Below are 70,449 nucleotides of genomic sequence, written 5' to 3' on the forward strand. Positions count from 1 at the left end.
GGTAGAATGTTTAAAATCTATGACCAATAACAATATACTATCTAATCTTACGTTATGGATAACTTTGAATGGGAAGTGAGATAATTGGCTTACAGATAATCAATATTATCCCTCCCCCCCTTTTTTTTGCTAAAATTTTATGAATATTATCCCTTATTTGGTAAAATGTTATGAATTTCAAAATAACATAAGTTATTAATTACTCGACAAAAATGACAAATTCGTAGATAATTTGCATTTTTCCTAACTATACAAATCTTAGCTATTTAATATGGGTTATTACTTCGGCGTAGCTGAAATGACGAGCCATTGGAATTTTAACGAGGGTTTACTACCCCACCGCCAGTTAGCGAGGGGTAGGGAGGGGTAGCTTGCTACCCCCCCACACTCACACACACCTGTGAATACTTCACTTTGCTTAGAGATAGGACTTCACGGGGGACAGGGCTGGCGGGCAAGTTTGAAACCACGCTATTTAATATGGGTGACTCCCCCCTTAGGAAGGGTGGTAAGTCCCTACCATACTGGCATTGGCTTTGCCCGGGGACTCAATATTTGAGTGTGTAAGTACTCAGGAAATAAGGAGTCCCTGCACCTCGCTAGCATTGCTGTGCAACTGCTGCTGCCTACATAAGCTGTGTGTGAAGGTGAGAAGCGTGACTCGTCCTAGGAAGTTGACCTGGAGTTCTTCAGATGGAATTATAGGCTAGGACTCTTCCAATACCACCTCGTCAGGGTATGGGGACGTGACAGTATTAACCTTAATACTAGGAACGCAAGGAAGCATGGTTTACCTGCAGTGGTTTGAGGTCAGCTGTGCAGAGAACCCAGGATGCCGCTTTCTCCAAGGGAGGAGAGGAGGAAGAAAAGAATAAGGTCCAGACAAACCTTTTCATTCATGCAGACTAAAACCGGGTAACAATGCCCTCAACCTTCTGCTACCTGTCCATTAAGGAGCCTGAGGTTAGCCCAGCTGTTTTGCAGCCACCACAGGGCCGATAGAGAACATATCGAGTCTCCTGTGTGTCACGTCTTGCAGGTAGTGGGCTGTGAAGGTCGTCTGATGCTTCCACACCCCTGCTTGCAGGACCTGCGTCACTGAATAGTTTTTCTTGAAGGCCAGGGACGTAGCGATGCCCTGACATCATATGCTCTAGGGCAACGTGACGGAGGAGGGTCAGGATTCAAGGCTAGGTGTATTACCTTGCGAATCCAGGCTGAGATGGTATTCCTAGTGACCCTCCTCTTCATTTTCCCAGTGCTCACAAACAAGGCTTGCACTTGGGGACGAACTGCAGCTGTTCTTTTAAGATACAACCTCAGACACCTTACTGGGCACAGTAGGAGATGGTCTGGGTCATCTGTTACAGAACGAAGACTCGAAACCTGGAAAGAGTCGAACCGAGGGTCCAGCACTCCCGGATTCTGAGTCTTAGCAATAAACTCAGGGACAAACCTGAACGTTACCTCCCCCCATCCCCTTATGAGAGACCATGAAGTTCGCTGACTCGTTTGGCCAAAGCCAAAGCTAGCAGGAACACCGTCTTCCAAGTAAGGTGGCGATCTGGAGCCTGGCGTAATGGTTCATAGGGAGGTCTCTTCAGAGACCTGAGAACTCGAACCACGTTCCATGGAGGTGGTCTCACTTCCGACTGAGGGCAGGTAAGTTCATAACTCCGTATGAGTAGAGAAAGTTCCAGCAAGGAAGAAATGTCCACTCCTTTGAGCCTGAAGGCTAGACTTAAGGCTGATCGATAGCCTTTCACTGCCGAGACTGAAAGGCGCATTTCTTCCAGCAAATACACGAAGAACTCCGCTATTGCTGGAATAGAGGCATCGAGTGGAGAGATACCCCTTCCACGACACCAACCACAGAAAAATGATATTTTGATTATAAAATAAATTTTTGAATATACTTACCTGGTGAATATATAATAGCTGACGTCTCCGGCGGCTCGACAGAAAAACACAAAAACTCGCGAGCGATCGCTATGAAGGTTGCGGGTGTGCCCACCAGCGCCAACTATCGGCCAGATACCGCATATACATGTAAACAGCTCCAGTTCTTCTCATCCCGCTGGGTCTCTATCGGGAAGGAAGGGGGGGCCTTTAATTTATATATTCACCGGGTAAGTATATTCAAAAATTTATTTTATAATCAAAATATGACAAATTCGAAGATGATTTGTATTTTTCCTAACCATACAAACCTTAGCTATTTACAAAGGGTATTACTTTTAGCGTAGCTGAAATGGCAAGCCATTAGAATTTAACGAGGGTGTATTACCCCCACGCTAGTTAGCGGGGGGGTAGGGGAGTGGTAGCTAGCTACCCCTCCTCCCCCTCACACACAGGTGAATACTCACTTTCACTTAGAGGTAGGACTTGACTTGGGGGACAGGGCTGGCGGGCAAATATGTGTAAATAGCTAAGGTTTGAATGGTTAGGAAAAATACAAATTATCTTCGAATTTGTCATTTGTTCCGTAACCGAAATACAAACCACGCTATTTACAAAGGGTGACTTATCCCTTAGGAAGGGTGGAAAGTCCCCAGCCATACTGGCTTTGGCTTTACCCGGGGACTCAGAATCCGAGTGAGTCGCACTCGAGAAAAGGAGTCCCTGCACCTCACAAGTTCCTTGCTCCGCAAGGAACCATGTGGCCTACGTAAGCTTGTGTGTGAAGGAAGAAGTGTGACCCGTCCTAGGCAGTTGACCTGGAGTTCCAGAAGGAACTCTGGGCTAGGGCGTTCCCAATACCACCTCGTCAGGGTATGGGGGACGCGACAGTATTGACTCAATACTCGGAACACAAGGAAGCATGGTTTACCTGCAGAGGTTCGAGGTCAGCTATGCAGAGACCAGGATGCTGCTTCCCCGTAGAGGGGATGATGAAGAAAGAAGTAAGGGCCAGACATACTTCTTTCGTTCATGCAGACTAAAACCTGATAACAATGCCCTCAACCTTCTGCTACCTGTCCAAAAAGGAGCCTGAGGTTAGACCAGCTGTTGTGTAGCCACCACAGAGCGATAGAAAACGTATCGAGACTCCTGTGGGTCACGCCCAGCAGGAAGCGGGCTGCGAAGGTCATCAGACTCTTCCAGACTCCAGCTTGTAGCACCTGCGTCACAGAGTAGTATTACTCGAAGGCAAGGGACGTTGCGATGTATCCAACATCGTGCTGTAGGGCGACGTGACGGGGGAGGGTCTGAAGACAGGTCGAGATGAATGTCCTTGAGTCCGAGCTGAAGAGGTATACTGGTGACTCTCCCCCCATGTCCTCCTTGTGTTCCCAAATCGGCTGCAACTGAGGACAAACTGCAGCTGTTCCCAGCGCTAACCTCTCGATTCCTTACTGGCAAGAAAGAGAAGGTCTTGGGACATCAGACACAGAATGGAGACTCGAAATCTTGAATGAATCGGACCGAAGGGCCGGGACCCTCAGATTCTGAGTCTAGCCAACAACTCAGGAGCGAGCCTGAATGTTGCCTTCCCCTCTTCCTTAGAAAGGGGGGAGTAGTAAGAGACCAAGAAGATTGCTTACACACTGGCCGTGGCCAGAGTGAGCAGAAGACCCAAGGCGGAATACAATCCGAGGCCTGTCGTAAAAGGGTCTTGAGAAGATCTCTTAAAGGACTAAAAGTCCAAGCCATGCTCCAAGTTGGAGGTCTTCCTCCGACTAGGGCAGGGACGATCGTAGCTTCGCATGAGCGAGGATAGATCCAGCGGGCAGGAAAAAGTTATTCCTTTAAGCCTGAAGGTCAGGGAAAGGCTGAGCGACAGGCTTCATTGCCGAGAGCGGAAAGGAGTTTCCTCCCGCCGAAAGGCAATAAGACCGTTATTGCTGGAGAAGAGGCCTCAAGGGAAGAGGTATATCTCCCACGGCACCAACCACCTTAGACTCTTCACTTTGCCTGGGAGACCCCTGTGGATGACTATCGCAGATGACGCGACCCCCGTACCGCGACTGTAGCGGGTTGTCTCTTCTAGAGGAGGAAGCGTAGTGTCTCCAGGCATGAAGCCGAAGCGACGCCCCGGTTCGGGAGAGATGTCGCAGTGTGGTTGCTTGAGTAGTCTGCGCCGTGGGAGAAGCTCTCCCGGGAGTTCCGTCAGGGGAAGCAGAGGGTCCAGAAACCGTTCTGCGCATAGTCCCAGTGGAGCTCTCCCATTGAAAGGTTGACAGACAACCTGGTCTTGTTGAGACCCATTGTCCGCAGACAAAAAGGAGGGAAGACGCAGGCGTCGAAGTTGTCCCACCATCACCGGAATGCATCTTGCCAGAGTCTCGGGGTCTGAGACTGGGGGGAAGACTAGCGGAAGCTTAAGGTTCCAAGCTGTCGCGATCAGGTCCCCCAGACCAGCACTTGCTGGTTACTCAAGGTCAAAGACCCCTAGGTACACTCTCTCTATGAGGCTCTGCTCGGATAGTCTGAGAGAAACATTCCCCTGCCTGGAATGAGAGAGCCGATGGTGGTATTGAGAGAATCTCAATCATCCCGGTATCTCTACTGCAAGATGTGAAGGTGTGAAAATGCGTCCCCTGCTGGTTAGAATGAAGTCGACGCGCAACGGGGCGACTCGGCAGGAGCTGTAGGATCTGAAGAGGGGCCAGACTAAGGCCCCTAAGCCTGCCTGAATGATGGAGAGGTATCCTTCAGGTCTTGACCATAGGCCTGGACCGGAACATGCCCCCCCCCCCCCCCCCCCCTTTCCTTTGACGAGTCCGAGAACCGCATCAAGAATGTGGGGAAAGGACGAGAATATCCACTACCATCAAGAGGCTCCATAGGTCAACACCCATTGCAGGTCTAATAGTTCCGCTGGTCCCATAGGGCCAGAGTCCGGTTAAACATTGCCTGAAGCCACCGGAACTTGGATCGCCTCACATGGAACTTATCCTGAGGCGACCGTTCGGACTATAGACGGGTCAATGAGGAAAGAAGAACTAGGAAACGTTCCAAGGTAAGGCTGAAAGCTCTGCTTGACTGAGAACAGGTACTGCGACTCTCCTCAGTCTTGCCACAGTCAACCGAAAGGAAGGCTCGGAGGATGTGGTAACAGAATCTGGCGTCCACAGGTGGTCACCCATCCAAGTACCGACGTTGCTTAACCTCGCTGGACGGACGAGAAGCGGGGTTTCCAATGTGGTAAGGCGGTTGACTCAATATCATGGCCAGATACTCCAGATGTTGAGGCAGAGGAAGAGAAGGCTCCAAGCAAAATACCATGAGCCCACACTCATGGTAAGCATCCGGAAGCTTGTCCCGGCGCTGAAGAAGGTCGAAACCCGAGCTTACCGGAGTTGACCAGCCCTCCAAACAGCAGAGGAGGCGGAAGCCTGCACCTGAGCGGCCAAGAGGAAGGCAGGGAGAGTTCTCTGGGGAAACAAACCTGCTATGCCACGGCGGGATAGCCACACTGCATCATAAGCAGGAATACTTGCAGTCTAGGCTGAATTCGACGAGCACCCTGGAAGATGGATGGAATGGAAACTGAAAGTACCCGTCCTTCCGATCCAGGGTTTAAGGAGTCCTGTCGCCTCGTTACCAGTCTGATCGATTCTGCTGGTCTACGCTGGCCGAAGTTTGTTCGACAAACTTGATCAGGGCTGAGAGGTTGACTATGGACATCCCCTCTCAGATCCTTCCTTACAAGAAAGGATCGACTGAGGGGGCCGGGGGTGAAGCCGTCGATGATCCTAAGGAAGACCTTCGCCTAAGGTATGGATCATTCTGCCCAACCGGGCAACTCTGCTGACGCTATGGCATAGAGGTTCAGAGACACTGAATTCGCTGACAGAGACGGCAGGCGCGATATCCTTGGCTACTCACAGAGATTGTGCGGGAATGGGCATCGGGAAGCTGTCATTCGGATGAGTAACCTTAAGCATCCTCCCAGCGAAAAACCTGCAATCCTAGAGTTCGTGAACTCCTTTTAGGACTATGCCCCCCCGGGGGAGTCTCCCGTGCCATCTGTTCCTGACAGGAGGAAACTGCAAGTCTGGAAGAAAGCGCCTTGGAGGAGTAAAACCGGAAGTCGATTTACTCCGCACAGCAGCTGTCTAAGTCTCTGTCCTTGGGCACAAACAAACTCTTCTCAAGGATGGAAGGGTGTCTGAGGTCGTCGACCTCCACAGATGAGACACCCGAAGGAAGCCCTCAGTCAGCGCGTCCAGATGGTACAACATCGAGCTTGTCCGCAAGTTAGATACTTAACGACGAAAGGCCAAGGTGCCTGAGCTCGAGAGGAGGAAAGTACCCTTGATCTTCCTGTAGCTTCCTTGAACCAAACCTCGGGCCGTAACCGAGGAGGGAAAGAACCTGGTAAGCTCCCAGAGAAAGAGGTAAGCAGTCACCCCTTGTCCGATGGAGAAATCTCGAACGGAAAGTCCCCCCGCCAAAAATCCTTCCAGGGAATGACGGGGAAGGGCTAACCCAGGTTCTGGAATAGAGGAGTGTTGCTCAGATCTCCCTTAAGTTTCTCCTATTCTTGCAAGTGCCATGCTCTGTGTTTACGGGGTGAGGCTGTGTTCTGGAAATACGCTCCAGAAATACTCGCCAGGCTGGTCATGCTGCGAAAACCCCATTGGGAATCGTGGTCGCAATTGCCCTGGAGCTCGCGCGACGGGAATTCCTGGTGGTCGGCGAGCGATAACCCATAAACGAGCAATGGATATTGCAAGAAATAAGCCGACATTTGTGCGATGGAAAAAACCGTTGGTTCGCGCGTGGGCGAACATTGGAGAGCATGAGCGTAGACGTGCAGGCACGGGCGAGCGATCGCGCGGTTGCACGGGCGAGCGATCGCGCGGTTGCACGGGCGAGCGATCGCGCGGTTGCACGGGCGAGCGATCGCGCGGTTGCACGGGCGAGCGATCGCGCGGTTGCACGGGCGAGCGATCGCGCGGTTGCACGGGCGAGCGATCGCGCGGTTGCACGGGCGAGCGGTCGCGCAGGCGAGCAGTCGTGAGGGTGGGCAGGTGGATGAGAGCGAGTCCGAGGCGGCGAACGCAAGCGTTAGCGCGATGGCGAGGAAACGCGCTGCCGCGTGGGCGAGGAGGACCGCTGGCGATATGGATCAACAAGCGATCGGTGGTGAGCTGGTGAGCGCTAACGCGCAGGTTGGCGATGGCGCGTTGTGTTATGCCGACGCGATGGTCGAGCAGTATGCGCAGGTGAGCGATCATGCGTTGGCGAGCAGTATGCGAAAGTGAGCGATCGCGAGCAGTGATCAGCATGCGCCGGGTCGCGCGATGGTGATCAGTAGGCGCAGGGTCGCGTGATGGTGATCAGCATGCCAGGGTCGCGCGATGGCGATCAGCATGCGCAGGTTGGCGGTCGCGCGATGACGAACAGCATCTGCATGTGGGCGATCGCGTGATGGCGAACAGCATACGCAGTTGAGGGTCGCGCGATGGTGATCAGCATGCGCAGGGTTGAGCGATGGTGATCAGCATCCGCAGGGGTGCAGTCGCGCGATGGCGATCAGCATCCGCAGTTGAGGGTCGTGCGATGGCGATCAGCATCCGCAGTTGAGGGTCGCGCGATGGCGATCAGCATCCGCAGGTGAGGGTCGCGCGATGGCGATCAGCATCCGCAGGTGAGGGTCGCGCGATGGCGATCAGCATCCGCAGTTGAGGGTCACTCGATGGCGATCAGCATCCGCAGTTGAGGGTCGCGCGATGGCGATCAGCATCCGCAGTTGAGGGTCGCGCGATGGCGATCAGCATCCGCAGTTGAGGGTCGCGCGATGGCGATCAGCATCCGCAGTTGAGGGTCGCGCGTTGGCGATCAGCATCCGCAGTTGAGGGTCGCGCGATGGCGATCAGCATCCGCAGTTGAGGGTCGCGCGATGGCGATCAGCATGCGCAGGTGAGCTAGTAGCTGGCGAACCATGTTCCTTCAGAAGTGTTGGAGAACGTTGGCGTGCCAGCTGTAACACACGTGGGCGATCCGGAGATCGCTGGCGGGCTGATGATCGCTGACGAGCAGAAGGCTACGCGTGGAAGCCTGCGCAAAGAAGAAGAGTCCTTGACCCCGACCTGAACCGAAGTTCTAGATCGCGAGGGCGAACGTGGGCGCACAGGGCGCGTAACAGGAACCAACAGGAACCGCAGGGAAGATCATCTTGAAAGCGCTGACGAACAGGAGAGCGCTGATGAGCAGAAGGGCGCGCAGGGAAACCCTGACACGCAAGGGAAGAACCCCCGTGGGGGCAACCCTTTGCCCCGAAGGGATCGTTGTCCGCCGGGAGACTGATGTCCGTCGGAAGACCGCTGTCCGTCGGGAAGACCGTTGTCCGTCAGGAAGACCGTTGCCCGTCGGAAGACGAGATCAGACTGCTGTCCATCTGCACCAAGGCGGAAGAACGAGAAAAAGGAGTTGTAGGCTGCAAACGGAGATCCAAAAAGGCGCCTCAAGCACCCTTATAGGGAGATGAGAGGCCCTTACGACAAGGCGGACGGTGGGCCTTACGGCGAGGGAGGCCAACAGCAACAGCAGAAACCTCCGAAGAGGAGTCTCTATGAGTGTACTCTCTCGCGAACGAAAGAGAAACACTTCGTGGAAGAGACTGGTCAGCCAGTGACCTAAAAGGAGCAATCCTCCGAAGAGGAGCTCCTGCAGTTGCCCAGCCCCTTGAGCGAAACTGCAGGTGCGACCGCTCAGCACCAAGAGCATAGTCGCACGAAAAAAAGGCAAGAGAAGAACCCCCCAAAAGGGGAAAAACTCAAGCCTGGACAGGAAAAACTTCCCTCGGAAGGAAAGTTATCCGCCCAAGGAGGCAAGCCTCCTGAGTGTTCTAAAATGAACTGGAGAGCTGTCCGTCGTCACGGGAGTACTACCAGTAGAAGGAGACACGCCCCTGACGAAAATGCAAGGGGGGAGGCAGCAACAGCCGAATCCCCAGGACTCAACCAGACAGCTCACACCGTTGCTATATTACAGAAACGAACTAGATCAGTAACTGTAAAAAAATAAAACAAATAATATTAGTACACATTCATTCCCCCGGGAAGGCTCCGAAGAGGAATCCCGAGGGAAAGGAACAAGAATTACACAACAGGCACGTGCCCTCACAACCACTTACACTCGCGGAAGGAGAGCTGTAACCAAAACAGAATTATAACAATTATAATTATGTAACTATGTAATTATGTAATTTAAAAATGAATGAACACTAAAGAAAGAACGAAAACCCCGAAAGGAATCGTTCTACAAGCTGAAAAACGAAAAACAACAATTAGATTCATAACTAATTGAGACAAACGTACGGCGTAGCAACCCCCCACACGGAAAGGAAGCTAGGCTACAAGGGCGTAGTAACACGTAGTAAAAGGGTGAACGACCTCAAGAGAGAGAGAGAGAGAGAAAGACATAAGTCAAACTCGATCGCCACCCATAAAAATACGCCGTGGTGGCCTAACTGCCGAGGCCTCCACGTAGATATCGTACACTACACACACACATCTGAAAAGGAAACTTACTTATTTCTATACTCAAATATATATACAAACATGAAAACATGTTTACATATATATTGAGTAAATGAAAAGTAAGCGATTAAGTAAAGACAAAACAGACAATGGCTGCCAAGCGAGGACCAAGACAGAGACGTCTGTCACAGTCCGAGCCAAAAGTGAAAGAGAGTATTCACCTGTGTGTGAGGGGGAGGAGGGGTAGCTAGCTACCACTCCCCTACCCCCCCCCGCTAACTAGCGCGGGGGTAATACACCCTCGTTAAATTCTAATGGCTCGCCATTTCAGCTACGCTAAAAGTAATACCCTTTGTAAATAGCGTGGTTTGTATTTCGGTTACGGAACAAATCATTTTTAAATATTTAACGTAGCCGGTGAATATATAATAGCTGATTCACACCCATGGTGGTGGGTAGAGACCAGAATTAATAAAGTTTACAGCGTATATGCTTAGAGTTTTTGACAGTTATATCATAACAAAACCCAAATATATATGGGTACCTGGTAAGGAAGTTGACTTAGACAATTACTCTGCCTTGTTAGTCTGTCTTCCTCACGAAGCCCAGCCATCCTCTTAGGATGCTGAAAGACTCCCAGGAGCTGAAGTATCAAGGGCTGCAACCCATACAACAGGACCTCATCAAACCCCTAATCTGGGCGCTCTCAAGAAATGACATTTGACCACCCGCCAAATCAACCAGGATGCGAAAGGCTTCTTAGCCTTCCGTACAACCCAAAAACAAGATTAAAAACATTTCAAGAGACAGATTAAAAGGATATTGGAATTAATGGAATGTAGTGGTAGAACCCTCACCCACTACTGCACTCGCTGCAACGAATGGACCCAGTGTGTAGCAGTCCTCGTAAAGAGTCTGGACATCTTTTAAGTAAAATGACGCGAATACCGACTTGCTTCTCCAAAAGGTCGCGTCCATAATACTTTGCAGAGATCTATTTTGCTTAAAGGCCAAGGAAGTTGCTATAGCTCTTACTTCGTGCGTTTTAACCTTTAGCAAGCATCGGTCTTTTTCATTCAAGTGAGAATGAGCCTCTCGGATTAAAAATCTGATAAAATATGACAAAGCATTCTTTGACATAGGCAATGATGGTTTCTTAACTGAGCACCATAAGGCCTCAGATCCACCTCGTAAGGACTTAGTACGAGCTAAGTAGAACTTAAGAGCTCTAACTGGACACAGCACTCTTTCAAGTTCGTTGCCTACGATCTCTGACAGGCAAGGTATATCAAAAGACTTAGGCCAAGGACGAGAAGGCAGTTCATTTTTGGCCAGGAAACCAAGTTGAAGTGAACATGTGGCTTTTTCTGTAGAAAAGCCGATGTTCTTACTGAAGGCATGAATTTCACTGACCCTTTTAGCCGAAGCCAAGCACACTAGGAAAAGCGTCTTGAGGGTGAGATCCTTCAGGGAGGCTGAATGTAATGGCTCAAACCTGTCTGACATGAGGAACCTTAGGACCACGTCTAAGTTCCATCCAGGAGTTGCCATACGACGTTCCTTAGAGGTCTCGAAAGACTTAAGGAGATCTTGGAGATCTTTATTGTTGGAAAGATCTAAGCCTCTATGTCGAAAGACCGAAGCCAACATGCTCCTGTAGCCCTTAATAGTGGGAGCTGAGAGGGAGCGAACATTTCTCAGATGTAAAAGAAAATCTGCGATTTGGGCTACAGAGGTACTGGAAGAGGACACAGATGCTGACTTGCACCAGTCTCGAAAGACTTCCCACTTTGACTGGTATACTCTGATGGTAGAAGCTCTCCTAGCTCTCGCAATCGCACTGGCTGCCTCCTTCGAAAAGCCTCGAGCTCTTGAGAGTCTTTCGATAGTCTGAAGGCAGTCAGACGAAGCGCGGGGAGGCTCTGATGAACATTCTTTACGTGGGGCTGACGTAAGAGATCTACCCTTAGAGGAAGACTTCTTGGAATGTCTACCAGCCATTGAAGTACCTCGGTGAACCACTCTCTCGCGGGCCAGAGGGGAGCAACCAACGTCAACCTTGTCCCTTCGTGAGAGGCGAACTTCTGCAGTACCTTGTTGACTATCTTGAATGGTGGGAATGCATATAAGTCCAGATGAGACCAATCCAGTAGAAACGCGTCTATGTGGATCGCCTCTGGATCTGGGACTGGTGAGCAATAAATCGGTAACCTTTTGGTCAACGAGGTGGCAAAGAGGTCTATGGTGGGTTGACCCCAAGTCGCCCAAAGACTCTTGCACACGTCCTTGTGGAGGGTCCATTCCGTGGGTATCACCTGACCCCTCCGACTGAGACAGTCTGCCAAGACGTTCAAGTCCCCCTGGATGAATCTCGTCAACAGGGAGATGCCTCGATTTCTTGACCATATGAGAAGGTCCCTTGCGATCTCGTACAGCGTGTGGGAGTGTGTGCCTCCTTGATTGGAGATGTACGCCAAAGCTGTGGTGTTGTCTGAGTTGACCTCTACCACTTTGTTTCGAAGAATGCTTTCGAATTTCATCAAGGCCAAGTGGACTGCTAATAGCTCCTTGCCGTTGATGTGCATGCTCTTCTGACTTGAGGTCCACAGACCCGAGCATTCCCGACCGTCCAGGGTCGCACCCCAACCCAAATCCGACGCGTCTGAGAACAACACGTGGTTTGGGTTCTTGACTGCTAGGGATAGTCCCTCTCTCAGACTGATATTGCTGTACCACCATTTCAGGCATGCCTTTACTGGTTCGGAGACTGGGATTGATACCGTCTCTAAAGTCTTGCCCTTGTTCCAGTGAGAGGCTAGATGGAACTGGAGAGGCCGAAGGTGTAGTCTCCCTAGCGAGACAAACTGCTCCAGGGATGAGAGAGTCCCTACGAGACTCATCCAACTCCTGACTGAACAACGTTCTCTTTTCAGCATTAGTTGGACTTTGAGCAGGGCTTGTTCTATTCGGGTGGCAGACGGAAAAGCCCAAAAAACTGGACTGCGAATCTCCACCCCCAAATATAGAATAGTCTGGGATGGGATCAGTTGGGACTTTTCTAAGTTGACCAAAAGTTCCAACTCCTTGGCCAGACCCAACGTCCAATGTAGATCCTGCAGACAGCGATGACTGGACGATGCTCTGAGAAGCCAGTCGTCCAAGTACAGGGAGGCTCGGATTCCCGATAGATGGAGGAATTTTGCCACATTCCTCATGAGCCTCGTAAACACGAGAGGAGCAGGACTGAGGCCAAAGCACAGGGCTCGAAACTGGTACACCACATTCCTGTAAACAAACCTCAGAAACGGTTGGGAATCCGGGTGTATAGGAATGTGGAAGTACGCATCTCGTAGGTCGAGAGAGACCATCCAGTCTCCCTCTCTGACCGCTGCTAAGACGGACTTCGTGGTCTCCATCGTGAATTTTGTTTTTGTAACAAAAACGTTGAGCGCACTGACGTCTAGCACCGGCCTCCAACCTCCTGTATGCTTTGGGACTAGGAAGAGACGGTTGTAAAACCCCGGTGATTGAAGGTCCGAGAATTTCACCACCGCTCCCTTCTCTAGCAACAGAGACACTTCTTGATTTAGGGCTTGTCTCTTTGACTCCTCTTGGTACCTGGGAGAGAGGTCTATGGGAGTTGTTACTAGAGGAGGTTTGCGTACAAACGGTATTTTGTACCCCTCTCTGAGCAACAGAACAGACTCTTGGTCTGCACCCCTCTTCTCCCAGGCCTGCCAGAAGCTCTTCAATCTGGCACCTACCGCTGTCTGAGGCTGTGGGCAGTCAGACTCTGCCACGGGAGGACTTGGCTCCTCTCTTCTTACCTCTCTTTCCCTCGGCACGAGAGCCTCCCCTGCTGGGAGCTCTGCCACGAAAGGGCGGGATAAATCTAGATGCAGGAGTCTCGATCCTGGGTCTCACAGCAAAGGATGAAGAAGGAGCCCCTTTGCGAGCAGAGGACGCCATCAGGTCATGGGTGTCCTTCTGCACAAGCGAAGCAGCTATATCCTTAACCAGCTGTTGTGGAAACAAGGCCGCTGATAAGGGAGCAAAGAGCAGTTCCGATCTCTGACAGGGAGTAACTCCTGCCGAAAGGAAAGAGCAAAGGGTTTCTCTCTTCTTTAAGACTCCCAACGTAAAGGTGGAGGCGAGCTCATTGGAGCCATCGCGGATGGCTTTATCCATACAGGACATGATAAGTAAGGAAACATCTTGGTCGGCAGACGAGATCTTCCTACTTAAAGCTCCTAGTGACCAGTCAAGAAAGTTAAACACTTCAAAGGCCCTGTATACGCCTTTAAGCAGATGGTCAAGGTCCGAGGAGGACCAACAAATCTTCGAGCGTCTCATGGCCAGGCGACGGGGAGAGTCTACGAGGCTTGAGAAGTCACCCTGGGCAGAGGCAGGGACTCCCAAGCCGAGAACTTCTCCCGTGTCATACCAGACGCTCGATCTAGAAGCAAGCTTAGAAGGAGGGAAGGCAAAGGCCGTCTTCCCCAAACTCCTCCTGGTATCCAACCAGTCGCCTAGAAGACGTAAAGCCCTCTTGGAAGAGCGAGAAAGCACAAGCTTAGTAAAGGCTGGCTTGGTAGCAGCTAAGCCTAGAGCAAACTCAGACGGAGGCGAACGAGGAGCAACAGCAACAAAGTGATCTGGAAAAAGATCCTTGAAAATCAGCATGATCTTCTTAAAATCCATCGAAGGAGGAACAGCCTTAGGTTCATCTACATCTGAAGGATTATCATCAGGATGAGGATCAGCAACGTCCTCATCTGAAGGAGCTTCGTCCGATAACTGCTGAGTCTCAAGCAAGGGAGAGACCTGTCTTGGTGGCAATGCTTGACAAGCAGAGTCCACACGCACCGGAGCATCAGTAGCAGTCCAGGACGTTACGTCATGTAACTGCTTAACAGACTGACTAGCAACAACAACAGGAGCGGGAGGACGCTCGACGTCAACTCGAGACTGCCTTGACTGCCTAGACTGAGCAGTCAAAACAACTCTTGACTGCGGTGCTTGACGTTCAACGTCAAAACAAGTCAACTTCGCTGGTTGGCGAACGTCCTGAACGTCAACAAGAGCATGCGGCAGCGGCTGAACGTCCACATGCGGCTGAAAGTCAACACGGGACTGCATCGAGTGAGGCTCTACAAAACGTGACTGACGTGACTTTGTAACGCCAACGTCAACAGGACGAGCAAAGGCTCGTTTGGGCGGCTGACGGCCAGGATCTCGATCAGCTAAGCGGCGAGGATCATCGTGAACCTGCTCAGCAGAATAGTCCTCCATAAGAGAGGCAAGCTTATTCTGCATGTCTTGCAGTACAACCCATTTAGGATCAACGGGAATGGGTGCGGTAAGAGACGAGGGTAACGTCTGTGACTGCAAAACATTGCCTACACTAAGACTCTCGGAGCCTGTGTTACGCTTCTGTTTAGGCGGCGAGCAGTCTTCCGATGACTGCACAGGGTCAGAGCTGTCCCAATGGCTACAACCAGGACGCTGGACCTGTCCTGAAGGGACTGACTTTCGCTTTAAGGGTCTCGAAACCTTGCTCCACGGTTTCTTACGCGATAAGCCTTCGGATGACGAGGAGAAAACCGTCTCGCTCGTCTTATGGTAAGGGCGGTCTTGACGAGACACGCCTGAAACCATAGAGGGAACGTCTGTTCGTTGGTTAAAGCCTCTCGAACCCATAAGTCCTACGACATTACTTCTCCCTGGGGCATGGGAGCTTGCAAGAGGTCTCGGACTAGGCGAACGACAGGCACGAACAGACGAACCCTCTGTCGCAACACTGATAACACTTTGCGCACTAATCACTTTCTCCTCACGATTTTCTAATGTGGCACTCTGACACTTTAACTCTTTTACGTCCGCCATGAGTTGATTACGGTCCGTAGCTAACGACTCAACTCTCTCGCCCAAAGCTTGAATGGCACGTAACATATCCCGCATTGATGGTTCCTGAGTGCTAGTAGAGGGTTCAGGCACAACTACTACTGGGGAAGGATTAGGTTCAGGGGCATGGGAGGAGGAAAATTCTAACGATCTAGAGGAACTTCTCCTCACCCTATCTCTCTCTAGCTTACGAGAATACTTGTAAAACTCAAGCCAATCGAATTCCGAAAGGCCCACGCACTCATCACACCGATCTCCTAATTGACAGGTTTTACCCCGACAATTAGAACACACAGTATGTGGGTCGAGAGAGGCCTTTGGAAGACGCTTATTACAATCCCTAGCATTACATTTACGAAATCTAGGAATTGGAGAAGGGTCAGCCATTTTGAAAAGTCAAAGAAAGTCCAAAAAACAATCAAAAGTCATCAACAATTAAATCTATCCAAAAAAGAGTTCAAGAGTTTAAGTTGAAGATAAAACACCTGCACTGCGAAAGCTCAAACCAAAAAGAAGTACTTCACCAAGACTGTTGAAAAACTCCAGGTTAACAGCGAGTAATGGAATCAACTTGTCGATCAGACCGACAGAGAAGAACTGGAGCTGTTTACATGTATATGCGGTATCTGGCCGATAGTTGGCGCTGGTGGGCACACCCGCAACCTTCATAGCGATCGCTCGCGAGTTTTTGTTTTTCTGTCGAGCCGCCGGAGACGTCAGCTATTATATATTCACCGGCTAAGTTAAATATTTAAAACTCGCCACTTCGTCTGGTAGACCCCTGAGGATGACCTGCGCAGGTATCCAGACATCCTATTTGCAACTTGCTGCGAAAATCCTCTCTCAGCGAGGAGGTGCTGGATAGTCTCCAGGCGTGAAGTCGAAGCAAAGCTACGGCTTTGTGGAAGATGTTGGGGTGTGGTTGATTGAGTAGCTCATGACGTGGAGGGAGTTCTCTCGGGAGCTCCGTAAGGAGTAGCAGAAGGTCCGGAAACCACTCTGCGTGATGCCATAGCGCAGCTATCAGGGTCATCGATAGATTGACCGATATTCTGGTCTTGTTGAGTACCCTCCTCATCAGACAGAACGGGGGAAAGGCGTACACATCAATGTTGTCCCACAGTTGTTGGAAGGCATCTTGCCAGAGAGCCTTGGGGTCCGGACTGGGGAGCAGTACAGAGGGAGCTTGAAGTTCAGTGCTGTAGCGAACAGATCCACAGTCGGGAAACCCCACAAAGTCAGGACTTTGTTGGCTACTTGAGGATCCAAAGACCATTCGGTACTCACTATCTGCGTCGCTTTGCTCAGACTGTCGGCGAGCACATTCCTCTTGCCTGGAATGAAGCGAGCCGAAAGTGTGACCGAGTGGACTTCGGACCATCTCAGTATCTCTACTGCAAGATGGGATAGCTGTTCTGAGAAGGTACCTCCCTGCTTGTTGATATAAGCCACCACTGTGGTGTTGCCGCTCATCACCACCACAGAGTGGCCCGCCAGGACCTGATGGAACTTCTGAAGTGCCAGGAATAAAGCCTTCATTTCTAGCAGGTTTATGTGGAGGTACTTTTCTGATTCTGACCACAGGCCTGAGGTCCTGTGGTTCAGAACGTGGGCCCCCAACCCTATCTTTGATGCGTCCGAAAACAACATCCAATCCAGGGGAAGGACGAGAAGATCCACTCCCTTTCATAGATTCTTGTCTGCAAACCACCACTGAAGGTCCGTCTGTTCCGCAAGACCCATAGGGATCAGAGAGTCCGGGGAATCGTGTCCTTGATTCCACCGAGACTTGAGTCGCCATTGCAGAGATCCCATTCTGAGGAGACTGTTGGGAACCAGACAGGCCAAGAAGACGTAACCATGCTTGGGCTGGAAGTTCTTCTCGTTTGAGGAAAGGGCTTGCGACCTTCCTCAGCCTTGCTATCCTGTCTTCTGATGGGAAGGCTTTGTGGAGATTGGTGTCTATGACCATGCCTAGGTATACCAGTTTCTGAGAGGGCTGCAGAGAGGACTTCTCGAGATTTACCATGATCCCTAGAACCTGGCAAAGTTCGAGAAGCTTGTCTGGGTGGCGAAGAAGGGTTACCTCCGAGTCTGCTAGGATCAGCCAGTCATCCAGGTAACGGAGGAGACGGATACCGATCCTGTGAGCCCAAGATGATATTAGGGTGAACACTCTGGTGAACACTTGAGGAGCTGTGGAGAGACCGAAGCACAGCACCTTGAACTGGTAGATCTTGTTGTCTAGGCAAAATCTTAAGTACTTCCTCGAAGACGGGTGGACTGGGATCTGGAAGTACGCGTCCTTCAGGTCCAGTGTACAACATGAAGTCTTGCGGTCTCACTGCAAGTCTGACCGTGTCTGCCGTCTCCATGCTGAACGGTGTCTGTTTGATAAACCCCTTCAGGGTCGAGATGTCGATGACTGGTCTCCAGCCTCCAGATGCCTTCTTTACAAGAAAGAGTCGACTGTAGAAGCCTGGGGACCCGTCTGCTACCTCTTGGAGAGCGTCCTTCTTCAATATGGTCTTGACCTCTGCCCGGAGGGCTTGCCCCCTTACCGATCCCATGGTAAGGGAGCTCAATGACACTGGCTTCGCTGTCAGGGGAGGTAGAGATGATGTGAACGGGACGCGATATCCCTGACCGATCACGGAAATCGTCCAGGTATCTCCCCCGAGTTGCTGCCACCTTGTCGTGCAACTTTGTAGGCATCCCCCCACTGGTGGACATGCAGGGGGACTGCCAATCCTAGCATTTATGGCCTCGGCCGCTCCCTCTAGGATTTTTACCTCCCCTGGAGGACTTTCTACCCTTCCTGTCCTTGATGGGAAAGGGCTTAGACATCTTTGGCTTTGCTGCTGTCGTCTTCTTCGTATTCTTAGCTGGACGGGGCTGTTGGGTTGCTGGAGGTTTGTAGGGCCTCGATGTCAGGGCCCTATGGAGGAGGGAATCCTGGTTGGACTTCCTCTACCTCTCAGCAGCTTCCTCCACGTCCTTAGGCTCGAACAAACTCTTACCGAGTACGGAAGAGTGTCTGAGCCTGCTAACGTCAGAACTGGGGACCTTCTGGCGAAAACTCTCAGCAACTGCGTCTCGACATTTCAGGATCGTATTGGCCCACAAGCTCAAGACTTGGTGGGCCAGAAACTCGATGGTCCGCGTGCCTGAGAGTAAGAATGTCTCCAGTGCCTTCCTGGTGCTTCCCTTGGACAGGTCCTCAGACCGCACCAGGATGCCCAGAGACCCCAGCCAGATGTCAAGCCACGAGGTTGCCTGCATGGCGCACTTCGCCACCTTCTCCAGGCTTAGGATCTCAGTAGAGGGACTTCCCCAGTGAGTTCTTCCACAAAATGGTGAATGGGAAGACCCAAACAAGTCTCCTCTAAGATCTCGAAATACCTCCTCTGTTGGACTTGAGGAGGAGGGAGGAGCTTGTTACCGGCGCTGGATCTGTTGGAGGAGGTGAGCTCAGAGAGCTGGCCTTCGACCTTGTCTCTGGCACTCTTCATCCCTTGTGACCAGGGCAAAGCTGTACTGGCCCTAGAGAGTTTCTGGGTGCCATAGACTCGGTCCAAGACCGTGTCCTTACCCTCACGAAGAGGAATCTCTGGGTCCGGAAACCTGTTGAGATTTCTCATGAGGGTCAGAACTTGCCAGAACGCATGTTCTGACTCTTGAAGCTCTCCTCCCGAAGGGCTAGCAGCAAAGTCTCCCGTCCCCAGTGGCTCTTCCTGGGGGGATTCGTGGACATTCTCCGAAGGTCTAGCTGGCTCCTGTCTGATCCTTGCAGAAGACTTAGGTAAAGTCTTTGAGTCCTTCGGCTCCCTCCTGGGAGGGATACAGGACTCTAGTAACGATGGATTCAGTCTCTTCTCCAACCCCGTGCGAGAAGACTTCTCAGGGAGAGGCGGAGTTTCCCCAATTGGTGCGATGGGGTAACGGACCGGCTTGTTCGACTCCCATGAGGATGGAAAATCCTCATCAGCAGGGGAGGGAGAGAAAGTCTGGGGGGGAGAGGGAGCCTTGCGCAAGGATTTCCGAGGAGGCAGCTTAGCCCTCGGAGAAGTGGGGACTCCTCTCTTCCTCTTCAGGGGAGACGAAGTCGCCACTGTTTTGTGACCCAGTTCAGGGAACACTCTGACTATGGTCCCAACCAGGCCTGTTGGCTGACAGTCGCGCTGTCAGACACTCCCTCTGGAGGGAAGGGGATCGATCGATCCCTACGAGGAGTCGACAAACGAGGGTTCGCCTGAAACGAAGCTGGAAGAGAGTCCTTAGACCTGTCTGGAAACCTCTCTCTCTCTCTCTCTCTCTCTCTCTCTCTCTCTCTCTCTCTCTCTCTCTCTCAAAAAGAGAAAACGAGAGAGATAGAGAGATCGTCCAAGAAGGAGGGAAAAGGTTGGATCCCTTCATTCAGACCAGCAGTGCTTGTGCACAGCTTCTTACGAGAGTAGTGTTCTGCGCTTGCGAGGAGGGGAACGAGACCCTGACCTGTCCGCCTGAAGCCCCGTGAAGTCGAGTGCGGGATCGCGCTGGTGGTCGCGCGATGAGCCCTGTCCTGGATCGCGCGTGGAAGGATCGTACGAGGTAAGAATTTCGCGCGTGCGCACGTGAGCGCGCGCGAGGGCGCGGGCACGCATAGGTGATGGCGCGGGCACGCATAGGTGATGACGCGGGCACGCATAGGTGATGGCGAAGGCAAGCGGCGTGCAGGAGCTGGAACATGAGGCGGGGTTGAAGGCTGGATGGGAGCTGGAGCATGAGCAACCCTCTGCTCGCGCGGGCGCGCAGGAACCTGCTGAAGAGCCAGTGCGGGCGAGACTGTTGGGCGCGCGTGCGCAGGAGAAATCTCCCTAGCGCATGGGCGTGGAGCGTGCGTATCTGGAAGCTCAGGGCGAGGGCGCGATTGCGCAGCCTCATGAAAGCGCAAAGGTGAACTTGTGCGCTGGCGCGCAGGAGAGTGTTGCGCAGGAGAGTGTTGCGCAGGTGGTGCAGGAACTGCCCCCTGAGGAGATCGTGGGCGCGCTGGGCGCGCAGGAGATCACGGGCTCGCATCAGGATGCGGGCACACAGGAGTGTGCTGTTGCGATGGGTGTGCAGGGCGCGCAACAGGATTCGGTCGCGCAGGTGTGCGATGCTGAGTTGGGTGCGCGTGGCACACAGGATTCGGGCGCACAGGGGTGCGCATTTTGGAAGAAGAGGGCAGGGGTACCTGTGAGCGCCCGTGCGCTAACTTAGGTACCTCCTGAACTGCGCGCTGGAATGTAGGAGAGCACTGGCGCGCCGGTGAGCGCTTGCGTGCTGTATCAGGAACCGCAACTGCGCGCTTGACTCCAGAAGTGCGCTGAGGCACTGGAGAGCGCTGACGAGTAGGAGAGCGCTTGAGCGCTGTAGCAGGAACTGCAGGTGGGCGCTGGCGCGCAGGTGAGCGTGGGTGCGCAGGAAAGCGCTGGCGCGCTATAGCAGGAACTGCAAGTGGGCGCTGGCGCGCTATAGCAGGAACTGCAAGTGGGCGCTGGCGCGCAGGAGATCGTGGGCGCGCAGGGGGACCCTGGTGCGTAGGAACAGGAGCAGGCGCACGCCTGCACGCAAGAGAGCGCAGGGGCACTAAGTCAGGAACAGCAGCGAGATGGTGCGCAGGGGGTACCTGGCGCTTAAGGGACTGAGGCGCAGTTTTGCGCTCAAGTCCCTAGTGCCCCGAAGGGACTGGTGCCTGTACAATGACAGGATCAGCAGCCATGAAGGGTGACGGCAGGTCAGCAGGTCTGGAGGGTGGCAGGTCAGGGGGTCCCGAAGGACGACCTTCCACCGAGATCGCGAACGATCTCCAGAGAGGTCTAAGGTGGTAGCTGGCAGGATCGGTGAACAGCGAGTCTCCTCCACAGAGGACTGCGGGGAAGACGAGCGAGATCGCGAACGATCTCCGGAGAGGTCTAAGGTGGTAGCTGGCAGGATCGGTGAACAGCGAGTCTCCTCCACAGAGGACTGCGGGGAAGACGAGCCGAAGAGGCGCCTCCTAACTCCCTTGTGAGGAGAAGGAAGTCCTCTTCGGCAAAGGGGAGGACGAGCCTTCCGCCTTATACGCCCTCTAGGGGCCATGGGATCAGCAAGCTGACCATCACAAGGCCTCTGCAGAGGAGTCTCTGTAAGTGAACTCCCCCAGGGGGAGAGTCACCAGCATGAGAGACCGTGGGACTAAGTTCCACCCTCGAAAGATGTTCAGAGGGGGAATCAAAGCTTTCAGCTACCTCAGCAACAACAGGAGCAGTTTGATCCGACACACAGGAGGCCTCCGTTATAACAACGTCGACGATAGACAGAGGATCTACGTCTGCTATCGCTAACGATTGCTTAACAGCTGCTCCCAGTTTGATCATGTCAAACAGGGCTTCCTTGGAGGGCGAACCCTGAAGCCCCAAGGAAGTCCAAAGCTGTAATAAATCATTATTATTTACAGTGAAATCAATATCCTCCTCCGAGGGAGGAGGGGCAGCTGCCTCGCTATGGGAGGCAACTACCTCTCCCGCACCCAGGGATTGGTCAACAGAACAAAGGTCTACGCTACCCCTCGATGGCCTCTCGGAAGAGACCGATCGAGTAAGAGCTTCGGAGGAGGTTTGGGCTACGGAAGAAGAGGCCTTGGGATTTTCTCTCTTCAAAGAAGCCTTTGGAGGAGAAATATCCCTTTTGGAGTTCTTCTTCCGGCACCGGGCAAACCTCTCCCACTGGGAGGTAGACCACTCCCTACACTCACCGCATACATTACCCCTATCACACCGTTGGCCCCTACAATGAGGACACAAGGTGTGAGGATCTGTGTCGACCGCCGACATAAAGGTCCCACAAGGGCGGTCAGGAAAACCAGGACACGTACGCATTATTAATAGAGACCAACTTCACCCACTCTGTAGAAAAAGAGAAAGCAAAAACAAATTAATGGCAGTCAAGTGAGGGTGAGGGCAGACACGTCTGTTCATCACCCGAGCCAAAAGCAAAATGAAGTATTCACAGGTGTGTGTGAGGGGGGGGGGGGGTAGCAAGCTACCCCTCCCTATCCCCCGCTAACTAGCGGTGTGGTAGTAAACCCTTGTTAAAATTCTAATGGCTCGTCATTTCAGCTACGCCGAAATAATAACCCATATCAAATAGCGTGGTTTGTATTTCAGTTACGGAACAAATCATACTACAGGTTTAAGAAATATGGCATTCCATTGTCCTAAGATAGAATGTCTAGAATCTATGACCGATAAAAATATACAATCTGATGTTACATTAGCTACTGCATTACAGATGAGACTTTTTTATTAATTTACTTTTTGAGAAATATTTATTTATCTAGAATGACCTGATAGTAAACCAATATATTTATGTATAATCATGACAAAATATATGACCATCTCACCAAAAAATAATTTGAGAACAATTTACCTTTCAAGGGAATATCTGCGATACTGGACTTTTTCAGAGTATATGCTCAATACTATAATGTACATAAGCTACCTTCCACAGATATTAATTATCTATAATGTAACCTAACTTCGGTGCCAACTTCTAAAAAAAAAAAAAATTGACAATATTTTCAACTTATCTTTGAACTGATGTCAGTTAAATCTTACAACCTCCATCCCTGTTGTCAGCTTTGACATAGATGTGAATAATTTAATCTTGTGCCATCGACATTCCTTTGGCTTCCATCTCCTTCCCATATCAATAGGGCCATCATGTTGCTCACTAGAAAGTCTTTTGTTTACTGGCTTTGACTTCCGGATTTCAAATGTGCAGGTAAATAAACACACCTGAAAAGAAAAGCCAAATATCTTTACTCCAAATGTTCATAACCCGACTCTTGATAATCAATTTGATACAGAGTCCATTTTCAAGATTATATTTTAGAATAACTGGCATATGCAACTTCATCTTTAGAAATCAATATAATGGCACAGTGATAGGTGCCGTTATAGTATGTGGCCTACCTTTTTGGATCTGTTATAGTATGTGGCCTACCCGGTTTGAATGTGTCCTACCTAAGCCGGTTTGAATGTGTCCTACCTTAGGAAGAGTTTGTATATATATGTAATGAAATCAATTATTTTTCACAATTGTTTAATATCTAACAATACAATTTTAAAAGAACAGTTTCCTTGCCTACGAGTATGACGGGAGAAGCTAACTTAAAAAACCCACCTAACCTATGCTAAAATCCGTGTCCTTACCCGGGGGGGGGGGGGGGGGGGGGGCCCTGCGCCCCCCCCCCTTATGCTAAAAGCCGTGTCCTTACCTACGAGTACGACGGGAGAAGCTAACTTAAAAAACCCACCTAACCTATGCTAAAAGCCGTGTCCAAAATTATAGTAGCAGACATGTACAGTATAATATGAGACTGGTGGTTTCATATCAGCCCTATTCTTTTTATCAGTACTATTCATGATAAGGATACTAGTATCGTCATTGCACTGGAAATATAGCATTTGAAGTATTAGGAGAATATAAAATCTCATAATTATATAGATGAATAGATAATTGAAGATATAATCAAATTTTAGTAAAGTCTCAAATGCAAATATAAACAAGTGAGCAAGTCCTGAACGCGGACATGGTCCTCGTAGAGGACATACCTCCGCCAAGGTGACCTAGATCTTCAAATGTACTTGACCTTCACGTGACCTTGACCTTCAGGTGACCTTGACCTTCACGTGACCTTGACCTTCAAGTGACCTGCTTGACTTTTGACCTTCAAGTGATCTTTGTTCATTTGCCACTGATACTTAATATGACATTGATATAATGCACCAATATGACCTTGACCTTTGACCTTTATAAATTTGAACATCACCCATGGGTTGCGCCTGGACTAGGACTTCCCTGTTGGCTTATGCAAAAGTCAGTGCTTTATTTCTGTCTCTTGATATGGCCACTTATGTCATAGTGACACCAGTGACCCCTGTGACCTTGACCTTGGGGTGACCTTGACCAAAATTTAATCAGTTCTTCCATACACATTGGGGAACTACTTGGCCAAGTTTGAAGTGATTCCGTGTAGAAATGTGGCCTCTACGTTGTCCACAGACAGACAGACAAACAGAGAAACAAACAAACAAACAAACAAACAAACCGAACCGAAAACATAACCTCCGCCGCTTGGCGGAGGTAAAGATATCTGCCATGTACACAAAGTGAGTACTGTATCAGTATGATTTATTGATAGTGGCCATGTGGCACTTTGCAAGGTTCAGGGAGGCCATTGACAAATGTTTTATGAGGATTAGATACACCAGTTTCCCTGTAAATTCTTTGATAAGAGGGGTAGCTCGGTACATCGAAGGGAAATGTAAATTAAGAGGTTTCTTCCAGTTAAGGGAACATATTCTCTCTCTCTCTCTCTCTCTCTCTCTCTCTCTCTCTCTCTCTCTCTCTCCAAAAAGAGAAAACGAGAGAGATAGAGAGATCGTCCAAGAAGGAGGGAAAAGGTTGGATCCCTTCATTCAGACCAGCAGTGCTTGTGCACAGCTTCTTACGAGAGTAGTGTTTCCCGATGTTTATTCCCACTATGGAACAACTCTGAGAAACTCCTTTTCCCAGTATGAGACCAAGCGCAAGTAAAATGTTTGTGAACACCCATATTAAGCACACAGATCACTCCTAGAGTTTTGTGAATTGATGTTCCTTCTCGCTATGGGATACCTCTCAGTATTTACCCAAGAAGAGAAGTTCTTAGTACTCTACTATGGAGAGAAAAATAGCAAATCCTTCATCCTTCAACCGAACATAACGATGTTTATGGATTGCAAATCTCCTTAGATTATATTGTTGTTTGTCATCAAAGGGACAGACCAGTGAGGGAATAAACATAAATGCTGTCCAACAGGAACAAGAATGTGGATACCAGCAGGTTTGCACAGAAGACTATCGCATAGCTATAGTCTCACCACCTGTCTCAAGGCTGAACAATACAATCGGGCACACTATTTCATCTTTTTTTCTTTTCTTCTTGTTTTGTTAAAGTTTTTATAGTTTATTAGATATTAATTTTAATGTTACTGTTCTTAAAATATTTAATTTTTCCTTGTTTCCTTTCCTCACAGGGCTATTTTCCCTGCTCTTCCAACTAGGGTTGTAGCTTAGCAATTATTATTATTATTATTATTAATAATAATAATAATAATAATAATAATAATATTGCCGAGACTGAGAGGAGCTTTTCTTTCCACTAGTGGAATAGAGCCCCCAAAAAGTAGAAGTATTCCTCTGGTGGCACCAAACCCAGATGATGGCCCACTTTACCTGATACATGATGGTGGAGAATTTCCTGAGGCATTGCTATATTTCCCACGGTGTCTCGCTCGAAAAGCCTATCTCTCGGATGAGGTATTGGATAACATCCACTTATAGTGCTAATGATTCTACTGAGTTATTGAAAATCTGCAGGTTGTGGCATGGGAGAAGATCCCTTGGAATCTTTACTGGAGGAAATCGGTACTATTCTTCTGGAGGCCATTTTTCTGATCTACTAGAGTCAACTTTAAGTCTTGGGATGAAAACGCCTTGTTCATCTCTATTCAGAAAAGGCAAAAAGACAGAGAAGCATAGATATCTAGCCTGTCCTAGGGATGCTGGATGCGTCTTTGAATGCTGTAGGTTGGGTCTGACGTTTGTAGGCAGTAAAATGATATTTTAATTATAAAATAAACTTTTGAATATACTTACCCGGTGAATATATAATAGCTGCAACTCTGCGGCTCGACAGACACATACATAAAAAACTCGCGAGCGATCGCTATGCAGGTTGCGGGTGTGCCCACCAGCGCCAACTGTCGCCCAGATACCACTCTCGGATGTAAACAAAACCTTCAATTTCTTCTCATCCCACTGCGTCTCTGTTGGGGAGGAAGGGAGGGTCGTTTAATTTATATATTCACCGGGTAAGTATATTCAAAAATTTATTTTATAATTAAAATATCATTTTTAAATATTTAACTTAGCCGGTGAATATATAATAGCTGATTCACACCCAAGGAGGTGGGTAGAGACCAGAGTTAAATATGTTTACATCGTATAAGCTAAGAGTTTTTTCATTTTGACAGTTATCCATATAACAAAACCAAAATAAATAGGTACCTGGTAAGGAAGTCGACTTAGACGATTACTCTGCCTTGTAAGTCTGTCTTCCTTACGGAGCCCAGCGATCCTCTTAGGATGCTGACAGACTCCCAGGAGCTGAAGTATCAAGGGCTGCAACCCATACAACAGGACCTCATCAAACCCCTAATCTGGGCGCTCTCAAGAAATGCCACCAAATCAACCAGGATGCGAAAGGCTTCTTAGCCTTCTGAACAACCCATAAAAACAACATTAAAAACATTTCAAGAGACAGATTAAAAGGATATGGAATTAGGGAATTGTAGTGGTTGAGCCCTCACCCACTACTGCACTCGCTGCTACGAATGGTCCCAGTGTGTAGCAGTTCTCGTAAAGAGTCTGGACATCTTTCAAGTAAAATGACGCGAACACTGACTTGCTTCTCCAATAGGTTGCGTCCATGATACTTTGCAGAGATCTATTTTGCTTAAAGGCCACGGAAGTTGCTACAGCTCTAACCTCGTGCGTCTTAACCTTAAGCAAAGATCGGTCTTCCTCACTCAAGTGTGAATGAGCTTCTCGTATTAACAATCTGATAAAATATGACAAAGCATTCTTTGACATAGGCAAGGATGGTTTCTTAACCGAACACCATAACGCTTCAGATTGGCCTCGTAAAGGTTTAGTACGAGTTAAGTAGAACTTAAGAGCTCTAACAGGGCATAATACTCTTTCTAGTTCATTGCCTACGATCTCCGATAAGCTAGGAATATCGAAAGATTTAGGCCAAGGACGAGAAGGTAGCTCATTCTTGGCTAGGAAACCAAGCTGCAGAGAACAAGTAGCTTTTTCTGACGAAAATCCGATGTTCTTGCTGAAGGCATGAAGCTCACTGACTCTTTTAGCCGAGGCCAAGCATACCAGGAAAAGAGTCTTAAGAGTGAGATCTTTCAGGGAGGCTGAATGTAAAGGCTCAAACCTGTCTGACATGAGGAATCTTAGGACCACGTCTAAATTCCACCCAGGTGTAGCCAAACGACGTTCCTTAGAGGTCTCAAAAGACTTAAGGAGGTCTTGCAGATCTTTATTGTTGGAAAGATCTAAGCCTCTATGCCGGAAGACCGAGGCCAACATGCTTCTGTAGCCCTTGATCGTAGGAGCTGAAAGGGAGCGAACTTTTCTCAGGTATAAGAGAAAATCAGCTATTTGGGCTACAGAGGTACTGGACGAGGATACGGAAACTGACTTGCACCAGTCTCGGAAGACTTCCCACTTCGATTGGTAAACTCTAATGGTAGACGCTCTCCTCGCTCTAGCAATCGCACTGGCTGCCTCCTTCGAAAAGCCTCTAGCTCTCGAGAGTCTTTCGATAGTCTGAAGGCAGTCAGACGAAGAGCGTGGAGGCTTTGGTGTACCTTCTTTACGTGTGGCTGACGTAAAAGGTCTACTCTTAGAGGAAGACTTCTGGGAACGTCTACCAGCCATCGAAGTACCTCGGTGAACCATTCTCTCGCGGGCCAGAGGGGAGCAACTAACGTCAACCTTGTCCCTTCGTGAGAGGCGAATTTCTGCAGTACCTTGTTGACAATCTTGAATGGTGGGAATGCGTAAAGATCTAGGTGTGACCAATCTAGGAGGAAGGCATCTATATGTATTGCTGCTGGGTCTGGGACTGGAGAGCAATAGATTGGAAGCCTCTTGGTCAGCGAGGTTGCAAAGAGATTTATGGTGGGTTGACCCCAAGTCGCCCAAAGTCTCTTGCACACATCCTTGTGGAGGGTCCATTCGGTTGGAATTACTTGACCTTTCCGACTGAGACAATCTGCTAGGACGTTCAAGTCGCCCTGGATGAACCTCGTTACTAGGGAGATGCCTCGATCTTTTGACCAGATGAGCAGGTCCCTTGCGATCTCGTACAGAGTCAATGAGTGGGTACCTCCCTGTTTGGAAATGTACGCCAAGGCCGTGGTGTTGTCCGAGTTGACCTCCACCACCTTGCCTCGAAGGAGATTCTCGAAGCTTATCAAGGCCAGATGAACCGCCAAAAGCTCCTTGGGTTTCTGAACTGCTAGGGGAAGACCCTCTCGTAGACTGATATTGTCTTTCCACCAAGTCAGACAAGTCTTTATCTTTTCGGAAATCGGGATCGAGACCGCCTCTAGCGTCTTGTCCTTTTTCCAGTGAAAAGCCAGATGGAATTGTAGAGGTCGGAGGTGTAGCCTTTCTAGCGAGACAAATTGCTCCAGGGATGACAGCGTTCCTACCAGACTCATCCAAAGCCTGACTGAGCAGCGTTCTTTCTTCAACATCTTCTGGATGACGAGCAGGGCTTGATCTATTCTGGGGGCCGACGGAAAAGCCCGAAAAACTTGACTGTGAATCTCCATCCCTAAATACAGAATAGTTTGGGATGGGACCAGCTGTGACTTTTCCAAGTTGACTAGGAGTCCCAATTCCTTGGTCAGATCTAGAGTCCAATTGAGATCCTTCAGACAGCGATGACTGGAAGAGGCTCTGAGAAGCCAGTCGTCCAAATAAAGGGAGGCTCGAATGTCCGATAAATGGAGGAATTTTGCCACATTCCTCATAAGCCTCGTAAACACGAGAGGAGCTGTGCTTAGGCCAAAGCACAGGGCCCGAAACTGGTACACCACATCGTCGAAGACGAATCTCAGAAAAGGTTGGGAGTCTGAGTGAATGGGGATGTGGAAGTAAGCGTCCCTTAGGTCTAGAGAGACCATCCAGTCTCCCTTTCTGACCGCTGCTAGGACTGACTTTGTGGTCTCCATGGTAAACTTCGTCTTTGTGATAAAGACATTCAGAGCACTGACGTCTAGCACCGGTCTCCAACCTCCTGTCTTCTTTGATACTAGGAAGAGACGGTTGTAAAACCCCGGTGATTGAAGGTCCGAGACTTTGACCACCGCTCCCTTCTCTAGCAAAAGAGACACTTCCAGTTTCAGGGCTTGTCTCTTTGCTTCCTCTCGGTACCTGGGAGAGAGATCGATGGGGGACGTCGCTAGAGGAGGTCTGCGTACAAAAGGGATTTTGTACCCCTCTCTGAGCAACCTCACAGATTGTTGATCTGCGCCTCTCTTCTCCCAGGCTTGCCAGAAGTTCTTGAGTCTGGCACCTACTGCTGTCTGAAGTTGCGGGTAGTCAGACTCTGCCCCGGGAGGACTTGGATCCTTTCCTCTTTCCTCTCTTCCCTTCGGCACGAGCACCTCCCCTGCTGGAGGCTCTGCCACGAAAGGGCGGGATAAACCTGGACGCTGGAGTGTCTATCCTAGGTCTAGCAGACAAGGCAGGCAAAGGGGGAGCTTTGCGAGCCGAGGACGCAACTAAATCGTGGGTGTCCTTCTGCACTAAAGACAAGGCAATTTCCTTAACTAAGACTTCAGGAAACAAGCACTTAGACAAGGGCGCAAAGAGTAGCTCAGATCTTTGGCATGGCGTCACTCCTGCTGACAGAAAAGAGCACAGAGACTCTCGTTTCTTAAGGACTCCGGACGTGAATGAAGCGGCAAGCTCGTTGGACCCATCGCGGACGGCCTTGTCCATGCAGGACATAATGAGTAAGGAAACATCCCTATCGGCAGATGAGATTTTCCTACTCAGGGCTCCCAAACACCAGTCCAGGAAGTTAAAGACTTCAAACGCCCTAAATATGCCTTTAAGAAGGTGGTCCAGGTCCGAGGGTGACCAACTAATCTTCGAGCGTCTCATGGCAAGGCGACGGGGAGAGTCTACAAGACTTGAGAAGTCGCCCTGGGCAGAGGCAGGAACTCCCAAGCCGAGAACTTCTCCCGTGGCATACCAGACGCTCGATCTAGACGAGAGTTTAGATGGGGGGAAGGCAAAAGCCGTCTTCCCTAAACTCCTCTTGGTCTCTAACCAATCGCCTAACAGCCGTAAAGCTCTCTTGGATGAGCGAGAGAGAACGAGTTTCGTAAAGGCAGGCATGGTAGCAGGAACGCCTAAAACAAACTCGGACGGCGGCGAACGAGGAGCTACAGAAATAAAGTGATCAGGGAACAACTCTTTAAAAACAACCATGACTTTTCTAAAGTCCAAAGATGGTTGAACTGCTTTAGGCTCATCTAATTCTGAAGGCTGATCCTCAGGCTGTGGTTCAGCAACGTCCTCATCTGACAGTTCCTCATCTGATAACTGATGAGAAAACGGCAAAGGTGTAGGCAACGTTTGACTCGCAGAGTCCGGTCGCACTGGTGCATACGTGACGGAGCAGGACGCAGCGTCCTGAAACTGCTGAACAGTCTGGGAACTGTCAACAACAACAGGTGCGCGAGGACGCACAGCGTCCACCCGAGACTGTTTAGACCGTCTGGGTTGTGCAGTCAACACCATACCGGGTTGCGGAGGTTGACGCACCGCGTCAAAACAAGTCGACTCTGATGGTTGGTGAACGTCCTGAACGTCACCAATCGCATCAGTGCGTTGCCTAACGTCAACGTGCGGCTGGAAATCCACACTGGATCGCATCGGTGGAGGTACAACCCCAACTGGTTGACGCGAGAAAGCTACATCCACGTCAACAGGACGCACAACAGAACGCTTGGATGGCTGATGGCCAGTAGGTTCAACGGAAACCTTCTCAGCGTTGTAGTCCTCCATCAAGGACGCAAGCTTGGACTGCATGTCTTGCAGTAACACCCATTTAGGGTCTACGGAAGCAGGTGCGGTAACAGACGGGGTTAGCGAATGAGACGGCACAACTTTGCCTCTCTTAGGCGGCGAGCAGTCATCAGATGACGGCAACGGGTCCGAACTGTCCCAGTGGCTACATCCGGGACGTTGGACTTGTCCTGAAGGGACCGACTTGCGTTTTAAAGGTCTAGAGACCTTGGTCCAAGGTTTCTTACGTGAAACACCTTTGGACGACGAGGTAAAAATGGGCTCTCTCGTCTTATGGTAGGGGCGATCTTGACGAGATACGCCTGATACCAAAGAGGGAACGTCTGTTCGCTGATCAAGGCCTCTCGAACCCATAAGTCGTACGACATTGCTTCTCCCCTGGGCTTGGGAGCTTGCAAGAGGTCCCGAACTAGGTGGACGACAGGCACGAACAGACGAACCCTCGGTCGCAACACTGTTCACAACACTTTGCGTAACACTAGGCACTTTCCCACTTTCCGCCGTGGCACTTTGGCACTTGAGTTCCTTCACGTCCGCCATGAGATGATTCCGGTCACTTGCTAAAGCCTCAACTCTCTCCCCCAAGGCATGAATAGCACGCATTATGTCTTGCATAGACGGTTCCTGAGTGCTAGGAGGGGGATTAGGAACAACCACTACAGGGGAAGGATTAGGTTCAGGGGCATGTGGAGAGGAAAAATCTACAGACCTAGAAGAACTTCTCCTTACCCTATCTCTCTCTAGTCTGCGTGTATATTTATCAAATTCGATCCAATCGAATTCCGAAAGGCCCACGCATTCCTCACACCGATCTCCCAATTGACAGGTTTTACCTCGACAATTGGAACAGACAGTGTGAGGGTCGAGAGAAGCCTTTGGAAGACGCCTATTACAGTCCCTAGCATTACACTTTCGAAACTTGGGAACTTGAGAAGGGTCAGCCATTTTGAATTAGTCAAGGGAAAATTCCAAAAAACGATCTAAGTCATCAACAAAAAATCCGATTCAAAAAAGAGTTCAAGGGTTTATTTGAAGAAAAACACCTGTACTGCGAAAGCTCAAACCAAATTAAAGTACTTCACCAAATATGATGGGAAAAACTCCAGGTTCTACTGCGAGTAAAAGTACGTCTTGTCGACACGTCGACAGAGAAGAAATTGAAGGTTTTGTTTACATCCGAGAGTGGTATCTGGCCGACAGTTGGCGCTGGTGGGCACACCCGCAACCTGCATAGCGATCGCTCGCGAGTTTTTTATGTATGTGTCTGTCGAGCCGCAGAGTTGCAGCTATTATATATTCACCGGCTAAGTTAAATATTTAAAATTGTCAATTTTCTGTTGATGTTTGTTGTGAACATGACAGAGCCAGTGGTACTGAGCCACCTTTATCATTATTATTATTACATGCTAAGCTACAACCCTAGTTGGAAAAGTAGGAAGCTATAAGCCCTGGGGCTCCAACAGGGAAAATAGCCCAGTGAGGAAAGGAAACAAGGAAAATAAAATATTTTAAGAACATGTTGACATATGCCACTTTGGTTGCATTGTTGTTCATCAATGCAACTGAATGACCGACCATAAAAGACTGGAAATGCTGAAGTGCTGGGAAGCTGTATTCAATTCCATATCATTGAGTTGCAAAGATATGTCCATATGTCCTGATGCCAGATGGTCCAGGAGATGGGGGACCCTCCCTTTCTTTGACATGTTTGTAGAAACATGTGGAGGTAGACACTCTATGGGAGAACCCCGACACAGATTCTCCTTGGAGGTAGACACTCCATGGGAGAACCCCGACACAGATTCTCCCTGGAGGTAGACACTCTATGGGAGAACAGACTCTCCTTCATCTAGCCACCAAAGTAGCTCGAGTTAGGTGCCATACTTAATTAGTACCAGGGTCTGTGGAGAGAGTGTTGTCTGCAACCAATGTCTCTTTAGACACTATTGTAACCATCGTAGATGGAGGCAACAGGGAGGAAAAACAATCTCTAATAATGTCACGTGACCTATTAGTAATTGTCATTGTTTCGCCAATACCTTTGTCTGATGAAGGAAAGGATAAGCTGCTTTCCTGCATCGGGGGGTTATTCTATCCTGGGATGAATGAACTTTCCCAGTTAAAGTCTCTATGCCCATGCTCTGGTGTATGGTTCTTTGATTTGTCGAAAGCCTGGACTTTTCTAGATTTGTCACAAACCTTACATCGTGACAAAGAAGATTAGTCTGTCCCAATACTGAGAAAGTTACGACTCTGAGTCTGTCAGTATCAGCCAATTGTCTAGATACTGGATCGGACGAATTTATTGGCATAAGTCATGGACAGCCAGAAGAAAAAGAACTTTGAACTGTAAGACTTGGCTCACTGGAACAGAGTGTAGATACTTTCTTGAGTGATTTATAGAGATTTGGAAGTATGCATCCCTGAGATCGATGAAAATCATAGTTATTCTTCTCCACTGTTTGTCTGACTGTGCTGGGTGTCACAATCTTGAACCGAGTCAAGTGGATACACTTGTCCAAGGCTGAGAGGTCTATGATGGGCCTCCAGTCTCCAGTGCCTCGACGAACTTTATGACTAAAAATAAACAGCTGAAGAGGCCTGGAGACCCATTCTGACTTCTTTTAGAGCACCCTTTACCAGCATAGGCTGAAACTTTGACTGATGAATTAGATCTTAAGGTCTTTTTTATCCTAGATGATAAAAGCACCACATCCTCAGAGCTGGAATGAGGGGATGGAGAGAGCTGGTGAACATGTGGTGGTATCTGAAACTATAAATATCCACTATTCATTACACTGCCTCATGAAATTGCAACCTAATTCATTTCCATACTCTTCTCTCCACTGGCGGTGGCTGAATAGAGGAATTGCTAACTATAGCGTAAAAGAGGGTCTTGCCTACCTTTTTCTCTTCAACTCTGGTTCTGTCCCTTTCACCAATGAAACAAGTGACCAGAATTGGTAGGCTACGGAGGCAGGGACAGTTAGAGTCATTCTTATTTTATTATATTGAGAAAACTAGAGCTCAATCCTGTATAAGGCTGAGAGCTAGTAACAGGCGTGTGAGCACTTGTATAGCTTACCACTAAGTGTTGAGTACAGTAATCCCTCGCTATATTGCGGTTAACCTATTGCTTCCATAGTACATCACAGATTTATAAATACTGTATATTACAAGTATATCTATATTGCAGACTTCTCTTTATATCGTGGTGTCTGAAGGCAGGTAAATTTTATATTTGCAGATAAGTTTTATATTTTACATATAATAATTTTCTGTTAAAAATAATTTACAATAATACCGTATTACTTGGGTAACTTGCGATCTTGCATATTGTGGGACCTTCAGACTTTCACACACAAAAGAAGGATTTTATCACGTATCCTGTGTATCATAAGAGTTAATTCTTTAAGATAAAATTACAATAAACTAACCTCTTTTTCTCCACCTTTGCATCCCAACTTCTAGTTCAATAAGTTAAAAATGCAAAAGAGAATGATAAGAGCAATAAAAGTATTGTTAGTAATGCATACTGCTTTAAATACCCAAACAAAATACAGCTATTTAACTAGGAACAATAGATAGTATTCAGGTACCACTGATTCCTGGGATTGAAGGAAGATCTGTCACTGTGCATTCTAGTATTAAGTCTGCTAGTGTGGGAGCGTGATATTGTGCGTGTTCCAATTTGTACGATGGTACATACCCCTAGCTAACCCTCACGGATACGCATTCGCCTGTGAAGGCAATGCATGCAATTGGCATAATGAACTTCATTTGTCAGCAGGAATAGCTCGCTTGCCTGCATGAGGTTGTGAGAACTCTCCTTATTCTCTGACTCCTGGTAAGTGCTCAAAACACAAGCCTAAACATCATAAATATGTTACCATGTGTGAGCACCATCAGGGAGCTCATGGAGTTGCTTGTGGGAATAATATGTGTGCGACCAAGTGCAACATTATTGCTCAAACGGAATTGATCACTGACCAGCCTCACCATTATGAACTTGTTCCTGATTATGAGAGTGCCCATGGAGAGTACATGCAGCTAGCAATGTGATCAGACCTTTGTGAGTAGTGGGTGCTCGCCCACGACAAACATCCCTGTAAGCGAATACTAGCTTGCTATCGTTCGTAAACGTAAGTAGGAGCTGGCTCTATCGCTTCAGGAATATAGGATTACAGAACTAACCTTGAAGGGTTATGTCTCATGAGACTGCTGTTCCTTGAGAGCATGACGAGGTGAGATCTTCCAAGGGGTCAGAGGCCGACACCATGTAAGTGCTCTAATGAGCTCTCTACCTGTATGGGAGGAGAAGCCAGAGATAGCAACCCGGGAGAATTATTTTTCACAAGACTTGTAGTCTTCCGAACAACAGTGGGATGTGGCAGCTGCTAGCGGTTGGAGAGCATTCCTATCTTAAACAATAACACGGCAGGATAATGTCTAATGAAACTCATTGTACCCAGGGGCAGAATGATGGCATGCGGCGGCTGCAAGCAGTCAGTAGGCATACCCATTTGTGTCAATATCTCCTGATGGTTCTGTCTTACAAGCCTTGTTGTACTGTTGCAGGTTTCTACCTTCCTGGAAAGGTCTGGCAGTTGTTTGGGTGAGTGCGCATGCACACTGAAGTAGCTCGTGCCAGCCCCTTAATATGGGGGTGTTAGCAAGTACCTGTAGTTGCGCAGACCTCGTCAGACAGGGGAGCAAGTGCACCTCACTAATGGTTAGTGTTAGGTGGGCTCTTTCTCATGAAAATGAATAGTCTTGCATGTTAGGGTTTGTTTGCCTCAGCATGCACAGAACACAAACACTCGCCAGGTTCATAGCGGAGGTTAGCATGTAAGGCTAGCACTGGCACAGCACACTAGAGCACACACCTGTGTCAGTGCAAGTAGGTTAGGTGGGACCCACCTGTACTTGTTGTCTCGTCACTTGTGCGCAACACGCTAGCGAGCATGCAGTCAAAGTAGCACTCACTTGTGGTGTGAAGAAAGTCCAAGCATGGTGTAGAGAACTTCCTGTGGTCAGCATGGCGCGCAGTTGGAAAAGCATGCAGACATCTGTCAGGCAAAGGAGCTCTCCCACCCACCTCGCTAAATGGTTGGGTGCATGCGCAAGGCTTATCTGCATGAGCAAGGCATCAACAAATCTAGCGGACAAGTGGAAGCCCGGGGGGGGGGGGGGGCGGCGGCGGCGGCTCTGGTAAAGGCACCATTCCCGTGAACAGGATGGCTGCCCGACACCTGGACGCAGACATCCGAGTAGTGCACTGTGATTCCCGTCAACATGCTGAGCCAACTCAGGTTGAGGGTCGGTATCGTGCGTTGCTCGTGAAATGTAGCCGCAGCTTGTTTCCAGGTTCACCCCAAAGGAATCCCCCAACTAGTAACCCTGAGGGGAACCAGTCTGTAACTGCTGTTGTTCCTATGCCAGAGCTACAGGAGCAAAGGAGCTGATGCAGAGAGTGCTACTGCTATGGGCACGAGAATTCTATCGGTGCAATACCTCCAGAGTCTTCGAGATGTGTGCCTCTAACTGTAACACATTCGAAAGCTATTCCCTGGATGGGGAAACCAGAACACCCCAAAGAAGGAGTTGCCGTAGGTGGCAACAAAAGAGACTCCCTGGTGGAGGGCGTTGCTACATTGCTAGAAGTAACGATGTCAGCTCCTAAGGGAAGTCTGAGGTCAATTGATCATCGATCTACTTGTTACGAGCAGAAACGTAAGTCAAAACCCAGTTTATTAAGGGTTAACGTGAGCGAGAGATGAAACGTCTATCCACTCCTGGGCCAAAATTAAGTGACGTAATGTTACCTCCACTAACTAGCAGTGGGTAGTTACACCTCGCTATAAGTCTTATGGCTAGTTTTGGCTGTCACCAGTTTGTATATAGTGCTTGAACAAAATATAACTACTGTATTGAGGATCTCAGTTGGAGACTGGGTTTTGGGGTTAGGTGAAACAAATAAAATGACAAATTCGTAGGTAATTTGTATTTTTCCTAACCATACAAACCTTAGCTAATACGGGTAATTACTTTCGGCGTAGCTGAAATGACGAGCCATTAGAATTTTAACGAGGGTTTACTACCCCACTGCTAGTTAGCAGGGGGTAGGGAGGGTAGCTTGCTACCCCACACCCCCTCACACACACCTGTGCTTGAGCTCACTTTGCTTAGAGGTAGGACTTCACGGGGGATAGGGCTGGCGGGCAAGTTTGATTAAATAGCTAAGGTTTGTATAGTTAGGAAAAATACAAATTACCTACGAATTTGTCATTTGTTCCGTAACTGAAATACAAACCACGCTATTTAATATGGGTGACTCACCCCTTAGGAAGGGTGGTAAGTCCCAGCCAGTAATGGCTTTTGGCTTTGCCTGGGGACTCAGTATTTGAGTGTGTCAGCACTCAACAATGAGTCCCTGCACCTCGCTAGAATCTTGCTGTGCAAGGGCTGCGGCATACGTAAGCTGTGTGTGAAGGTCTGAAGTGTGATTCATCCAAGGAAGTTGACCTGTAGTCCTTTAGATGGAAACTTTAGGCTAGGACTCTCCCAATAACACCTCGTCAGGGTATGGGGATGTGACAGTATTAGCTTAATACTAGGAACACAAGGAAACATGGTTTACCTGCAGTGGTTCGAGGTCAGCTGTGCAGAGAACCCAGGGTGCTGCTTTCCCCAAGAGAGGGGAGGACGAAGAAAAGAATAAGGACCAGACAAACCTTTTCATTCATGCAGACTAAGACCGGGTAACAATGCCCTCAACCTTCTGCTACTTGTCCATTAAGGAGCCTGAGGTTTAAACCAGCAGTTGTGCAGCCACCACAGGGCCGATAGAGAAACTATCGAGCCTCCTGTGGGTCACATCTTGCAGGTAGTGGGCTGTGAAGGTCGTCTGATGCTTCCACACCCCCGCTTGTAGAACCTGCGTCACTGAGAAGTTCTTCTTGAAGGCCAGGGACGTAGCTACGCCCCTGACATCATGTGCTCTGGGGCAACGTGACGGAGGGTGGTCAGGATTCAGGGACAGATGGATTACCCTACGAATCCATGCTGAGATAGTATTCTTGGTAACCCTCCTCTTTGTTCTCCCAGTGCTCACAAACAATGCCTGCACTTGGGGGCGAACTGCAGCCGTTCTTTTGAGATATAACCTCAGACTCCTTACTGGGAACAGTAGGAGATGGTCTGGGTCATCTGTTACAGAAAGAAGACTCGAGATCTGGAAAGAGTCGAACCGAGGGTCCAGCACTCCCGGATTCTGAGTCTTAGCAACAAACTCAAGGACGAATCTGAACGGTACCTCCGCCCCATCCCCTTGAATGGGGGATGTCATACGAGAGACCATGAAGTTCACTAACTCGCTTGGCCGAGGCCAAAGCTAGTAGGAACACCGTCTTCCAAGTCAGGTGGCGATCTGAAGCCTGGCGTAATGGTTCGTAGAGAGGTCTCTTAAGAGACCTGAGAACTTGAACCACGTTCCATGGAGGAGGTCTCACTTTCGACTGAGAGCAGGAAAGTTTATAACTTCGTATGAGTAGGGAAAGTTCCAGCGAAGAAGAAATGTCCACTCCTTTGAGCCTGAAGGCTAGACTTAAGGCTGAGCGATAGCCTTTCACTGCCGAGACTGAAAGGCGCATTTCTTCTCGCAAATACACGACGAACTCCGCTATTGTTGGAATAGTGCCATCAAGTGGAGAGATACCCCTTCCACGACACCACCACAGAAAACTCGCCACATTGCCTGGTAGACCCCTGCGGATGACCTTCGCAGGTGTCCAGGCATCCTGTTCGCAACCTGTTGCGAAAATCCTCTCTCCGCGAGGAGATACTGGATAGTCTCCAGGCGTGAAGTCGAAGCGAAGCTACGGCTTTGTGAAAGATGTTGGCGTGTGGTTGTTTGAGTAGCTCGTGTCGTGGAGGGAGTTCTCTTGGGAGTTCCATTAGGAGTTGCAGAAGGTCTGGAAACCATTCCGCGTGATGCCATAGCGGAGCTATAAGGGTCATCGAGAGATTGACCGATGTTCTGGTCTTGTTGAGTACTCTCCTCATCAGACAGAACGGGGGAAAGGCGTATACGTCAATGTTGTCCCACCGTTGTTGGAAGGCATCTTGCCAGAGTGCCTTGGGATCCGGGACTGGGGAGCAGTACAGTTTGAGCTTGAAGTTCAGTGCTGTAGTGAACAGATCCACAGTCAGGGAACCACACAAAGTTAGGACTTTGTTGGCTACTAGATGATCCAAAGACCACTCAGTACTCACTATCTGAGACGCTCTGCTCAGTCTGTCGGCGAACACATTCCTCTTGCCCGGAATGAAATGTGCCGAAAGTGGAATCTAGTGGACTTCGGTCCATCTCAGTATCTCTACAGCAAGATGGGATAGCTGCTTCAAAAAGGTACCTCCTTGCTTGTTGATGTAATCCACTACTGTGGTGTTGCCGCTCATCACCACCACAGAGTGACCCGCCAGGTATTGTTAGAACTGTTGAAGGGCCAAGAAAACGGCCTTCATCTCTAGAAGATTTATGGGGAGGCACTTTTCTGATTCTGACCACAGGCCTGAGGTCCTGTGGTGCAGAATGTGGCCCCCCCCTTTCTTTGAGGCGTCCGAAAATAGCATCAAACCCGGGGGGATGACGAGAAGATCCTGTCTGCGCAACTTTGTAGGCATCCCCCCACTGGTGGACATGCAGGGGGGCTGCCAATCCTAGCGTTTGCGGCCTCAGCTGCTCCCTCTAGGATTCTTCCCTCCCCTGGAGGACTTCTTGCCTTTCCTGTCCTTGATAGGAAAGGGCTTAGACACCACTGTCTTCGCTAACGTTGTTGGTTTCGTGGTCTTGGTAGGACGGGGCTGCTGGGGTGCTGGAGGCTTATAGGGCTTGGATGTCAAAGCCTTATGTAGGAGGGAGTCTTGGTAAGACTTCCTTCACCTCTCAGCAGCATGCTCCACGTCTTTAGGCTCAAACAGTGTCGTTCCATCCATAGAAGAATGTCTGAGCCTGCTTATCTCGGTGCTAGGGACCATCTGATGGAACCTCTCAGCCACCGCATCCCGACGTTTCAGGATGGTGTTCGCCCACAAGTTCGAGACTTGGTGGGCCAGAAACTCAATCGTGCGAGTGCCTGAAAGTAGAAAGGTCTCCATAGCTTTCCTGGTATGTTCTTTAGAGAAATCCTCCGAACGTACTAGGATACCTAATGAGACCTGCCGGTTGGAGAGTCTCTCAAGAGGGACTCCCCTGGTAAGCTCTTCCAAAGAATGGTGAAGGGGAAGAGCTAAACAAGGCTCCTCTAAGATCTCAAAGTACCTCCTCTGCTGTACCCGAGGAGGTGGGAGAAGCTTGTTGCCGGCACTGGATCGGCTGGAGGAGGCTAGCTCAGAGACCTGGACCGCGATCTTGTCCCTGGTACTTTTAACCCCCTAAGACCAGGGCAAAGCCGCACTGGCCTTAGAGGGATTTTGAGTCCCAAATACTCGGTCCAAGACCGTGTCTTTGTCCTCTCGAGGGGGAATCTCTGGGTCAGCAAACCCATTGAGAGTCCTCATAAGGGTCAGAACCTGCGAAAATGACAAATTCGGAGATAATTTGTATTTTTCCTAACCATACAAACCTTAGTTATTTACATTGGGTTTACTTTCGGCGTAGCTGAAATTGACGAGCCATTAGATTTTAACAAGGGTTTACTACCCCGCGAAAGTTAGCAGGGGTAGGGGGAGGGGTAGCTTGCTACCCCTCCCCCCCCTCACACACCGGTGAAATGTCTCACTTCACTTAGAGGTAGGACTTGACTTGGGGGACAGGGCTGGTGGGCAAATATGTGTAAATAGCTAAGGTTTGTATGGTTAGGAAAAATACAAATTATCTCCGGATTTGTCATTTGTTCCATAACCGAAATACAAACCACGCTATTTACATGGGTGACTAACCCCTTAGGAAGGGTGGAAAGTCCCCTGCCATACTGGCTTTGGCTTACTCGGGGACTCAGAATCCGAGTGAGTCGCACTCGAGAAAAGGAGTCCCTGCACCTCACAAGTTCCTTGCTTCGCAAGGAAACGTGTGGCTTACATAAGCTTGTGTGTGAAGGAAGAAAGTGTGACCCGTCCTAGGCAGTTGACCTGGAGTCCCAGAAGGAACTCTGGGTTAGGACGTTCCCAATACCACCTCGTCAGGGTATGGGGGACGCGACAGTATTGTCTCAATACCCGGAACACAAGGAAGCATGGTTTACCTGCAGAGGTTTGAGGTCAGCTATGCAGAGACCAGGATGCTGCTTCCCCAGTAGAGGGAACAATGAAGAAAGAAGTAAGGGCCAGACATAATTCTTTCATTCATGCAGTCTAAAACCTGGTAACAATGCCCTCAACCTTCTGCTACCTGTCCAAAAAGGAGCCTGAGGTTAGACCAGCTGTTGTGTAGCCACCACAGAGCGATAGAAACGTATCGATACCCCTGTGGGTCACGTCCTGCAGGAAGCGGGCTGCGAAGGTCATTAGACGCTTCCAGACTCCAGCTTGTAGCACCTGCGTCACAGAGTAGTTCTACTCGAAGGCGAGGGATGTTGCGATGTAACCGACATCGTGCTGTAGGGCGACGTGACGGGGGAGGGTCTGGATTCAGGTCGAGATGAATGCCCTTGAGTCCGAGCTTAAAAGGTATACTGGTGACTCTCCCGTGTCCTTCCTGTGCTCCCAAACCGGCTTGCACGTGAGGACAAACTGCAGCTGTTCTCAAAGATAACCCCTCGGTTCCTTTACTGGTAAGAAGGAGAAGGTCTGGGTCATCTGATACAGAACGGAGACTCGAAATCTTGAAGGAGTCGAACCGAAGATCCGGGACTCCAAGATTCTGAGTCTAGAAAACAACTCAGGAGCGAACCTGAATGTTGCCTCCCCCTATTCTCTTGAAAGGGCGAAGTCGAACGAGACCATGAAGATTGCTTACACACTGGCCGAGGCCAGAGTGAGCAGGAGCACCGTCCCCCAAGACGGATTACGATCAGAGGCCTGACGTAATGGTTCTTGAGAAGATCTCTTAAGGGACTAAAGAGTCCGAACCATGCTCCATGGAGGAGGTCTCACTCCGACTGGGGCAGGTACGTTCGTAGCATCGCATGAGGGAAGAAGGATCCCGCGGGAAGGAAAAGTCTATTCCTTTCAGCCTGAAGGCCAGGGAAAGGCTGTGCGATAGGCTTCACTGCCGAGAGCGGAAAAGAGTTTCCTCCCACCGAAAAGCAATAACTCCGTTATTGCTGGAGTAGAGGCCTCAAGGGAAGAGGTATCTCTCCCACGACACCAACCACAGAAGACTCTCCACTTCGCCTGGTACACCCCTGCGGATGACTATCACAGGTGACGCGACCTCCGCTCCGCGACTGTTGCGGGTTGTCTCTTCTTGAGAAGGCGACGTAGCGTCTCCAGGCGTGAAGCCGAAGCGATGCAACGGCTCGTGAAAGATGTTGTAGCGTGGTTGTTTGAGTAGCCTGTGTCGTGAAAGAAGTTCTCCCGGGAGTTCCGTCAGGGGATGCAGAGGGTCCGGAAACCGTTCTGCGTATAGTCGCAGTGGAGCTCTCAGGGCCATCGAAAGGTTGACAGACAACCTGGTCTTGTTGAGACCCCTTCTCAACAGACAACAATGGTGGGAAGACGTAGGCGTCGATGTTGTACCACCGTCACCGGAAAGCATCTTGCCAAAGAGTCTTGGGGTCTGAGACTGGGGAGAAGAACAGCGGAAGCTTGAAGTTCCAGGCTGTCGTGATCAGGCCCCCCAGGCCAGGACTTGCTGGTTACTAGGGGCCAAAGACCCCCGGGTACTCTCTATCTGTGAGGCTCTGCTCAGATTGTCGGAGAGAACATTCCTCTGCCCGGAATGAGCGAGCCGATAGTGGTATTGAGAGGACTTCGGATCATCTCAGTATTTCTACTGCAAGATGCGAAAGCATGAAAATGCGCCTCCCTGCTGGTTGGAATACGCCAGTACCATGAAGTAGTCGCGCACGGAGCGACTTGGCAGGATCTGTAGGATCTGTAGAAGGGCCAGACTACGGCCCCTAAGTCTACCTGAATGATGAGGAGGTACCCTTCAGGTCCCCTCCCCCCCTTTTCTTTGACGAGTCCGAGAACAGCATCAAATGTGGGGAAAGGACGAGAATATCCACCCCCATCAAGAGGTTCCATAGGTCAACACCCATTGCAGGTCTAAACGTTCCGCTGGTCCCATAGGGGCCAGAAAGTCCGGTTAATCGTTGCTTTGATACCACCGGAACTTGGGCCGCCTCACAGGGAACTTATCCTGAGGCGACCGTTCGGGACTTAGACGGGTCAATGAGGAAAAGAGACCCAGGAAACGTTCCAAGATAGGGCTGAAAGCTCTGCTTGACTGAGAACAGGTACTGTGACTCTCCTCAGCCTTGCCACAGTCAACTGAAGGGAAGGCTCGGAGGAGTCAATATCATGGCTAGATACTCCAGATGTTGAGGCAGAAGTAGAGAAGGCTCCAAGCAAATTACCATGGTCCCTCACTCTTGGTAAAGTCCCGGAAGCTTGTCCCGGTGTTGAAGAAGGTCGAACTCGAGATTACCGGAGTTGGCCAGACCTCCAAAAAGCGAAGGAAGCGGAAGCCTGCTCCTGAGCGGCCATGAGGAAAGCAGGGAGAGTTCTCTGGTGAAAAACCTGCGATGCCGCAGCGGGATCGCCACGCCGCATCTTAAGCAGGAACAGCTGTAGTCTAGGCTGAATTCCAAGAGCTTCCTGGAAGATGGATAGAATGGAACCTGGAAGTACCCGTCCTTCCGATCCAGGGCATAAGGAGTCCTGCAGTCTCGTTACCAGTCTGATCGACTCTGCTGTTCCACGCTGGACGAAGTTTGTTCGACAAACTTGATCAGAGCTGAGAGGTCGACGACGGAACTCCCGTCTCAGATGCTTTCCCAGAAGAAAGGATCGACTGAAGAAGCCGGGGGAGGAAGCCGTCGACGTCCCTATGGAGAACCTTCTCCTAAGGCATGGATCCTTCTGCCCAAACGGGCAAACCTCTTGCCGACCCCATGGCATAGAGGCTCAGTGACACTGGATTCGCTGACAGTGACTAAGAGATGGTAAGAGCGAGGGGCGATATCCTTGGCTGATCACGGAGATCGTGCAGGAATCGGCATCGGGAAGCTGTTATCCAGACGAGTAACCTTAGGCATCCCCCCAGCGTGAGACCTGCCAGGGGGGTTGCCAATCCTAGAGTTTGTGAACTCTGCCGCTCCCTCTAGGATTATGCCTCACCGGGAGAGCCTCCCATGCTACCTGTCCTTGACAGGAGGGGACTGCTATTGTACACCTTGTCTTAGCTACTGTAGCCGGTCCGATAACTTAGGCCGACGAGGCTGAATGGAGAGGCGTCGGAGGCCTGCAGGGTCTGGAAGTAAGCGCCTTGGAGGAGTGAAAACGGAATTCGACTTCCTCCGCACAACAGCCGTCCATGTCTCTGTCCTTGGGCTCAAGCAAGCTCTTCCCAAGGATGGAAGAGTGTCTGAGCTTGTCGACATCCCCGGATGAGACACCCGAGAGGAAGCCCTTGGTCACTGCGTCTAGATACTCCAACATTGAGTTTTCCCGCAAGTTCGAAACTTGGCGACGGAACGCAAAGGTGCTTGAGCCCGAGAGGAGGAAAGTACCCATGATCCTCCTGGAGCTTCCTTGTACAAAACCTCGGGTCGCAACCAAGGAGGGAAAGGCCTGGTAAGCCCCTTCCACGAGATGGTGAAGAGGAGGGGCTAAACCAGTCACCCCTTGCCCGACGGAGAAATCTTTAAAGGAAAACTCCCTGGCAAGACCCTTCCAGGGAATGACGAGGAGGAAGGGCTAACCTAGGTTCTGGAAAGAAGAATGTTGCTCAGACCTCCCTGAAGATTCTCCCTGCTCTTGCACGTGCCATGCTCTGCGTTTACGGGGTGAAGACCGTGTTCTGGAAATACGCGCTCCAGAAGACTCGCCAGGCTGGCCGTGTTGCGAAACCCCGATGGGAATCGCGGTCGCAATCGCCCTGGCGCTCGCGCGATGGTAAATCAATGGTTCGCGCGTGGAAGCGCCCGTGCGTGGGCACGCAGGAGCACAGATGAAAGTGCGCGAGGGAGCGCAGAAGGAGGGCGAGCGTGGTTGGAAGGGCGAGAGCTGGCGGTCGGAATCCGATAGTTCACAGGCGAGCGATGACATGTAGGCAAGCAATGGCTACTGCAAGAATCGAGCTGGCGCTCGCGCGATGGAACACCGTTGGTTCGCGCGGGCGAACATTAGAGCGCATGTACGCGGGCACGTGGGCGGTCTGGAGACCGATGGCGTGTAGGCAGGCGATGGCGCGTAGGCGGGCGATGGCGCGTAGGCGGGCGATGGCGCGTTGACGAGCGATGGCGCGTCTTGGCGAGAGATGGCGCGTCTTGGCGAGAGATGGCGCGTCTTGGCGAGCGATGGCGCGTCTTGGCGAGCGATGGCAAGCGACGGCGCGTTGGCAAGCGACGGCCCGTTGGCAAGCGACGGCGCGTTGGCGAGCGGTGGTGCGTTAACAAAAACGCTAGCGCGCAGGCGAAGAATCGCGCAGGCGCGTAGGAGATCGCTGACGCGTAAGTGACTAGGGATCGAATCGTTAGCGCGCATCGCGCTAATCAGAAGGCGCGCAAGTGCATCAGGAAGTACAGGTGCATCAGGAAGGAGAGCGCTGATGCGAGCTGTCAATCAGGCGATCCTGGACGGTCAGGAAAAACCGTTGGCGCCCATTGGGCGTGGCAGGAAAGGGCGCACAGATGTGCGCTGGTGATTGAAGAAAGCTGGCGCACAGAAGGACAGAAGTAAAGGTTAGCGCTGGCGAGCAGGAGGAAGATCTACGGCAAGACTCAGCTACCGGAGATCGTGGTCCACAGCAGGCAAGCGCTAGATCGCTACTGATGGTGTCCAGGGGACCTGTAATGCGTGGAAGCTCGATGGCGATCGTTGACGCGCAGGAGATCGCTGATGAGCAGGCGAACGTTGACGCGCAGGAGATCGCTGATGAGCAGGCGAACGTTGACGCGTCTGTGGTCGCTGGCGAACTGGTGATCGTTGGCGAGCAGAAAGGCAACGCGTGGAATCCTGTGCGTACAGTAGCTTTAGAAGCACGCGTAGGCGACCGCGAGCGTTGCTGCGCTGGAACAGGCTGACGAGCCGGATCGCGAGGGCGAGGAGAAGAAGAGTCCTTGTCCAAGACCTGAACCGAAGTTCTAGGTCGCGCGAGCGAACGTGGGCGCACAGGGCGCGTATCAGGAACTGGAAGCGCAGGTGCGCTCTGATGGGCAGGAGATCTAGAGCGCTCAGGAGACTGATGGCGCAGGGCGCACAACAGGAACAGCAGGATGTTCGGAGTCCTCAGGAGAGCGCTGGCGAGCAGTGGGGTGATGATCATCAGGAGAGCGCTGACGAACAGGAGAGCGCTGGCGAACAGGAGAGCGCTAGCAATCAGGAGAACGCTGACGAGCAGGAGAGCGCCTGTGCGCTAACACTGCAGAAGGGCGCGCAGGGGAACCCTGACGCGCAAGGGAAGCACCCACACCGTGGGAGGCAACCCTTTGCCCCGAAGGGTCCGTTGCCCGTCGGATGACGAGGTCAGACTGCTGTCCATCTGCACCAGGGGCGGAAGGTCTGGAAGGCGTTGTAGATCAATCCCCGGAGAGATCTAAGGAGGTAGGAGCTGCAGGCTGCATACGGAGAAGATTCAAAAAGGCGCCTCTTAGCACCCTTATAGAGAGACGGGAGGCCCTTACGACGTAGCGGACGGTGAGTCTTACGGCGAAGGCGGCCAACAGCAACAGCAGAAGAGTCCTCCGAAGAGGAGTCTCTATAAGTCTACTCCCTCGCGAACGAAAGAGAAACACTTCGTAGAAGAGACGGGTCAGCCAGTGACCTAAAAAGAGCAATCCTCCAAAGAGGGGCTCCTGCAGTTTCCCAGCCCCTTGAGCGTAACTGCAGGTGCGACCGCTCAGCACCAAGAGCATAGTCGCACGAAATAAAGGCAAGAGGAGATCCCCCCAAAGGGAAAAAAACTCAAGCCTGGATAGGAAAACTTCCCTCGGAAGGAAAGTTACCCACCCAAGGAGGCGAGCCTCCTGAGTGTTCTAAAATGAACTGGAGAGCTGTCAATCGTCATCACAGGAGTACTTCCAGGAGAAGGAGACACGCCCCTGACGAAGATCTATAGGGGAGGCAGCAACAGCAGAATCCCCAGGCCTCAACAAGACAGCTCACTCCGTTGTCACATTACAGAAACAAACTAGATCGTTAACTGTGCAAAATAAAAAAAAAATCATTAGTTAACATTCATTCCCCGGGAAGACTCCGAAGAGGAATCCCGAGGGAAAAGAACACAAGAATTACACAACAGGCACGTGCCCTCACAACCACTTACACTCACAGAAGGAGAGCTGTAACAAACACAGAATTATAACAATTATAATTATGTAATTTAAAAATGAATGAACACTAAATAAAGAACGAAAACCCTGATTGATTGATTGATTGATTGAAAGTTTTCTGGCATCCTGACATCTAAGGTCATTGACGCCGATACCATTTACTGTATATGAAAATTAAAAGAGAATTCGATTAAAACCATAAAAATTAAGAAGTTATTAAAATAGTTAAATAGTTTTCAGAAGACCTGCTTCTGAAATAAATCTAAAAATTCCGCTCGCATAGTAAGACACATCATGTCCAAGAATCTTGGCAAGGATAAACCTGCCATCCTCACCTCGAGCCTCAAACAGATATCTATTTCTTAAGTTAGTAAAATTAGGGCATTCGGTCAACAAATGCCTCACTGTTAAAGGTACTAAGCAGTCCTCGCAATACGGTTGGTGTTGGCCCTTCAGCAGAAACTCGTGTGTCAACCGTGTGTGACCAATACGGAGACGACAAAGAGTCGTCTCCCATTTTCGGGGAATCATGTTATACCTCCAAGGTGATATGATATTTGTTACTTCCCTCATTTTATTGCCATCTTGACTATCCCAGTGCTGTTGCCATTTATCACATACCAATTTCTTGATGTAAGGTAGGAAATCGTTACATGGAATGGGATACCTCCTTGGTAGCAACTCGGATGCCGCATTCTTCGCCAGTAAATCTGCCTTCTCATTCCCAGACACACCTACATGTGCTGGAACCCAACAAAATCGAACAGTTATACCTTTCCGTCCAATAATAAAAAGCCATTCTAAAATCTTTAAAACTAGAGGGTTACTAGAATTAAAAACTTCTAAAGCTTGAAGAACACTCCTTGCATCACTAAAAATTGTAAAATTACCCTCCTTTTCCAAAGCTATTTTCTCAATAGCGGTTAATATGCCATACAGTTCGGCAGTAAATATGGAAGCTGTTAGAGGAAGTGCACCTCTACAATTAAAATCATTACTATGTACTCCAAATCCAACGCCAGCATCAGATTTGGAGCCATCAGTATATATAAAAGTCGATCCCCTATGTTCTTCGACATGTTCCATAAAAAGAGACCTGGATTCTAAGTCAGTCAAATTCTTCTTAACTCCAATAAAGTATCTACAAAAAGATATGTCAGGTAATTTCCATGGAGGCGTTGATGATACCTTGAATGGAAGCACCTTATTTCTAATCATATCCAGATTGTTTAATAATTGGTTAACCCGAAACCCAAAGGGTTGAGGAGATTTTGGGTGCAACTCAAAGTAGGTTGAGTTCCTTACAAGGCTTGCAGTTTGAAAGGCTGAAGAATTGGGGAGTCTTTGCAATCTAAACCAATACCGAATAATAGAGGACATTCGGTAAAGGTCCAGAGGCAACTCCCCAGCATCAACAAGGAGACTTGTGATAGGGGAGGTTCTAAAGGCTCCTGTGGACAATCTAATGCTAGCATGATGTATTGAATCTAGTATTCTTAACCGGCTTGGGGTTGCTGAGGAGTATATTTCGCATCCATAACTAATTTTGGAAAATATCAAGGCCTTGTATAATTTTAAAATTGTATTGCGGTCTGCCCCCCATGATGTATGGGACAAGACTTTTAAAAGATTCATAGCTTCAACACATTTAGCTTTTAATGTTTTTAAGTGAGAAACCCATGTAAGCCTACAATCAAATATCAACCCTAAAAATTTGGCTTCACTTGCACATGGGATCCGTTGACCTTTGATGTATATATCCGGGTCTGGATGTACTCCCCGGATACGACAGAAATGGACAATTGTAGTTTTACTTGTTGAGAACTTAAATCCATTCATATCGGCCCAATGGATAATTTTATCAATAGAGAGTTGGATTTTTCTCTCAACCATTGCCATTCTGGCTCCAGCAAATGATATGGAGAGATCATCCACAAATAATGTTGCAAGAACATCCCGGGGAATGACTGAGGATAACCCATTAATTGCTAGTGCAAAAAGGGTTACACTCAGCACACTCCCCTGAGGAACTCCTTCTTCCTGGCATTTACTCTGTGATAGAGCTTCCCCAACTCTCACTTGGAAAACTCTATGTGAAAGAAATGACTGGATGAATAGTGGTAGCTCACCTCTCAATCCGCACTCATGGATTCTTTTAAGTATACCGTATCTCCATGTGGTATCATATGCCTTTTCAAGATCAAAAAAAACTGTAACATGGTGCTGTTTGGAAGCAAAGGCTTCACAAATGGAGGACTCAAGTTGTATCAGCACATCAGTCGTTGAGTGCATTTTCCTGAATCCACATTGAATGGGTGATAAAATATTCTTCTTTTCAAGGTACCAAATCAGTCTTGCATTGACCATCTTCTCCATGATTTTACATAAACAAGATGTCAATGCAATAGGTCGGTAGTTTGCTGCTAAAAACTTGTCCTTACCGGGTTTTAAAAAGGCTAAAATAATGGCTAGTTCCCAAACACTTGGATAACTATGATCATGCCATATTCTATTAAAAATGCTTAAAATAAATAACTTTGTATTATAAGGTACATGTTTAATCATTGCATATGGAATTCCATCGGGTCCAGGGGCTGTATCGTTACAAGTAGCAAGAGCAGAATCAAATTCTCTTTCAGTAAAAGGAGAATTGTATGACTCTTGCTTTCTTGTTGCGAAGTTTAAAACTTTCTTTTCTTCATTGCTCCTATACTGGTGACCAGGAGCTGCTTGACACTTGCACGATACATTTGAGAAATGGTCAGCCAGGGCATTGCTAACTTCGGTTGCTCCAGTCATATACTGGCCATTTATCTTTAACACTGGTGGTGGGTTTGGGGTGAATTTTCCTGCTATCTTTTTTACTTTCCTCCACACAGATGATGTTGGTGTTCTACTGTTAATGGAGGAAACAAAGGACATCCAAGACTGGCGCCTAGCTTCTTTCATGGCACGGCGGAACTGTGCTCTACATTTCTTGTAAATGACTAAATTCTCCTCATTACGGTGCATGCGCAATCGAGTTAAAGACTTTCTTGTGGCTCTGTGCAGGGCAGTTAGTTCTGACGACCACCAGGGGACTGGTCGTCGTCTGAATATCCCACTTGTTTTGGGAATGGAATTCACTCCTGCTGTGTGAAGAGTTCCATTAAGTAAGTCTATGGCATCATCAACACTTTCAAACTGTTTTGCATTTCCTTCAATTTCACTTAACTCCCGAAATCTATTCCAGTCCGCCTTATCAAGATTCCATCGAGGTGATCTTTGTAAAGGTGGACCATTGTTGGTGTTTATAATGATTGGTGCATGATCACTAGTATGCCAATCATCTAATGTTCTCCAATTAAAATCGAGAAGACAGTTAGAGCTTGCAACTGATAGGTCAATGCAGGACAAGGTACCTGTCTGTACATGAAAATGTGTGGGCTCTCCTGTATTGAGGAGTCCGACATCTTCATTCTCCAAAATTGACGATATAATATTACCCCTTGCATTTGCTAAAACATCACCCCATAAAGGATGTCTACTATTAAGGTCTCCTAGTAAGAGAAAGGGTTGTGGGAGTTGTTTAATCACCTCTACTATATTATCATATGAGATGTTATCATTTGGAGGCAAGTAAAGAGAACAGATTGTGTATTTTCTCCCTATATCAATCTGTACAGCCACTGCCTGCAGAGGGGTACAGATAGACAAAGATATTTGGGGAACATCTCGACGAATGTATATAAGACTTCCCCCATGGCTCCCTGCTCGTTGATCATATGGTGTCCTATAGCTAACATACTCTCGAGGACAAGGAGTATTAGCATCGAGCTTGCTTTCTTGTAGACATACTGTTATAGGGGAGTGCTCACGTATGAGGAGCTTAAGTTGTTCATATTTCGCCCTTAAACCCTGGCAATTCCATTGCAGAATGGAGGAAAAAACTATGTTTTATTTTTTGGAAGACACCTTAGATGAAGTCTTCCCAATGGCACTATTTGATCTAACAATGTTTCCCGGAGGTAACTCTAGAGAGGATCTTGATATAGTGGGTTTTGTGTTTCTCTTTTTCTTTGTGTCCTTTTGATCTAATTGTTGAGGAGGATGGTGGGCCTCAACTTGAATTTCTGATTGGTTCAATTTACCTTCTAGTTGTTCAGAAACATCAGCAGACAAGATATCATATTTATTGGAAGTCGTGACTTTAATGTTTCTTATGGTAGGAGGAGAGAGGGAGGGAGGTCTCTCTCTTTTTCGATTAAAAGGTTGTGATCTGTCAGGTTTTTGCACCTTCCCCACTACGGGTTCACCAGGTAAATTGGTTTCGAGTGCAACCTCCATCAGATCAGGCAAGGAAACGGCCTGTGAGAGGTTTGTACTTTTGTTTAAAATCGGAGTAGTTGGCTTTTGAATAATTTTCAGATCTTTAAGTGTCCGTTTTGATTTTTCCACAATTTCTGGATATAGATTTTCGATGGGACTTTCAACCTCTTTAACTACTTTCATTTGTTTCTTTATCTTAGAAGTAGAGATATAATTTTCGTCTGTGTGGTTTGACAAGTTTTTCTTCAGAACCATTGAAAAAGGTTGCCCTGGTCTTATTTGCTTTTCAAGAGCTCTTTTACGAGCCTCTTTAAAAGTAACCCTTTCCATGGTCCTAATGGCCTGAATTTCTTTTTCAAAAATAAACTTTACACAGCTTTTAGATGTAGCTGGGTGTGCTTCCCCACAATGTATGCAATTAGGGTTTTCTATGCATACTCCATGACTACTTTTTCCACAGTTGGCACAAACAGCTGGCTTATTGTTTAGTTTTTCTTTACATTTCTGGCTTAAATGGCCATACATTTGGCAATGATAACATCGCAATGGTGACGGGATATATGGTTTTACCTTCAAAGATAGCCATCCAGCTTTTATAACATTTGGTAATCGGCATTGATCAAATGTTATAATCAGAGTAGCAAGAGGGATACGTTGTTCTCCAACTCTCTTTCTCATTCTGACTACTTTAACTACTCCTTGACTTTTCAGTTCATCCTCTATTTCTTTCTCCTCTATATCCAACAATTCTGGAGCATATATCACACCTCTACTCTGGTTGAAAGTAGGGTGTGAAACGCATTTTACGCTATGACCATTCAATGTTGTAAGTGTTTTTAACCTTTCACCTTGTAATGGGGACAGTGTCTCTATCAAGAGACTTCCATTTCCCTGGGGTAAAATTTTTGGCTGCCCTCCACATAAATTAACTATTTCTCTATTAGCTTTAAAAACATTTATACGCTCATTTCTTCCGTTTTCAAATTCCAAGATAAAAAAATTTTCATAATTCACTACTTCATAGTGACCAGGTAATACTTCTACTTTTCTATATCTTTCTGTACTGTCATCATTTTTCACTCTCTCTCTCTTCTTCTCTAGCGTTTTATTATTCACATGACGTGAATAAGGTTCTAACGTTACAATGTTAGAACCCGAGTTGGAGCTGTCTGTACCGAGGTCCATGTTTGTATTTTCCAGGTCGTCAACAGAGGTGTTGGGTTTTTTTGAAAAAGCAAGCCGGGTTATCCACCTCTTATCGGAGGATGTCAGTCCTCCTATCCCATGTGGCCCAACACGAGAAGAGGCTTCAGCGGGGACCAGTCCTCTATTAGAGAGGGGCTGCCTCTCTTAAGGTGGGCGTACACTGGTCAGTGGGGGTAGTTAGCCCCTCCCACCGTCGACTCCAATGCCTGGCGTCACCCATTACCCGCAAATATGGGTGACTTAAGACCGGATCACTGGAGCCCGACTCTTAACAGACTTGGTCTGCACCCAATGGGGTCTGCCAGAGGGTGATGGCATCTAAATTGGCACAGGTTGAGATGGAATGCAGTCCATCCCACACTGTGCCAAATCCAAAGCAGCATCCAAAGTAAAATCGAACATGCCAAAGTCGTCAACAATATCGAGCCCAAAAGGAAGAGATGGGAGAAAAAAAGAAATAATCAAAAGTAAAAGAGAAAGTGCTGACTGATTTAGTTGAATCGACAGCTGGGCACCGAGGTCCAATGGGAAATAGTTCCCACTGTTCATTAGAGCCCAGCTGCTAATCCCTAAGCCCCCCATCCTCGTCAAGGCTTCAGCATCTGGGGGGCGAAAACCCTGATAGGAATCGTTCTACAAAAGCTGAAAAATCAACAAATACAATTAGATTCATAAACTAATTGAGACAAAACGTACGGCGTAGCAACCCCACCCACACGGGAAGGAAGCTACTCAGACGTAGTAAAGGTAACGTAGTAAAGGGTGAACGACCTCAAAAGAGAGAGAGAGAAAGACCGTAGTCAAACTCGATCGCGACCCATGAAATTACACCGTGGTGGCTTAACTGCCGAGGGCTCCACAGAGATATCGTACACTACACACACAAGCACGAACTCTGAAAAGGAAACTTACTGATTTCTATACTCAAATATATTCATAAACACGAAAAAATGTTTACATATATATTGAGTAAAAGAAAAGTAAGTGATTAAGTAAAGACAAAACAAATAATGGCTGCCAAGCGAGGACAAAGACAGGCACGTCTGTCCATCGTCCGAGCCAAAAGTGAAGTGAGACATTTCACCGGTGTGTGAGGGGGGGAGGGGTAGCAAGCTACCCCTGCTAACTAGCGTGGGGTAGTAAACCCTCGTTAAAATCTAATGGCTCATCAATTTCAGCTACGCCGAAAGTAAACCCAATGTAAATAGTGTGGTTTGTATTTCGGTTATGGAACAAATGCATATTCTGACTCCTGTAGCTCTCCTCCGGATGGACTAGCAGCAAAGTCTCCAGTCCCAAAAGTCTCTTCTTAGGGAGACTCGCGGACGTTCTACGAGTGACTAGCTGGCTCCGTTCTAAGTCTTGACGAGGATTACGGTAATGTTTTGGAGTCCTTCGACTCTCTCCTGGGAGGGATACTGGACTCCAACAATGACGGAGGTAGGCTCTTCTCCGCCCCTGCCCGAGAAGACTTTTCAGCGCGAGGTGGGGTTTCCCTCATTAGTGCGATGGGGGAACGTCTCGCCTCACGTGACTCCTCTGAGGATGGGTAAATCCTTGTCCGAAAGGGAGGGAGAAAAAGTCAGGGCGGGAGAAAAAGTCTGGGGGGGAGGGGGGGCCTGCTTCGAAGGCTTACGAGGAGACAGCTTAGTCGTCGGAGAAGTAACCGCATCTGAAACTCCTCTTTTTCTCTTCAGGGGAGTAGACGCAGCCAAGGATTTGTGGCCCAATTCAGAGAGAACAGGCTTGAAAGCCTCCACAACTGCTCTGATTAGTGCCCCAAACCAAGGATGCTGGCTGACGGATGCGCTGCCAGACACTCCCTCTGGAGGGACAGGGATCGACCGATCCCTGGGAGAAGTTTCCATAGGGGATTTTGCCTGTAAAAAAAAGATGATGAAATGTCCCTGGACCTTTCTGGAACCTTCCCCCCTACCGGCGAGCGCGCTGTTCTGCGCTTGCGAGGGGTGGGGGGGAATGCGGCAATGGCGATCTAACCGTGCGTTGTCATGCAGCCTCGCACGCGGGAGGGTATTGACGATCGTGCGGGGGAGTGCTCTGGCGCTCGCACAATGGGAAATACCCTGGGTCGCGCACGGGAGACTGCTGGCACGCACTGGAGACTGGTGGCGACGGGAGACTGCTGAGGCACGCGCGAGGGCGATTGCGATGGCACGTAGAAGCATGTGCAGGAGACATCGGCGAGTACGCAGGAGGCTGATTGTGCGCTCGCGCACGCGAAGGTGAACGTTTGCGCGCGCAGGATCAGGATGAAGGGCCCGTGGGCGTGCGGGCGAGAGATCTTGCGCCCCAGAAGATGTCGTCGGGCGCGCGCGCGCAGGAGTGATATCCTTGAGCGTGGGCGCCCAGTCGGAAACTACGTTCGTTGGCGAACGTCAGGCTGGTGGTGAGTAGCTGCTGTAGGAGATGGGAGTGGGCGCGCGCATCCTCGTGGGCACGTGTAGGTGACCGCGCGCAATTGCGCGCTGGTTAAGAATGGCGTGCAGGAGAAAGCAAGCGGCGCATTGGCGAGCGCTGGCGCGTGGGCGAGGGCTGACTTCCCTACCGCACCCAGATCCGAAGATCGTGGGAGCGCATGAGATCGTTGGCGCGTTGGAGAGCACTGGCACGCAAGAGAGCACTGGTACGTTGGTTGGTGAGCGCTGACGTGTAGGAGAGCGCTGGTGCGCATGGCGCGCAGAAGGTTGAGGGCACGCAATGGCGCGCTGGCGAGCAGGTGAGAGCTGGCACGCTATCTCAGGAACAGCAGCAACAGGTGAGCACTGGCGCGCTATCTCAGGAACCTCAATGAGGTTAGGAGGTCGATGGCGCGCATGCTTAGCATGGCGCGTAGGGGACCAGTGCGCTAGATGGCGCGCACGCCCTTGTTGCCCCGAAGGGACCGGTGCCTGACTTTTAAAGACAGGTTTTGTTGGCGCATACAGCGCATCATTTGCCAGGAACGGCGATGGCAGGTCGGCAGGTCGATGTGTCCTTTGTGAGGACGACCTTCCACCGAAGGGGATCGGGAACGATCCGCAGAGAGGTCCAGGGTCGTAGCAGGAACAGTTGGAGATCAATGACGAGGCTTCTCTACGGCGGACTGCAACGACGATGAAGAACCGAAGAGGCGCCTCTTCACCGACTTATAAGGTCAAGGAAGGCCTCTCCGGCGAAGAGGAAGGAGAGCCTTGTGACGTATACGCCCTTTGGGGTCGTTGGATCAGCAAGGTGACCTTCAGCAGTCCTCCGAAGAGGAGTCTCTGTGAGTGAACTCCCCCGAGGGAAAGAATCACCAGCAGGAGAGACTGTTGGACTTAGTTTCTCCCTCGTAGGTTGAGCAGGGATGGGAGAAACTAAGCCTTCAGCTACTGCCGGGTGAGAAGATGCAGAGGTATTAGGAGATACCGCATTGGATACCTCTGACACCACAACGTCGACAATAGACAGAGGATCAACCTCTGCCAAATTCAGCGATTGCTTGACAGCGGCACCCAATCGGATGGTGTCAATCAAGGCTTCCTTGGAGTGTGAACCCTTGAGCCCCAAGGAAGACCAAAGCTGGAATAAATTGGTTACATTTAAATCAACATTTAAATCCTCCCCCAGGGGAAGAGATGGAGTTGCCTCGCTAGGGGAGGCACCGCCATCTCTCGAACCCCGAGATCGGGAAACAGAACCACGGTCTAGGCTACCACTCGCCAGTCTCTCGAAAGAAACCGATCGAGTGAGAGCTTCGGAGGAGGTTTGGGCAACGGAAGAAGAGTCCTTGGGATTTTCTCCTTTCAAAGAAATCTTCGAAGGAGAAATATCCCGCTTGAAATTCTTCTTACGTCGCTGAGAAAACCTCTACCACTGGGAGGTAAACCACTCCCTACAATCACCACACTTATTAATACTATCACACCGTTGGCCCCTACAGTAAGGACAAAGGGTGTGAGGGTCCGTCTCGACCGCTGACATAAATGTACCACAAGAGCGGTCGGGTAATCCAGGACATTTGCGCATGTTCGCAGAGGCCATCTTCACACTCAAACCTGTAGGAGAAAAAGCAAAAAGACATAAATGGCTGTCAGAGAGACGAGGGTGAGAGCAGGCACGTCCGACTGCCACCCGAGCCGAGAGCAAAGTGTGCTCAAGCACAGGTGTGTGAGAGAGGGGGGGGGGGGGTTAGCAAGCTAACCCCCCCTCCCCGCTAACTAGCGGTGGGGTAGTAAACCCTCGTTAAAATTCTAATGGCTTGTCATTTCAGCTACGCCGAAAGTAATAACCCCTATTAAATAGCGTGGTTTGTCTGTCAGTTACGGAACAAAGGGATTTTAACTAGCATTAACCCTGCCACATGACCTATCCTAGGATTCCAGGTCTTTCTCTTTACTTACCCATGGGTTTTAAGTTTTGGGAATAGCCCTTCCAATCCCATAACTTTTATTTACAAACCTATGATTAAAAGATTGACCTATGTAATAAATTTCAATAGTTCCTTACCCATGTCTAAGAGGTTGAAGACTGAGCTCACTTTGTAGCAATGGGGACTTTTAATTGGAGTCCATTTTCTACTGTTACTGAAGATATAATGTAGCTGATTCCAACAGGAAGTTGTGGTGCTGTCCATCCCTCTTGTTCTGTTGAATTAATAAATTTCTATAACTATAACAGTCAAACAGGTTAGTTTAAAGAATAATAGGCTAAGCTGTATCCCTTATTTTCATTGTATATTTACTGCACTAAGTTAAAGTTTGATAAGACGTTGGACAGTAGGGCATGGTAGGTAACCTAAGGTAAGGTTATGTAAGGGTAGTAAAGGTAAGGTAATGGTATGTAAGGGTAGGGTAGGCCAACATATGTAAGGGTAGGGTAGGTAAAGATATATAAGGATAGGGATGTCAGGCTAAGGGTAAGGAAGGTAAAGTAAGGGTAAGGAGGGTAAGGAAGGTAAGCTAAGGGTAAGGAGGGTAAGCTAAGGGTAAGGAATGTAAGCTAAGGGTAAGGAAGGTAAGCTAAGTGTAAGGAATGTAAGCTAAGGGTAAGGAAGGTAAGCTAAGGGTAAGGAAGATAGGCTAAGAATCGGGGTGACAAGCTAGGGGTAGGGGTGGCAAGCTAAGGGTAAGGAAGGTAAGCTAAGGGTAAGGAAGGTGAGGCAAGGGTAGGTAAAGTTATTGTAGATGATGTGTAAGGGTAGGCAAAGTTTTGATTGATTATTAGATATTATCTGCCATCATAACAGGTAAGGTAAGAATAGGCAAAGTAGGGGTGGGTAAAATAAAGGAAGGCATAAGAATAGGTATGGGTTAATATACGATGTTTTAATTACTAGCGAAACTGAACTTCGCTAAAAGAAATGGACTAGTACTGGCTTGTTTAGTATTTTTCTCTAGATGTTTAATAGGGGCTGGGGCATAATAACTTACATATCTGGCAATTAAAATATGAAATCTCTCTCTCACTCCATTGTTTGTATTTGAGAGACTGATGGGGGGGTCATTGCGCATGCGTTACTTCCATTCACTTTTGTGGGCTGTTTTTTTTTGTATGACGTAATCATTACCTGGCTTTTTAAATCTATTATGAGCTTACAAATATTTATGCACAAGTTCCAGGATGTTATTCTCCAACAGCCATCTTTTCCCCCCTCCCCTTCAGTTTGAGCTACCACCATCACATATAGACGTCTCCAAGAGGGAACTTAGGAAAGCACAATCTAGTTTGAAATTTAGTGTAATTCCATTTACGTCAGCATATGACTATGATGATAAAGCTCTCAGTTCAGTGTATAGCTACTGCTACGTAAAATAAAATTAAAAAAAATATCCCCAAAATAATGACCCATGGGGCTTTCAAGCGCAGGTCAACATGTACCATTTACCACAACATAGGAGCAGTGATGTTTTTCTTTATTGTGAGCCATGGTGGAGCAAAACCATTTGCATTCTTTGAAAAACATAACCCAGAAATAATGACCAAAGAAACAATAACCAACGGGCCGGGCAAGTGCAGCTCAGCATGTACCGCTTGCCAGTACATAGAATTAGTGATGTTTTTTGCGACGGAAGCAAGCCACGGTGGAGCAAAAACCATTAGACGGAAGTTTGGTGAATCATAGATAATTACACTTAAATTTTCAGCCATTTACATGAATCATATATTTTTCCAACTGTTTATCTTGTGTTTATTTTTCATTACTGATTATTATTATTGCTGCACATCACTCATATTTGGTATTTCTCCCCACAAAAAAAAAAAAAAAAAAAAAAAAAAAAACATGGATTCCCACTGGGGTCCCCCATAATTGTCTTTAAATAAGGATGCCCAGAAACTCAAAAGCTGGTGGTTTGCTCCAATAATCAAGGTCAGAAACGCATAAAACACCAGATAGCGAGTAGGAAAATTATATGGTTCATGTATTTGGCTCGAAATTCAAGTATAAATTTACCTAGGTATAGAAAGGTCAGGTAAATTGAGATTATGTAATAGCAGGTAAACTGAGGGTAGATCAGGTAGTAATAGATATGGTAAATGCTGGTAAGGTAACAGTAGGTAAAGTACGGGCAGGTAAGGTAAATACTGATAAGGTTACAATTGGTAAAGTAAGGGCAGGTAAGGGAAAGTAAGGTAAAGTAAGGCTAGGTAAGATAAGAGTTGGTACAGTAAGGTCAGGTAAAGTATGGATAGGTAAGGTAAGGGTAGGTACTGTAATAGTTATTAAGGTAAGGGAAAATACAGTAAGGGAAGGTAAGGGTATGTAATGTGAGGTTAGGTAAGGTAAGGTAAGGCTAGGTAAAGCATGTTAAGTAAGGTAAAGGTAGGGAAATTATGGTAAGGACAGGTAAGGTGAGGTTAGGTAGGGTATGGGTAGGTAAAGCATGGGTAAGGTAAGTGTAGGTATTGTAATAGTTATTAAGACAAGGGCAACTTAGGCAAGGACGGGTAAGGTGAGGTTATGTAGAGTAAGTGTAGGTAATGCGAGGTTAGGTAAGAGTAGCTAGTTAGGGTAGGTAAGATAAGATTAGGTGAAGTGATGGTAGGAAAGATATAATTAGGTCAGGGAAGCATTTAGGAAAATATCTTTGTAAATTTTGATTTCGTCATTTGGCCCACGTTTCTGCTTTCTTGTCTTTTAAAATCATATTTTGCAAATATTCCAAAATAAGCCCTACGCAAATCTAAACTGATAAGCCTACTTTGAGGACAGGCCTCATCTAGCATGAAGTTGATAAAAAATTAGACCTGGGTTATAAAATAGGCCTACACTTTTTGAGCCTAGTTTCACATCATAAAGACTACTTGAACTGTATGATTATTTGAATATCAATGAAGATATTACGCTTTACCTTCTCAATATTGGGACACTGAAGAATTATATAGCACAATTAGAAATACATCCGTTCTTTGTTGCCTAGGAATAGTAACAAGTGATGAGAGACATTGGATATTATGCTGCAGCTGTTCCAAAATTCTTCTTCTTCTTCTTCTTCTTTAGTATGAGATCTGGCCCAATCTTTGGAGCCAGTGTTCAGTACTCCCCTGTAAATATGATACAAAATTAAACATTGTAACTAAATGTAGTTGTTGAATTGAAATGTCAGTCTGTCAGTAAAGTCTAAATGCTACACCGAATGAAATGAATGATATTTTCATTCCACCACCTGAGGCTTAATATCTTTTATGCAAACAATATCCACGCTCTTCTCAAATCTTTCAGCAACTGATTACACCTCCAAAAAGGTTACAACAATATTCAGCCCAATTTATCGCTTTGTTTTTTCGCCCTTTTAATTCCAGTCTCAATCACCTTGACCATTCTATTACATTACTTCCGCCAATAAAGTTGGAAGAAGGTTATGTTTTACCTCTTGTTCGTGTGTGTGTGTTTGTTTGTGAACAGCTTCCTGACCATAATTTTAATCGTGGAGTAATGAAACTTAAAGGGATTAGCTGTTATGTAAGAATCCGGAAATGATTAAAGTTTTAAAGGTTGAAAGGTCAAGGTCACGGTCGAGTAAAATGTCGAAAAGTAAGGAAATAAATAAACGATAGGAGAAATAATAAACAACTAAAATAAAATATTTCAAAAACAGTAACAGCATAATAGATATTTCATATATAAACTATAAAAAGACTTATGTCAGCCTGTTCAACATGAAAACATTTGCTGCAAGTTTGAACCTTTGAAGTTCAACTATCCGATTAGGAAGCTGATCCATTGATTTTACGAAGCGATTTAATGAAGATAAACTTTCAGGAATAAAGAAGACGTCAAGCTCTAAGCAGATGAAATCTCAAAAGAGGATATTACATTGAACTGAAGCTTAAAAAAGAAGGAGTAATTTCAAATGACAAACTTAGGTAATAATCAGTATCTGAAAGCGTCTATTTTAGTTGATTAACTGACACTACATACGATATTTAATCCCATATTTAATCTACTAATAGTGTTTAACTCTGGTACAAAGACTTAAAACATTTAGAAGGTATATAATTCAAACTGCAGATAATATATATATATATATATATATACATATATATATATATATACATATATATACAGTATATATATTAATATATATATATATATATATATATATATATATATATATATATATATATATATATGTGTGTGTGTGTGTGTGTGTGTGTATGTGTGTGAGTGTGTGTGAGCATATACAGTATATATATGTATGCATGGTCTTACACTGTCTTGGGGTAAAATTTTCTTGCTTGAGGGTACACTCGGGCACACTATTCTATCTTATTTCTCTGCCTCTTTCTTCTTTTAAAGTTTTTATAGCTTATATATGAAATGGTTGTTTTTATGTTGTTACTAATCGTAAAATATTTTATTTCAAATGTTAATTACTTTCTTTATAGTAATAGTTTCATTATTTCCTTTCCTCACTGGGCTATTTTCCCCGTTGGAGCCCTTGGGCTTACAGCATTTTGCTTTTCCAACTAGGGTTGATGCTTTGCAAGTAATAATAATAATAATAATAATAATAATAATAATAATAATAATATGTATAAGTATGTATACTGTATACACATATACATGTATATACATACACATTTATATAAAGTAAATAGATCAAAATATTAATTTTAATAACAAAACCTGATACTTACTTTATTAGAATTTTCACTAGTACAGTATATATTTCTGCCATTTTCTATAGGTTGCCTAAATATGAAATATTATAACTCCCGTTAATGTGATTTCTATGTATACAAGAATCTCCTCTCACTTATTTTGAACTCATTCTATATATCTTTCAATGATGATAATCTATTCTACTACTATCAGCCTTACTACTGCTAGTTCAAGTACCAGGAGAGAGAGAGAGAGTGAGTTCCAAGGATTTTAGTCCATCCGCGGAGACTCCATTTGCTATTTGGACGATGATTTAGTTTAAGTATTTAAAGAGTTGTTATGGTCTTGTCTAACTTATTCTCGAAGTTGTTTACCGTGTTACTGTTTACTACATCCACTGGAAGACTATTCAAAGTATTTACTCTTTTGTATGTAAAGAAATTGCCACAATGTGTCGTGTACCTTTTTCAATTCTAGTATATATCCGTTACCTCTGGACTGATTTGTGCTAAGCGTGAATAGGTTGTTGTAATCTACCTTTTTTATTGCTTTACAGATTTTAAGAGAGAGAGAGAGAGAGAGAGAGAGAGAGAGAGAGAGAGAGAGAGAGAGAGAGAGAGATTTGGGTAATTATTCAACGGAATAATATGGCCTCATATCAGTAACTTACATGTCTCAATTGAAAATTTTGTAAGATGCTAAATAGTCTGTCAGATTTCTTATATTCATTATGGATTTTATGATTTTCGTGAATAAATGTTTATTGCACGTCATTGTAAGTCATGTTTATCGTATTTTTTTGCCTCTTTGTTCAATTATTCACAATTTCTTTGTTGTGATTATGCTCAAAATAACTGAAGTGTCGAAGACTATAGCTAAATGTAAAAAGCAAAAAATTTTGCCCCACCACAAAAATAGGTAGATGAGAATATAAGGACGCCACGACTTGCTCATGTTTGCACATTTGGTACATGTAGCATATATATTTCTTGATTTGGGGGAAGGGTCTCACAACTCCTTAGTAAATAACCTTGATATATGATGATTGTGTCCTTATGATGTCAATGGCGAGGGAAATTACTGCTAGGAGCTTATAATTAGATATTCTAAAGTCTACTCAATCAATCTCTATAAAAATGTTTGAAGGCAATTTTCTCAAAACATTTTCAGGAGAAAATTACTTTTTTTATATTGACCAATTTCTGTTTTTCAAACATGAAAAGATATGAAATTTCTTAGTCTACAATCTGTATATTCACTTTTTGAAGAAACCGAAAAACTTCCCTATGAAAGTGACTTCCATACATTGATGAAATAATACATGTTACAAAAATTTAAATGGTTAGAAAATATCTAATGTACAACTTTCAGTATATAAAATTCTCTTTAAAATGGGTTTTAGATTAAAACAATCGATCTGGAAACAAATATGAAGGAGTTTGAAATCACCCAAAATATAGTTCTAATAGGCCGAGTCGTGTCCCTTCTGTACACTCGGGCCCACTATTCTATCCTATTTCTCTTTCTCTTGTTTTTTCTTCAAGTTTTTATGGTTTATATATGAAAGATTTATTTTAATGCTGTTACTGTTCTCACAATATTTTCATTGTCCATTACTCCTCTCTAAGTTTATTTATTTCCTTTCCTCACTGGGGTATTTTCCCTGTTGGAGCCCTTGGGCTTATAACATCCTGCTTTTCCAACTAGAATTGTAGCTTAGGAAGTAATAATAATAATAATAATAATAATAATAATAATAATAATAATAATAATAATAATAATAATAATAATAATAATCAAAACAATGTTATTTTGGGAGCATTTCAAACTCAATGTACTTTTTCGTTTCTCAATTGATTTTCATCATTTAAAAGCATTTCAATTATAATTTTCTTTGCAAAATGTTTATAAAACAGATTTTTACCATCCCTCCTAATTTTTTATTTGTATTTATTTGCAAACATATTGGCAATAGTAAAATTGTTTTTTTTATATATATATACAAGTATTTTCTTTTGCAAAACCATTCTAAAAATTTTCATTTAGCCCATAAAATTTCCCATCTTTCCCCATATGAGTTGTAAATATTAGTCGATAAATAAAAAAGTAGTTTCAATTTTCCTCTGAAAACTTATGTTTGAGAAATCAGCAGTCAATTTTTTTTTCTTTTTTTTTTGGGGGGGGGAGGGGGAGAGGGCAAGAAATCGTCTGATTAACATTGTTAGGGGGTAGTTCGGGCTTTTATGGGTAATTATCCTTCACGGGATGACAAGGACATACTTATCATATTTCAGGGTTATTAATAATTAGAATAAGAGTGGCGAGCACTGGGCCCGCCGCTAAAATTCAGAAATATATACTATGCATATAGCTTACCAAATGCCTACACGTGAGTAGAATGCTGCTACCATATTATATTTTCGTCTGTTGACTTTCTCGGCAAATGTTACTCTTCAAGCACACTTTGTTATCGTCTCTGACACTTCATACATCTTTTAGCATAAATATAACATAAAAAAATATTAATTATATAAACGAACAGACAAGAAATATAGGCTTATTTTTTTTTTCTTTTTTAGTGATCAGTTAAATATACTTTAGGTTGCATAAGTATAGACATTTAAGGCTACGTTTCCACTAGGCTGCAAAACGCAGCTTCTGTTTTCCGCAGCTTCTGCCTTTTGGTCAGAGTGCTCCTGACTACGCTTGAATGAGGTTGTGTTGCAGTGCCATCTATCAAAAATATGAAGACATTGACTAAGAAAGTGGTGATTGCCTATTTATTGCGCAAGAAACAAAAAAGAAAAGCAAAATATTGGGTTCATCCTCTTTTTGCAAACAGATCACGACAAGGAGCATTTAATAATTTAATTCGAGAACTTTTTTTTTTTTTTTGGGGGGGGGGGTCCGCTGGTAATAATAATAATAATAATAATAATAATAATAATAATAATCTCGATATTTTTTTATTAGTTCTAATTCAAATTCATTATCATTCAAGAGTTGTGGCCTTTCAAAGCATAACATTATTACGCAAACGAAATGCTTCATTTTTTTTTTGGGGGGGGGGGTGGTCAGTTAACATGAACATGAAAATATTCAGTTATTATTTCATGGCGTACGTGGATATTTCACTTACGAAAGAACAACTCGCAACACCTTCCTCCATCAATGCCTGAAAGCGATGACGCAGCCGCTGCGCTCAGGGTAGTGGAAACAGCTCCATAGAAATGTATATACCACTAAACACAGAAGCTGCGTTACGCAGCTTCTGTTTCTCTAGGAACACCGCTCGTGTAGAGGCTGCGTTTCGCAGCTTCTATGAAGTGGCGGCTAGTGGAAACAGCTCCACAGGATTACAGGTATCACCTAAACTCAGGCAGAGGCTGCGAAAAACAGAAGCAGCGTTTTGCAGCCTAGTGGAAACGTAGCCTTAGTGTTGATTTCCTTCAACACTGTTGATCATAAGGTCTTAATCATAATATATCGAGGTTATTTACTAGATATAGTATATACAAATTGCCCATACATGAGTAGGCCTAAGACATTGCAGGCATCATATCTTCTCGTCCGCGTATTTTCTGAACAAATTTTACCCTTTAGGCATATTTATTTATCGTCTCTGACACTTCTTCCATCGTTCGGTATAACCATAACCTAATAATTTCAAATATATAAACGAACAGACAAAGAAATACGACGAATACCAGTTGAGAGAAAAGAAACATACAGTTTTGTACGACACGAAAGAAAGAAATCCCATTTTCTTTCATCTCTCAGCAAAGAAAATGGTACGCTTGAAGTTTATGAGAGACTACTATAAATATTTTTACCTGAAGTACTTACCTACACTGGTCCGTAAAGGGTTGTGTAAGGGACTGGATGCACTTACGTAAATATAAGAAAAGGACGTCTTAGCCAAAAAACAAATTATTTTTATTAAAAAAAATGTGAACATGAAAGATAGACGTTCTTCCAGACAAAAATGCAATAATCCGAATTTCCAAAATTTCAAAGCAGAGGTCGTGACTTCTTGCGTCCTTTGATCATACTGTGTTAACTATTATGAAATGGCATTAAAGTAATATATGTTTTATATGAGTCTTTTCCCTTCAAATAGAACAGATTTAATGTTACATTTAATGATAAATGTTTATCCAAAGAGCGTACTTCGGCAAAGCACACTAATCGAGCCAATTCCTGAAGCTGCCTCGCGAGGAACCCCGTTGGCTCGGCGCTCCCATTTTTCCTCACGAAGACCCTCCGGTATCTCTCACTTGGTTTCCCTAATTAGAAAATGAGTCTCACACCAACGTTGTCTCATTCGGACTGCGACCTTTTCTGACCTCTCTGGAGGGTCTCTATTTAAATGTTAATTTAACGGTGTTGCTTCCTCGGGTTTCTTTCACTCGGGTAATTAGGAGCTTTTAATTTAAAGTTGGCTAATGAAGGGGGTGGGAGTGGGCGCCTCTCTAAGGGGGTGATGATCTCACCCCAATTGAGGCTAATAGTGAATACTTCCTGAAGTGATGTGTTGGGGAAAAAATTTATAGCACACTTGCGCAAACGCAATATGTATATATATATATATATATATATATATATATATATATATATATATATATATATATATATATATATATATATATAGAATATATATATATGTATATATATACATATATATATATATATATATATATATATATATATATATATATATATATATATATATATATATACACACACACACAAACATATATATATATATATATATATATACATATATATATGTATATACATATATGTATATGTATATGTATATAGGTATATATGTATGTGTGTATGTATGTATGTATATATATATATATATATGCATATATATACATATATATAGAATATATATATATATATGTATATATATACATATATATATATATATATATATATATATATATATATATATTATATATTGTGTTCGCCTCTGAGTGATTAGAAAAAGTGGGTGTAATGACCAGACAGAGGGGAAAAGACTAATTGAAATACACAAGGATAGATAATGAGATCAAAAGGAAGGTAATAGACACCAAGAAAAATAAAGAAGAAGGGATTAAGTGATGAAGGACGGTGGGAAGAAGGAATAAGTGGTTGTATGGAAACGACGAAACAAAGGGGGAGGAACAACGAACGATGAAAATACAAATTGGAAGACGATGTTGAAACTTGAGGTATCCTTAAATGGAGTAAATACTTTTAAAAACGGTGTAATGAGGGAGGAGGAATGAGGAGAGGATGAATGAGAAGGAAAGGAATGAGGAGAGAAGAAACGAGTAGGGAAAGAAGGAGGAGGAGAGGAATGAGGAAGAGAGGAATGAGGATGAAAGGAATGAGGAAGAGAAAAAGGAGGAAGAGAGAAATGAGGAGGAGGAATGAGGAAGAGAGGTATGAGGAAGAGAGAAATGAGGAAGAAAGGAATGAAGAAGAGAGAAATGGGTAGGAGAAATGAGGAAGAAAGGAATAAGGAAGAAAGGTATGAAGAGAGAGAAACGAGGAGGAGAGGAATGAGGGGAGAAGGAATGAGGAAGAGAGAAAATAGGAAAAGAGGAACGAGGAAAAGAGAAATGAGGAAGAAAGGAACGAGGGGGTAGGAATGAATGATACAGCAGCAGAAAAAAAAAATAGTGTAATATTGAGACTGGTAGTTGAATTGACACGATTTACGAAATGATGTGTTTCAGCGCAGAGGTGAAAGTTTGAGTGAGTGGTTGACTAAAATAAAACAGGATATACCAGAACTTAGTTAGCAATGTACAGTTGGACACAAGAATTTCTGATACAGCTCGCTCTGAGTAAGTGCACCCAGCCATACCCTCACTGCAAGGCGAGCTCCTTTGTTCAGCCCCGCCCACCAGCTTTGCCATCTCTCCCTACATATAGCATATTGGCTACTCCTCGCGATGTAAAGGTGTGCCAGGGACTCCTGTATCCAACTGTACATGTAAATTAAATACAATAAAGAAAATAATTTTATTAAATAATACATGAACACTTTAGGAAGATTAAAGTGGTTTCGAAAAGGGGTTTGAAGTGACCAACGTTTCTAAAACGAAAACAGAGACCTCGAAATCATATTTTTCTTTTTTTATCTAGGGTGATTTTTTTAATGTCATATTTGTGATATGTTTCTTCTCAATATACCTTAACATCACATTTTTGTTTTCTCATTCATATTTGTGATAATTCAATAGCTGGAAAACATAAATCGTTTGTGAAAAGAAACTAAAGTATTGGGGAAATTCTGTTAATGCTTTTTTATAAAGGGAAAAATTATTTTTTTAAGGCATGTATTTTATAAGACCACATATTCCTATATTCGATTTTCCTATGGGAAATTTAACTTATAATATAAAGCGGGGGAATAACAATCTTTCATAATTTGGTTCCTAAAATCTAGAAAAAGCAAGACGAAATGAAACATTCCGGTTTAATTCTACCAGAGTTTGTGTTCAATCTATTTATCATCATTACTTGCTAAGCTACAACCCTAGTTGGAAAAGCATGATGCTATAAGCCCAGGGGCTCCAACCGGGAAAATAGCCCAGTGATGAAAGGAAATAATGGAAAAATAAGATATTTTAAAATCAGTAACATTTAAATAAATATTTCCTATATACATACACATACATATACCAAAGCTACTTCCCCCAATTTTGGGGGGTAGCCGACATCAACAAATGAAACAAAACAAAAAAGGGGACCTCTACTCTCTACGTTCCTCCAGCCTAAACAGGGACTCAACCGAGTTCAGCTGGTACTGCTAGGGTGCCACAGCCCAACCTCCCACAATTCCACCACAGATGAAGCTTCATAATGCTGAATCCCCTACTGCTGCTACCTCCGCGGTCATCTAAGGCACCGGAGGAAGCTGCAGGGCCTACCGGAACTGCGTCACAATCGCTCGCCATTCATTCCTATTTCTAGCACGCTCTCTTGCCTCTCTCACATCTATCCTCCTATCACCCAGAGCTTTCTTTACACCATCCATCCACCCAAACCTTGGCCTTCCTCTTGTACTTCTCCGATCAACTCTTGCATTCATCACCTTCTTTAGCAGACAGCCATTTTCCATTCTCTCAACATGACCAAACCACCTCAACACATTCATATCCACTCTAGCTGCTAACTCATTTCTTACACCCGTTCTCACTCTCACCACTTCGTTCCTAACCCTATCTACTCGAGATACACCAGCCATACTCCTTAGAAACTTCATCTCAAACACATTCAATTTCTGTCTCTCCATCACTTTCATTCCCCACAACTCCGATCCATACATCACAGTTGGTACAATCACTTTCTCATATAGAACTCTCTTTACATTCATGCCCAACCCTCTATTTCTTACTACTCCCTTAACTGCCCCCAACACTTTGCAACCTTCATTCACTCTCTGACGTACATCTGCTTCCACTCCACCATTTACTGCAACAACAGACCCCAAGTACTTAAACTGATCCACCTCCTCAAGTAACTCTCCATTCAACATGACATTCAACCTTGCACCACCTTCCCTTCTCGTACATCTCATAACCTTACTCTTACCCACATTAACTCTCAACTTCCTTCTCTCACACACCCTTCCAAATTCTGTCACTAGTCGGTCAAGCTTCTCTTCTGTGTCTGCTACCAGTACAGTATCATCCGCAAACAACAACTGATTTACCTCCCATTCATGGTCATTCTCGCCTACCAGTTTTAATCCTCGTCCAAGCACTCGAGCATTCACTTCTCTCACCACTCCATCAGCATACAAGTTAAACAACCACGGCGACATCACACATCCCTGTCTCAGCCCCACTCTCACCGGAAACCAATCACTCACTTCATTTCCTATTCTAACACATGCTTTACTACCTTTGTAGAAACTTTTCACAGCTTGCAACAACCTTCCACCAACTCCATATAACCTCATCACATTCCACATTGCTTCCCTATCAACTCTATCATATGCTTTCTCCAGATCCATAAACGCAACATACACCTCCTTACCTTTTGCTAAATATTTCTCGCATATCTGCCTAACTGTAAAAATCTGATCCATACAACCCCTACCTCTTCTAAAACCACCCTGTACTTCCAAGATTGCATTCTCTGTTTTATCCTTAATCCTATTAATCATTACTCTACCATACACTTTTCCAACTACACTCAACAAACTAATAGGCTACCTCTTGAATTACAACACTCATGCACATCTCCCTTACCCTTATATAGTGGTACAATACATGCACAAACCCAATCTACTGGTACCATTGACAACACAAAACACATATTAAACAAT

General features: G+C 46.7%; 1 long non-coding RNA gene across 1 annotated transcript; it reads right to left on the bottom strand.

Moving 5' to 3' along the window:
• Positions 1-22,940: 22,940 nt before the first annotated feature.
• Positions 22,941-60,479, bottom strand: LOC137622076 (uncharacterized). Its single transcript, XR_011040347.1, has 3 exons — positions 60,358-60,479; positions 57,515-57,651; positions 22,941-23,137 (listed from the first exon to the last, which is right to left on the bottom strand). It is a non-coding gene; the product is annotated as an uncharacterized lncRNA (long non-coding RNA).
• Between the last annotated feature and the right edge of the window lie 9,970 nt (positions 60,480-70,449).

This window comes from Palaemon carinicauda, chromosome 28, assembly GCF_036898095.1.
Source record: "Palaemon carinicauda isolate YSFRI2023 chromosome 28, ASM3689809v2, whole genome shotgun sequence".
Taxonomy (NCBI): Eukaryota; Metazoa; Arthropoda; class Malacostraca; order Decapoda; family Palaemonidae; genus Palaemon; species Palaemon carinicauda.